This window comes from Ovis aries, chromosome 15, assembly GCF_016772045.2.
Source record: "Ovis aries strain OAR_USU_Benz2616 breed Rambouillet chromosome 15, ARS-UI_Ramb_v3.0, whole genome shotgun sequence".
In the NCBI taxonomy this organism is placed as follows: domain Eukaryota; kingdom Metazoa; phylum Chordata; class Mammalia; order Artiodactyla; family Bovidae; genus Ovis; species Ovis aries.
The window spans coordinates 76,942,743-77,004,087 of NC_056068.1; the positions used below are offsets into that span (position 1 = coordinate 76,942,743).

The following is a 61,345-nucleotide window of genomic DNA, read 5'->3' on the forward strand; positions in this document are numbered from 1 at the left end:
TTGAAAATTGAGCTGCATTGCTGTCTTTCTTCATGTTCAATAGTATACAGGGCATAGACTCTAGGGAGGGATCACTGGATTGGAATTCCCACTCTGTCACCTTCTACCTGCGAACCCTGGGTTCATTTACTTTACTTCTCAGTGTTAGCGTGCTGTGATGTGTGGAAAGATTGCGGTAGTGGGAGACATAAGTTTATGTTTTATTCTTACCCTCCATCAATGTGCTCTTGTGGGAATCCCTGGAAGGCTTTTCTATCAATACTTCATTTTAGGTCTAGCTAGGGAGTGTGGCAGAGAAGGCAATGGGAACCCACTCCAGTATTATTGCCTGGAGAATCCGATGGATAGAGGAGCCTGGTGGGCTGTGGTCCATAGGGTTCCAAAGGGTCGGACTCAACTGAAATGACTCAGCGTGCACAGGGAGTTTGGGATGGGCATGTACTAAGTGCTATATTTAAAATGGATAATCAACAATGGCTTACTGTAGATCACCTGCAGCTCTGCTCAATGTTATGTGGCAGCCTGGATGGAAGGGGCATTTGGGGAAGAACAGATACATGTATACCTATGGCTGAGTCGCTTCACTGTCCACCTGAAACTATTACAACATTGTTTGTTAATCAACTATACCCCAGTACAAAATAAACAATTTAATAATGTTAAAAACTGAAAAACCATTACTATGAACATAACTATTTCATCTTTCCTAGTAAGGGAAAATATTTAAATATCTCCCATCTCTGTGACAGCTGCACTCAGCACATCTGTCTCATCCTTTCATATACTGTTATAGATGGCTTTTCAAGCCAGTATGTATAAACTTGATCAATTAAGTTTTTCAAAGAAGTTCACTTAGCAAGAATCATCTTATCAGCTCTTGACAACTGTATATATAATTCTACCATAGGAGAAGGTTTTTCTCTCCGATGTTTTTTAAATGGAAAAAAACAAGAAGGCAATTTTTTAGGAATGCATCTTCTCAAATATCAACCCTGTTAAAGTTGTCTATTTCTTAAAAAAAAAAAAACACCTTAATTTTAGTTTTCCCCCTTTATTAACCCGAATCCAATGCCTCAAATTCCTCAGTAGGAGCTTTGTTTGTGGAAGTAGGAAGTTGTTAGAATGGACAGGTCTGTGGAAGGTGAAATATAATAAAGCTGTGGTTAATCATTCACATGGGTTTCCCACGTGGCTCAGTGGTAAAGACTCTGCCTGACAAGGCAGGAGACACAGAAGAGGAGGGTTTGATCCCTGGATCGGGAACATCCCCTGGAGGAAGAAATGTCAGCCTGCTCCAGTTTCTTGCGTGGATATCCTATGGACAGAGAAACCTGGCAGGCTACAGTTCATGGGGTTGCAGAGTCGGACATGACGGCAACTGAGCAGGCATGCAACCATGCATATCTTTTTGTTTTCAAACTTGTAATTTTGTATAGGAGTAAAGCAGATTAACGATGTTGTGATAGTTTCAGGTGTACAGCAAAGACTCAGCCATAAATATACAACCATTCATATCTTCATCCAGATAATTTTACAAGACCCTTTCTTTCTAGACAGTTGTTGTCTGTGCACTGAGTTATGTGCTTGTGTGAGTGAGTGCTAGTCACTCAGTCGTGCACGTTGCCTGTTTTTGTATGACCTGTGAGCCAAGAAAGGCTTTACATTTTCAAATGGTTGAAAAATTAAAGTAAAATAATATTTTGTGACACATAAAAATTGAATGAAATTTAAGCTTTATTGCCTACAAATAAGTTTTACTGGATTACAGTCATGCCCCATTATTTTACTCTTTTTATCTATGGCAGCTTTTGTGTTGGAGTGGCATGGTTGCATAATTATGACAGAGACTGTGTGATCCGGAAAGCCTATATATTTTCTTTTTTTACATATGAAATTCTTATTTATTTATAAATTAGTTTTTATTGGAGCAAACTGCTTTATAATGTCAGTTTCTGCTGTGCAGCAAAGCAAATCAGTCCTGTGTATACATATGTGCCTGCTTTTTTAGATTTCCTTCTCATTTAGGTCGTCACAGATCAGTGAGTAGGGTTCTCTATGCTAAACAGTAGGTTCTCACAAGTTACCTGTTTTGTGTAGAGCAGTGCGTATACGTCAGTCCCAATCTCCCAATCTGTTCCACCCCTCATTGTCTCTGGGTAACTATAAGCTCATTGTCTACATTCATGACGCTGCTTGCAAAGCCTGTATATTTTCTACGTAGCACTTTACTGAACATGTTTACCAGCCCCTGGCTTAAGCCATAGTAATGTTTATTGCTCACTCAACAAGAAGTTGGGAGGTCAGTGGTCCCAGGGTTGTTTTGTTGTTCCCACGATGCCCAAGCCCCTTCAGTTCTCTTGGCTGGCCCCTCATGGCTGCAAGATGGCTAAAGCAGCTCTCGGTATTACATGCTCACATGTAAGAAGGGAGGGGTTTTCATTTCATTTCAGAAAACAGTTCCAAGGACTTTTCCAGAACAATTCTTATTTTGTTCCTATTGAGCGGAACTAGGTTATATATCTATCCCTAGGTGCAAAGGAGCCTGGAACAGTAAGTAGTGGCATAAACATCAAAAGGGAGAGCTGACCAATTCACATCTTCATTTGAATTTGCAAAATGGCTTTTCTTAAGGCAAAAGTTGTGTAGAACTATCCCTAATTCTTAAAGAATCTGTACTTTTCATATAATGGTGGAGTTTAATCAGAGCTAGGCAAGTGTGGCCATAGTAAGAGGGTTAATCTTCACCAGGTTAGAAAATAACATCAGCCTTTCTTGAAAATGTACAACTTTAGGTGAGCAAATAGTCTCATACCACAAACATTTTAACAACTGTATTTTCCTGTAATGCACGTTCATAGACTCATGTTAAAAACTCATCTTCCTTAGATGTATTAAACTGAATCCTTCAACAGAGAAAAGATTTTGACTTACAGCCTTCCACAGAAGCTTAGTGATGAGATGTACAGAATAAATGTAGATTTTCTTAAATATTTTGAGCTTTTATGTAATTATTTGTTAATGTTCTTCCTAAATGTTTTTTTTTAAATATAATAGATAATGAAAAAAATGATAATGGTTAATTCAGAGTTTGCACTATCAAAAGCAATTATTGGGTTGGCCAAAAAGTTTGTTTGGGTTTTTTACATGACATCTTATGTTAAAACCTGTAAAATAATTTAAAAAAATATGGTCATAACAGTCTCTTAATCACTAGTTGAAACTTGGCATTTTGTTTCAGCTTTAATTTTAATCAGGCTAAATTAATGACAGATGCTGATCTTACAAAGTGTTAGGACATCAGCAGAGCATGCTGATTCATAATAGTATACATGTTATAAAAACTATTAATGACAGAAAATTTAATAAAGATGAGGCCAAAGCAGAGTAATAAACTCACATGTAGTGTTTTCAAACCAACATCCAGTTTAATATTGATAAAGATCAGTTTGGAAATGTTTTGTTTCCTTCTGAGCAGGGCATCTCAACAGCAGTTGCATTGTGATTTTGACTCAGATAACCCTTGCTGTGGTGGTAGGGGCTGTCTTCCGCATTGTAGGGTGTTAGCATCTCTGGCCTCTTTCCAGTTCAGTTCAGTTCAGTTGCTCAGTCATGTCTGACTCTTTGCGACCCCATGAATCACAGCACGCCAGGCCTCCCTGTCCATCACCAACTCCCACATTTCACTCAGACTCACTTCCATCGAGTCAGTGATGCCATCCAGCCATCTCATCCTCTGTCGTACCCTTCTCCTCCTGCCCCCAATCCCTCCCAGCATCAGAGTCTTTTCCAAAGAGTCAACTCCAGTAAGTGCCAGTAACACCGCCTTCCCACACAGGTAGGAAATGAAAGTTTAAAAATGGGCATATGCACCGAGGAAACCAGAATTGAAAGAGACACGTGTACCCCAATGTTCATTGCAGCACTGTTTATAATAGCCAGGACATGGAAACAACCTAGATGTCCATCAGCAGATGAATGGATAAGAAAGCTGTGGTACATATACACAATGGAGTATTACGCAGCCATTAAAAAGAATACATTAGAATCAGTTCTAATGAGGTGGATGAAACTGGAGCCTATTATACAGAGTGAAGTAAGCCAGAAAGAAAAACACCAATACTGTATACTAACACATATATATGGAATTTAGAAAGATGGTAATGATTACCCTCTATGCAAGACAGCAAAAGAGACACAGATGTATAGAATGGATTTTTAGATTCTGTGGGAGAGGGAAAGGGTGGGATGATTTGGGAGAATGGCATTGAAACATGTATACTATCATGTAAGAAACGAATTGCCAGTCTATGTTTGATACAGGATACAGGATGCTTGGGGCTGGTGCACAGGGATGATCCAGAGAGATGATATGGGGTGGAGGTGGGAGAGGGTTCAGGATTGGGAACTCATGTACACACCCGTGGTGGATTCATGTCAATGTATGGCAAAGCCAATACAGTATTGTAAAGCAAAATAAAGTAAAAATAAAAATAATAAAAAAAAGTCTCTAGATGTTGCCACATATCCTCTTGGGGGCAAAATCACCCATGGTTGAGAACCACTGTTCTGTAGCCTCACGTCATCCACACCAAAGGCCGGGAGAAGGGCTGGCTCAGTTTCTGATGTTTGTGGTCCATAATTCCTTGAACCCATCCTTGGGATGGTGTCATATGTAAAACCACATAATTGAGTTCATGATAAGCAAGAGCTGGATCTAATTGCCCTCAGAACAGCATAGAGCCCCATAGCCTAAGTGCTCTGTGAACACTGGGTAAAATTAATTTAATATATTCCCTATTGATTTCTGAAGTTATGTTACCTACAAGAAAGTTTGAGAGGTTGGTATCCAGGTCCCGCTTCCCATGAGGTAGGTGCCTGATGAGGAAGGGGAAAGGCATGGCTCTCTGGGGACCAGTCTTCTCTCATTTGATCATAACGCACCCTTCTCCACCCCCAGTATCTCTCAGCAGAGTGAACTCAAGGCTGAGCTGCCAGAATTCTTATTTCTCTGAGGAACATCTGAGAGGCAAGTCTACTGTGTTCTTGTTTTTAATCAGGTGGAATAGACTTACTGGCTTAGTCTCAGCATTCCTAAGGCTGCAGGGAGAGTGGATCCTCCATCTGGCAACTCCTGAGATGTATGAGCTCTGGTGCATAACTTGGCCTTAATGCTTGGAGACTGAGTAATTGGGAAACCTTCACGAGGTAATGGATGTTCTCAGGGCACTATTTTGCTCTCTGGGATCAGAACAGATGAAAGGAACAGTGGCGAGACAGCAAAGTCCCAGAAACAGTGGGGTGAGTTTTGTTTTGTGAGCATGTGAAGATTATCATTCCACTTTGAAAGTAAAGGGAATGCTGAGTGCTCTCACATTGGTCTGGGCTTTGCCTGAAATAAGCACTCTGCTAGACATGGGATTCAGGGATGGAAAGCTGTGGCCTTGGTCCTTGGTGACCTTTGTCCTTTCAGTATTTTCTGAACTTCTGTGGTGTACCAAATACTCTGCTAAGAAGGCCGGGGTGATCTATAGGCACTGTTCCCCATCCTAAGGACGTTCACTGAGTGTGGTTTTATGCAGGTGCTTCAGTTAGCACTGGAGATGCAGTGGTAGCAAGACATAATCTCTGCTCCAGAAAGTCCACAGTTTGGTGGGCCAGATGGTCACATAGCACAATTACAATTCAGTGTTCAAAGTGCTGTATTTCCAAAATGTCCTAAGAGAAGAGTGTCACCGACTGCAAGGGTCTGTGGATTGCAGAGATGGATTTCCTATTTCTGAGAAGGTTCCAAGTTTGCAGAGTTTGAATGGTAGCATTTCAGGTACGCAAGGGACTATTATATAATTCACGCCTTAAGGAAGGTGTATCATTTCAGATCACCCTTCCAAGTTACTGCCTCCTGGTGGCTACCTCATGGCTCACGTGCACAATGTGACAGAATTCATTTTCCTGGGACTTTCTTCCAATCCAGAGGTGCAGAAAGCCTGCTTTGTGATATTTCTGCTCCTGTACACAGCCATTGTGCTGGGGAATTTCCTCATTGTCCTCACTGTCATGAGCAGCAGAAGCCTTGGCTCCCCCATGTACTTCTTCCTGAGCTACCTGTCCTTTGTGGAGATCTGCTACGCCTCGACCACAGCCCCCAGACTCATCTCAGATCTGCTGGCTGAGAGGAAAGCCATCCCTCTGTGGGGCTGCATGACACAGCTTTCCTTTCTCCACTTCTTTGCTGGCACTGAGATTTTCCTGCTCACTGTGATGGCCTATGACCGCTACGTGGCCATCTGCAAGCCCCTCAACTACACCACCATCATGAACCGGCAGGCGTGTGCCGTCCTGGTGGGTGCAGCATGGGTGGGGGGCTTTGTGCATTCCTTGGCCCAAATCCTTCTTGTCTTCCGCTTGCCCTTCTGTGGCCCCAATGTGATCGACCACTATTTCTGCGACGTGCTTCCCCTGCTCAAACTTGCCTGCTCTGACACCGTCCTCATTGGCCTTCTGATCGTTGCCAATGGGGGGACCCTGTCTGTGATCAGCTTTGTGGTCCTCTTATCCTCCTATGTGGTCATCTTGCTCCATCTGAGGACCCGGAGCTCCGCGGGGCGGCGCAAGGCCCTGTCCACCTGTGGGGCCCACATCACTGTGGTCACCTTGTTCTTTGGGCCCTGCATCTTCATCTATCTGAGACCCTCTACCACCCTGTCTGTGGACAAGATGGTGGCCGTGTTCTACACGGTGATCACCCCACTGCTCAACCCTGTCATCTACTCCCTGAGAAATGCTGAAGTGAAGAAGGCCGTGAAGAGGCTGTGGATCAGAGCAGTGAAAGTAGAAGAGAGGTAGAGGCTGAGCCTTGGTGTTGATCCTTGGGTTTAGGTGATGCTCTGTCCAAACTGAAGGGGCAGAATGAGATGAAGGACAAGTTTCCAGGACTTGTTAATTTTAGAGTTATTCTCCATCAACTTCACTATAATCACTTACTATATATTTTCTCTTCAGTTCAGTTCAGTCGCTGAGGCATGTCCGACTCTTTGTGACTCCATGAATTGCAGCACGCCAGACATCCCTGTCCATCACCAACTCCCGGAGTTCACCCAAACCCATGTCCATCGAGTCGGTGATGCCATCCAGCCATCTCATCCTCTGTCGTCCTCTTCTCCTCCTGCCCTCAATCCCTCCCAGCATTAGAGTCTTTTCCAATGAGTCAACTCTTCGCATGAGGTGGCCAAAGTATTGGAGTTTCAGCTTTAATATCAGTCCTTCCAAAGAACACCCAGGACTGATCTCCTTTAGCATGGACTGGTTGGATCTCCTTGCAGTCCAAGCGACTCTCAAGAGTCTTCTCCAACACCACAGTTCAAAAGCATCAATTCTTTGGTGCTCAGCTTTCTTCACAGTCCAACTCTCACATCCATACATGACCACTGGAAAAACCATAGCCTTGACTAGACAGACCTTTATTGGCAAAATAATGTCTCTGCTCTTGAATATACTATCTAGGTTGACTTATAACTTTTCTTCCAAGGAGTAAGTGTCTTTTAATTTCATGGCTGCAATCACCATCTGCAGTGATTTTGGAGCCCCCCAAAATGAAGTCTGACACTGTTTCCACTGTTTCCCCATCTATTTCCCATGAAGTAATGGGACCAGATACCATGATTTTCAGTTTCTGAATGTTGAGCTTTAAACCAACTTTTTCACTCTCCTCTTTCACTCTCATCAAGAGGCTTTTTCTTATCTCTTACTGTTAAGTAATTGGCTACTTTTCTGTCAGATGTTTAAATTGTTTCTGAAGTTTTATAATATAAATAACAATGTTCTAAGTTTCCTGAATAGAGATCTTTAATGATACTGATTTTTAAACAGTTATTTGCTATAGAAACCTTACTTTGTTAAAAAATGTAATAACTTTTGATGCGTGGTGCTAAATAAATTCTCAGAATGTTTGCAGCTCAACAGTCATTAAATGTTTTCTTGATGAGAAATAGGATATTATATAGTCTCAACTCATCTCCCCACAAGATATTTATTAATTGCAAAAGGATAAATATGACTTTACAATCAAGAATCCTGGAAGGGACTCTTTTTAGAAATTAGACACATTTATGATATTTAGACTGAGAGGCACACAGCATAATTACTGTAGCATTCCTATCAAAAATATACAATGTCACTTTAATCAGAAAATATCAGTTAAGCCTGCACTGAAGAACACTTTGCAAGGAAAGAGATCAAGATGGTAGAGCAGGAGGATGCTGGAGGATGGTAGAGCTGGATGAGTATATGAAAACTACAACTGCGTATATAGTGACTCTGACTGCAGTCAACCTGGGCACGAGCAGAATTCTCATACAGCCAAGGCTATGAAGAGAGATCCACATGGAGTCTGTTAGTAAGGGAGGAGGAGCGGTCTGGTTAGGACTCATACTTCCTAAGGGACACACAGGAGAGGAGAGAGTGTTACAGGGTCAGGAATCCTCCCTGGGGAGTGAGGACTTAGACCTACACCTTAAGTACCCCAGCCCTTCGGTACTGATACTGCTAAGACAAGCCTCTTAACTGGAAAACCGGTGAGGATTACTGGAAGACTGAGAGACTCTGCTCTTGAAAACAGCACACACACATATTTGCTTACTTCCCGTCACAGCACGAAGGCAGTGGATTAAAAGCTGCCTGTTGCTCCTGCTGGCTCCCCAGGGTCGCCCCAGTGTCTCCAGGTCCCCACCGGGCTCCTGTTCAGCCCCTCCTGCTCTGGTGCTTCTCCCCACTAGGCAGGGGCTGCCATTGCCAGTGAAGGGGTGCAGGCTTTGAGGGAGCGAAGTCAGCTTGGACCCTGGTCCCACTTCTGACTGGGGAGGAGGCAGCCATTGCCAGCACACGCCTTGGTGCATGTACTCTAGAGGGAGCGAGACCAGCTCCTGAGTGGAGATAGCCCCCGCCAGAGCGTCTGTCACTGTGCGCACTCTCTGAAGGGAGAGGGGAAGCTGAAGCATGGAGACCTCCCCCCCGGGGCGTGCGTCCCCTGTGCACACTGGGGAGGGAGTGGGACCAGCCCGGTGGTGCGGCAGCCGCTGCTCAGACCCCAGCCCATCCTGTAACTAAGGTACACGCGGGTGTGCACGCTAAGTCACTCCAGCTGTGCCCACCTCTTTGTGACCCCATGGACTGTGTGTAGCCCACTGGCTTCTCTGTCCATGGGATTCTCCGAGAATACTAGAGTGGGTTGCCATGCGCTTCTCCAGGGGATCTTCCTGACCCAGGGATTGAAACTGTGTCTGTTATCTGTTGCATGGCAGGCGGGTTCTCACCACCAGCACCACCTGGGAAGTGCAGCTGCAAGACCTCCCACCCCAGCAAGGTGCCAAACCAGGGCGGAGACTGCCATCCAACCTGGGAGGAGCCCAGTGCTCTCAGGGCTCCCGCTTCACCTCCCAGGGCCACAGTCCACCTCCAACAGGGCGGTGACGGCCACTGCACACAGGGGAAGCTCCCCCTCCAAGCCACGGGGCACACACACTCTGCACAGGGCTGCTTCCTCAGGAGGACGTGCCTTCATGACCGGCATAGGTGACAGCTTCACTTAGTTTCAAAGAGAGAGGTAAACAAAATGAGAAGACAAAGAGACAGGTTTCAGATGAAAGAACAAGAAAATAATCCATGTAAAAATCTGAGTGAAACAGAGAGATAACTTACCTGACAAAGAGTTTGAATCAATCATAACTGAACTTGGGAAAAGAACAGTTGAACACAGTGAGAATTTTAACAAAGATTAAGGAAGTATAAAAAAGAACCAGTCAGAGCTGAAGAATACAATAAATGAAAGGAAAACTGCGCTAAAGGGAATTCACAGCAGATTAGATGGTTCAGAAGAATGTTTAAGCAATCTGGTAGATAGAATAATAGAAAACACTCAACCAGAACAGCAAAAAGAAAGACAGATTTAGAAAAATGAGATTAATGTTCGGAACTCTATGACAACATCAAGCATACCAACATTCGTATTTTAGGAGTCCCAGGATAAAAGAGAGAGACAAATGTATTCAATACTTTGAATTCCCACAGCACTTAGCTAGAATCTTTTCAAGCCTTTGCTACCTAAATTTCAGTGTTTATTTTTCTTACCCCTCCAGCCCCAACTCTGCCCTTAGACTTTAACTCTTGGGTATATGGCATGAATCTTACTTATTTTTATACCTTGCTCTTAATGATATATAGTAAGACCTAATAAATACATGGTCTATTAAATTTCCAGAAGTCAGTAGTGCTTCAGATTGTAAGTGAACAGTGGTTGTTACATATGTATTTTGACCTCAACTATCTAGTTAATAAACCAATATTATACTGCTTGAGACAAATCAACAATCACTGCTTAATTTTTTCTGAGAATAACATACATTGGCTGGAGAATCCAAAGGACAGAGGATCCTGGCGGGCTACAGTCCACAGGGTCGCAGAATCAGCTATGACTGAGGTCACTTAGAACACACACACGTTATATATGCATATGAGAAGAGCATACATTATGGATATATTTTACTATTATCCAAGAGATTTCATATATTTTATCTCCATTTTACCCTAAATTGCTCTGGTGATGTAGGTGTGAGTCTCCTGCTTTATAGATAAAGAGGCTGAGGCTTTGGGAGGTAGGTGCCTTGATCCAGATCATAGAGTTAGGTCTCCCAAAGGCTGAACTCAAACCCAGGACTGTCTGATTTCTGAGTTCTTGCTCTCTCTCTGTTTTCCTCTGCTTCTCTTTAAAGATCACAGAACACAAACACAGCTAAGTCTCTGGATTCCCAAACGGAGGTTTCATAATTTGTTATTGTCAGATGTTTTTCTGTGGAATCACTTCAATGTAACTGAAAAGTGTTTCCTAAAAATACAGCCTGAACTGCCTTATGGTGTTCACACGTATTCCTGGGTCCACAGAAAACCAGGGCCTGAGATGCCAGATCCAGAAATGGTGAGCTGAAACACCAGGGAGACATGGTCCTCCTCGCAGCTCAGCCTCTGGTTCTCATGAAAGGAAAAGCCTACTACAGAGCTGCAAGGGTCAGCTAATATATAGGATCAAAATGCATTATGGTGGCCAAGAAGAATTTTTCAAATGCTGAGAAAGGCGGCATTCTTGAGACCGACACGCATTTTAGAAAATGGGAAATAGAAGTCAAAGACTAATATGAGTTGAGTATCCCCTAATCAATTTCCTAAAATTAGACCTGAAGGGCACTGCCCCATAGGTAGGACAACGCTCACTTTGCAGTTGAGGAAACTGCAGGTCAAGGACTCTTCCAAAGCCCTGGTTATTTTCTCTGAACCAGCTGTTTGTGAACCATGAGTTAGATAGAACCCGGAGTTCTTCCGGGACCTCAGGGATTGGTGAAGAGGCAGAGCAGAGGAGGACAAGATGCAGTCAAACAGGTACTTTTGGGACTTCAATTAGAACAGCAGATTATCTTATTTCTTTTTGAAAAATAAGCTTTACATGTAAGATTTATGTTCATAAAAGATAGTCAAGTCCTTTAAGAAACTTTAAGAAACATTGTAAAATATTCTGTCTACATGTCTTTCTTGATTTCTTCATAGTCAGGTTCTGCAGCTTGGTTATGGAGTGACAGGCTTTAGGAAACGACCTCCATTCTGAGCAGGGGGAGCAGAGCCAAGCCTTCTTTTTTAAAACTAGATCAGAATTGAAAGAGACATGTGTACCCCAACGTTCATCGCAGCACTGTTTATAATAGCCAGGACAAGGAAGCAACCTATATGTCCATCAGCAGATGAATGGATAAGAAAGCTGTGGTACATATACACAATGGAGTATTACTCAGCCATTAAAAAGAATACAATTGAATCAGTTCTAATGAGGTGGATGAAACTGGAGCCTATTATACAGAGTGAAGTAAGCCAGAAAGAAAAACACCAATACAGTATACTAAGGCATATATATGGAATTTAGAAAGATGGGAACGATAACGCTGTATGTGAGACAGCAGAAGAAACACAGATGTATAGAACAGTCTTTTGGACTCTGAGGGAGAGGGGGAGGGTGGGATGATTTGGGAGAATGGCATTGAAACATGTATACTATCATATAAGAAATGAATCGCCAGTCTAGGTTCAATGCAGGATACAGGATGCTTGGGGCTGGTGCACTGGGATGACCCAGAGGGATGGTACAGGGAGGGAGGTGGAAGGGGGGTTCAGGATGGGGAACATGTGTACACCCGTGGCGGATTTATGTTGATGAATGGCAAAACCAATACAGTATTGTAAAGTAAAATAATAATAATAATAAAAAAACTAGACCAGTTTTTAAAAGGATTTTTAAAACACTTTATTTTATACTGGAGTATAGTTGACTTAACACTGTTGTGAGAGTTTCAGGTGGACACCCAAAGGAGGCAGCCATACCTAAACATGTATTCATTCTCCCCCAAACTCCCCTCCTACCCAGGCTGCCCCATAATATTGAGCAGAGTTCTCTGTGCTCTACAGTAAGTCCTTGTTCCTTCTAAAGTCCAAGTCCAGAGACTAGGGCAAGAAGTTCCTCAATGAGAGTGAAGGCATGCCTCAGAAAAGATAGTGTGCCCAATCAGGGCAAACTCTCCTGAACATGCAGTGTTGACTCAGCCTGCTCTGAAATTGCCTCACCTCTTAGGATGAGGTCACTATTACATCTTTCTATTATGACTGCATACTGTGCCATGGGACTTGTAGTGTTCAGTCATCTTCATAATGCTTTATTTATTTTCATTTTGTGAACTGTATAGAACTAGACCAACTTGTCCTTTAGGTATCCTAAGTTTTATGATTCTTTGTAATTGAAATTTAATAAAAAAAGTTTGGAAATAAATTGAAGTAAAAGACAACCTTGGAAATAAATCCTGTGGCAGTGGCCTTGTAAACTAATCTCCTACTTGACTCTAATGTGCAACCATTGAGATCTAATAATACTTGATATTTATTAAGCACCTCAGTTCAGTTCAGTCACTCAGTCATGTCCAACTCTTTGTGACCCCATGAATTGCAGCACGCCAGGCCTCCCTGTCCATCACCAACTCCCACAGTCAACTCAAACTCATGTGCATCAAGTTGGTGATGCCATCCAGCCATTTCATCCTCTGTTGTCCCCTTCTCCTCCTGCCCCCAATCCCTCCCCAGCATCAGGGTCTTTTCCAATGAGTCAGCTCTTCGCATGAGGTGGCCAAAGTATTGGAGTTTCAGCTTTAGCAGCAGTCCTTCCAATGAACACCCAGGACTGATCTCCTTTAGGATGGACTAGTTGGATCTCCTTGCAGTCCGAGGGACTCTCAAGAGTATTTTGCAACACCACAGTTCAAAACCATCAATTCTTCAGTGCTCAGCTTTCTTTATAGTCCAACTCCCACATCGTGCCTACTGATGTGAGAGTCTCCATTCATGACTACTGCAAAAACCATAGTTTTGACAGATTTTTAATATCCTGTCTAGGTTGGTAATATTGTTTCTTCCAAGGAGCTAGTGTCTTTTAATTGCATGGCTGCAGTCACTGTCTACAATGATTTTGGAGCCCAAGAAAATAAAGTCTGTCATTGTTTCCATTGTTTCCCCATCTATTTGCCATGAAGTTATGGGACCAGATGCCATGATCTTAGTTTTCTGAAGGAAGGGATAGAGGCCAGCAAATGAGGAATTGTGGTCTGAACAATGGAATATGTTTACCAAATTGCTTCATCTTTTTCTTCTGGGCACACAAGCTGCCTTTCCTGGCCCCCTTACATCCACATGGGGTCTTGTTACTAAGAGGTGGAAATGATATACCTGTTTAGGCTTGGTCCATAAAATGTCCCTAGTAATCCTCAGTTTATCTTTGATGATGGTCTAGCTGGGTGCAGATGACCCAGCAGATGGTCCTGAAGCCCCAGGAGACCAGAGGTATCACAGATTGCCATGGGCCTGTTACTGATGGTCATAGCTTGGTGGAGAGCTCTCCCTAAAACCTGCAAATCTGCACTGGACTTAGTGTGAATGAGAAATAAACTTTCACTGGGATTAGTTCAGTTCAGTTCAGTCGCTCAGTTGTGTTTGGATTGTGAACCGCAGCATGCCAGGCCTCCCTGTCTATCACCAACTCCTGGAGTTTACCCAAACCTGTGTCCATCGAGTCGGTGATGCCATCCAACCATCTCATCCTCTGTTGTCCCCTTCTCCTCCTGCCCTCAACTTTTCCCAGCATCAGGGTCTTTTCAAATGAGTCAGCTCTTCACATCAGGTGGCCAAAGTATTGGAGTTTCAGCTTCAACATCAGTCCTTCCAATGAACACCCAAGACTGATTTCCTTTAGGATGGACTGGTTGGATCTCCTTGCAGTCCAAGGGACTCTCAAGAGTCTTCTCCAATACCACAGTTCAAAAGCATCAATTCTTCGGTGCTCAGCTTTTTTTAGAGTCCCAACCCTCACATCCATACATGACTATTGGAAAAACCTTATCCCTGACTAGACAGACCTTTGTTGGCAGAGTAATGTTTCTGTTTTTTAATATGCTGTCTAGGTTGGTCACAACTTTGCTTCCAAGGAGTAAGTGTCTTTTAGTTTTATGGCTGCAATCACCATCTGCAGTGATTTTGGAGCCCCCCAAAATAAAGTCTGACACTGTTTCCACTGTTTCCCATCTATTTCCCATGAAGTGATGGGACCAGATGCCATGATCTTCGTTTTCTGAATGTTGAGCTTTAAGCCAACTTTTTCACTCTCCTCTTTCACTTTCATCAAGAGGCTTTTTAGTTCCTCTTCACTTTCTGCCATAAGGGTGGTGTCATCTGCATATCTGAGGTTATTGATATTTCTCCTGGCAATCTTGATTCCAGCTTGTGCTTCTTCCAGCCCAGCATTTCTCATGATGTACTCTGCATTAAGTTAAATAAGCAGGGTGACAATATACAGCCTTGATGTACTTATTTTCCTATTTGGAACCAGTCTGTTTCATGTCCAGTTCTGACTGTTGCTTCCTGACCTGCATATAGGTTTCTCAAGAGACAGGTCAGGTGATCTGGTATTCCCGTCTCTTTCAGAATTTTCCACAGTTTGTTGTGATCCACATGGTCAAACGCTTTGGCATAGTCAATAAAGCAGAAATAGATGTTTTCTGGAACTCTCTTGCTTTTTCTATGATCCAGTGGATGTTGGCAATTTGATCTCTGGTTCCTCTGCCGTTTCTAAAACCAGCCTGAACATCCGGAAGTTCACAGTTCACGTATTGCTGGAGCCTGGCTTAGAGAATTTTAAGCATTACTTTACTAGCATGTGAGATGAGTGCAATTATGTGGTAGTTTGAGCATTCTTTGGCATTGCCTTTCTTTGGAATTGGAATGAAAACTGACCTTTTCCAGTCCTGTGGCCACTGCTGAGTTTTCCAAATTTGCTGGCATATTGAGTGCAGCACTTTGACAGCATCATCTTTCAGGATTTGAAATAGCTCAACTGGAATTCCATCACCTCCACTAGCTTTGTTCATAGTGATGCTTTCTAAGGCCCACTTGACTTCACATTCCAGGATGTCTGGCTCTAGGTGAGTAATGACACCATCATGATTATCTTGGTCATGAATATCTTTTTTTGTACAGTTCTTCTGTGTTTTCTTGCCACCTCTTCTTAACATCTTCTGCTTCTGTTAGGTCCATACCATTTCTGTCCTTTATTGAGCCCATCTTTGCATGAAATGTTCCCTTGGTATCTCTAATTTTCTTGAAGAGATCTCTAGTCTTTCCCATTTTGTCCTTTTCCTCTATTTCTTTGCATTGATCACTGAGGAAGGCTTTCTTATCTTTCTTTGCTACTCTTTGGAACTTTGCATTCAAATGGGAATATCTTTCCTTTTCTGCTTTGCTTTTTTACTTCCCTTCTTTTCGCAGCTCTTTGTAAGTCCTCCTCAGACAGCCATTTTGCTTGTTTGCATTTCTTTTCCATGGGGATGGCCTTGATCCCTGTTTCCTGTACAGTGTCATAAACCTCCATCCATAGTTCATCAGGCACTCTGTCTATCAGATCTAGTCCCTTAAATCTATTTCTCACTTCCACTGTATAATCATAAGGGATTTTATTTAGATCATACCTGAATGGGCTAGTATTTTTCCCCACTTTCTTCAATTTCAGTCTGTATTTGGCAATAAGGAGTTCATGATCTGAGCCACAGTCAGCTCCCAGTCTTGTTTTTGCTGACTGTATAGAGCTTCTCCATCTCTGGTTGCAAAGAATATAATCAATCTGATTTTGGTGTTGACCATCTGGTGATGTCCCTGTGTAGAGTCTTCTCTTGTATTGTTGGAAGAGGGTGTTTGCTATGACCAGTGTGTTCTCTTGGCAGAACTCTTATTAGCCTTTGCCCTGTTTCATTCTGTAATCCAAGGCCAAATTTGCCTGTTACTCCAGGTGTTTATTGACTTCCTACTTTTGCATTCCAGTCCCCTATAATGAAAGGACATCTTTTTTGGGTGTTTATTCTAGAAGGTCTTGTAGGTCTTCATAGAACCATTCAACTTCAGCTTCTTCAGCATTACTGGTTGGGGCATAGACTTGAATTACTGTGATATTGAATGGTTTTCTTGGAAACGAACTGAGATCATTCTGTCATTTTTGAGATTGCATCCAAGTACTACATTTCAGACTCTTTTGTTGACTATGATGGCTACTCCATTTCCTCTAAGTGATTTTCCCGCGGTAGTAGATATAATGGTCATCTGAGTTAAATTCACCCATTCCAGTCCATTTAGTTCGCTGATTCCTAGAATGTCCAGGTTCACACTTCTCATCTCCTGTTTGACTACTTCCAATTTGCCTTGATTCATGGACCTAACATTTCAGGTTCCTATGCAATATTGCTCTTTACAGCATCGAACCCTGCTTCCATCACCAGTCCCATTCACCACTGGCTGTTGTTTTTGCTTTGGCTCCATCCCTTCATTCTTTTCTTTTTTAAATATAAATTTTTTTATTTTAATTGGAGGTTAATTACTTTACAATATTGTATTGGTTTTGCCATACATCAACATGAATCCGCTGCGGGTATACACCTGTTCCCCATCCTGAACCCCCTCCCTCCTCCCTCCCCGTCCATCCCTTCATTCTTTCTGGAGTTATTTCTCCACTGATCTCTAGTAGCATTTTGGGCACCTACCGACCTGGGGAGTTCATCTTTCAGTGTCCTATCTTTTTTGCATTTTCATACTGTTCATGGGGTTCTCAAGGCAAGAATACTGAACTGGTTTGCCATTCCCTTCTCCAGTGGACCACATTCTGTCAGACGTCTCCACCATGTCACAGCCATCTTGGGTCATCCCACGTGGCATGGCTTAGTTTCATTGAATTAAACAAGGCTGTGATCACTGGGGTTAGGCCACTGAATTTTGGGCTGTTTTGTACTATAACAGCATTTCTAGCCGATGACAATTAATACAGATAATAGAGTTGCTAATGTATTTATTTGATAAAGTGAAGAATGGGAGAGGTAGGCATAGGGGCACCTAGGGAGGACTAGATGAATGGACCATTCCAAGGAGTACTATTCATGAGACTAGGAGCTGTCCTGGATAGAACTCTTGCTGCGCTGCCCCTCAGCACAGCACTGACTGCCATCTCTCTAGCCTCTGGACACCTCCCCATGATGCCCCCAGCAACCTGGTGCCCAGAGGGTGAATGCAGCATGGCTACTGCGCCAGTGGTGGAGGAGCACCCTTACTTGGGAGAATTTCTGAAGTGAGGAGACTTGGACCTCTGAGCTGAATTAATGATTACGGCAGCAGTGTATTACAGAGTAAATGAACACTGATAATCACATCTGCCCTGCCTTCTATTAATACACAACATTCTGATCAAAAAACATGTTAATGGATGAGAAAATCCTTTGCAAAATTCAATGCAAAAATATGAGAAAGCACAATTCTTCCTATTCAGTTCAGTTCAGTTTGGTTCAGTCGCTCAGTGATGTCTGACTCTTTGTGTCCCCATGGACCACAGCACACCAGGCCTCCCGGTCCATCACCAACTCCCACAGTCTACTCAAACTCATGTCCATTGAGTCGGTGATGCCATCCACCCATCTCATCCTCTGTGGTCCCCTTCTCCTCCTGCCCTCAGCTTTTCCCAGCATCACGGTCTTTTCAAATGAGTCAGCTCTTCACATCAGGTGGCCCAAGTATTGAAGTTTCAGCTTCAACATCAGTCCTTCCAATGAACACTCAGGACTGATCTCCTTTAGGATGGACTTGTTGGATCTCCTTGCAGTCCGAGAGACTCTCAAGAGTCTTCTCCAACACCACAGTTCAAAAGCATCAATTCTTTGGTGCTCAGCTTTCTTTAGAGTCCAACTCTCACATCCATACATGACCACTGGAAAACCATAGCCTTGACTAGACGGACCTTTGTTGGCAAAGTAATGTCTCTGCTTTTAACAGTGTTTAACTCCAAGGTGCCCCTGGGTTATAATGTTGCAATCCGAAAAATCTCCCTGATCCCAAATTATATCCCCCCAAAGGAGTCATTATGCCTTCTAGATAGACCATGCCATGGGGGAGGAAGCCGTGTGTGTGTGTGTGTGTGTGTGTGTGTGTGTGTTTTCCTGTCTGACCCTCCTTAACCTGAAACCCCATTGTATACAATGTCCAGCTCAAATGTGTCAGTTCCTCTTGGATGGAAGGATGAGCCAATGGGATGAAGGTCAGAGTGGTGTGGTGACTTTGACAAGGCTGTAGATTTTCTGAGATGGATCCTAGCTCTTAATTTCCACCATTTCCTTACACTTTCATTACCTTTTCTGAGTTGCACGTCTCTCTTCTTTAAAATGAGAAGTTAGATTTATAAACTTTCAAATGTCCTTACCAGATTTTATATCCCACTATTTCAAGAAAAAATAATGGATGGCTTATAGTTTCATTTTTACAGTTCCCTAATGTACCCTCTGGGTAAAAAACGGCCAACAGGAGGAGGAAAGAGACAAATGTGTGAAGCAGGCGGCCCCGTGTGATAGCATGCTAAGGTTTAGAGCCAAGCCTTAGGGGCCAGCGTTTGAGAGTGGCGATGCTGAAAGTCACAGAAGGAAGAGGGCCTCTAGGTGGTCTGTGGCCACTAGGGGGGGTGAAGGGAACATTTTAGAAGATTTTCAGTTTCACGCTATAAAACATGAGCCTTAATAAGTCTTTCAACATACTAAAGATGATGACAAAACTCATATTTGGAGTGGGTACCACTGATTTTTTAAGAAAAAGATTTCCATTTTCATTTGACTCTTACAAATCTAGGTCTCTGAATCTCTAAAGAGAAGTTGAAACAGAGGAGATTTAAGCTGCACTGTTTAGGCTAGTCGTACCTAATAAAATATACTAGTAACAGAATAAAGTATAAAATAGTAAAATAAAAGGCTGATTATTTTAAGTGAAGAAGTTGTAAGGATGCTAACTGATTCTTTCTCTCTCTACAAAGAACTGGAGGTAGACATGTGGGGCTCTGGACAGAGGGAAGAGAAGATCCAGCAGCTGTGAGGGGGCTGGAAGAAGCCCCCTCAAGAGATGGGGGTGACCTGATCTAGGGACCCCCTAGGACAGAATTCGTGTGGTCAGTGGCCGCTGAGAGCACTGGTGCCGGATATTAAGGATTTCCTTTATTTTGTTCTATTTATTTTTAATTGGAGGATAATTGCTTTACAATGTTCGGTTGGTTTCTGCCATGCAACAACGTGAATCAGCCATAAGTATGGATTCCTCTGTCTTGAGCCTCCCCTCTCCTGCCCCTGTTTCACCCTCCTCTAGGTCATCGGAATTTCCTTTATATTACTAAACTTTCTTTGTGCTATCTTCGTGTCATATGATTCAATCGAGTGTCCATGTGCTGCAGTGAAGTTGCTGGCGTGGCACAGAGGTGGGGAGACGCACGTGGTTGTTGTTATTATTGCTTAGTTGCTCAGCTATGTCCGACTGTTTGTGACCCCATGGACTGTAGCCCACTAGGCTCCTTTGTCCCTGGGATTTCCCAGGCAAGAAGAATGGAGTGGGTTGCCTATTCCTTCTCCAGGGGATCTTCCTGACTCAGGGATCAAACCTGCGTCTCCTGTACTGGTGGGGAGATTCTTCACCGCTGAGCCGCCAGCGAAGCCTGAGCGCATGGTTAGGGAAGAGCAACACTGACGATAATAATGATGGTGTTAGTAACAGTAGCAGTGATAGCAAACACTTACATAGCAGTTACTGGCTGCCAGGCATTGCTCTAAGCATTTTATATGAACTCTCATCTTATCCTCATAATGACCTTATGAGGTAGGCATCATTTTTTCCCCAGCTTCATCAAGATATTATTGACATATAGCATATGTAAGTTTAAGGTATACAATGTGATGACTTTATATACACACACACACACACACACACACACACACACACACACTAAATTCAATATATTTATATATGTATTTTGTGACATGATGACCACAATAGGTCAGTTAACACCTCCATTTCCTTATCACTTTTTGGTGAGAATATTTAAAATCTGCTCTCTTTAACAAGTTTCTGTGTTGTTAATTCCCAAGTAAACACTATTTTAGCCCCACTTTTCAGGTGAGGAAACTGAAGCAGAGACGGTTAAACGTCAAATAAGTTGCCTAAAGGGAGAAACCTGGAGCAGAAACCCAGATGCTCCAGAATCGCTTTCTGCAGGAATCCAAGGTAGAGTGTTAAGCTGCTTTATTGGAACAGCATTAATAACAGAGAGTGACCATCGAGGGCTGGGCAGCCTGGGGCCACAGGTCCAGCACCTGTGGCCACCTTTGTCCTCTTCTCTGAATTTCCACGTGCTGGTCCTGGTCCACACTCAGTGGATGTGGTAGCCTCTGAGACAGGGTCTCACAGGACTGAAATGTTTAACTTCCTGGTCCGTTGCCAGCTTCTTCCAGCTGCCTGGGAGCAGGGAGTCAGTTCCTTTTAATTGTTCCTGTTTCCAGGACAATGAGATGAAGATGTTCCCGTTCTGGTGGGTGCTATACATTGAGTGGTTGCATCCAAGTGGTCAGACATCAGGGCTTCAGGACTGGGGCGTCTGAAGCGTGGTGGTGCCGCCTCTCGCGTCCCCACTCTGACTCCAGAGAGCCGGCAGGTCTCGACCAGCTTTAAGTGAGTTCACTGCTGTGGTGACTGTCACAAGAGAGATGCTGGGAACCACGCTTACAGGCAGAATCCAAAACTTCAGCTCACACTTCAGAAATTTCTAGCCTTCAAGACTTTTTCTAGAGAAATATCCAAGCAAGAAAATAAACTACGCATTATTCAAGTCCTTCAACCTTGCTGTACAAGTAAGTTTTCCTTCACTGTTGATATGGTTTCTATTTAATTCAAAGTTCCTATCATTTCTGTTGGAAACAGACAATGAAACAACTCATTTGATAGTTTGTAACGAACCTAAGTTCATTTTTCTAAATTTTGATTAAAGTTTTTGAAATCTTATTGTATACCTGTTTTCAAGGTTTGAATTAAGAAAAAATAACAATATGTAAGTAATAATAATCAACAACTTTTTTCCTGAAGCTTTGCAATGTCTATAATCTGTTCATTAATTTTTATAATCTGATCTTATCCACAGCAGGTAGAGAATAATTATTGGCATCCCTATTTTACAAATGAAGAAACTGAGGCTCAAACTGTCTGAGTGGAAGAGCTGGGATCTCCTTGGGTTAATGGCTATTTCAGAATCTGAGGACCTAATAGTATTAAGAACTTGTCATCAGAACCAGATGTAGAACAGCCCAGTCCAGGGTAGTGAGCCCCACACCCATTCAGAATTGTTATAAATTTCTTTTGCATGACTTCTCTACCTCTCTGCCAGCCCCTCATTATAAGGATGCAAGATAAAGCAAAATTTCTCAAGCGCTTTCTGAAAGAGATTCAGCTTCTCTTTAAAATATATTTTCAGCTACCCTTATCTGCGAGGATCAGTGAGTTTACCTGGTAATTCCACAGCACCTTCTTCTGGAATTCTGCAGCATTCTGTAAAAAAACTTCTTTTGACTTTCTTTGTTTATGACTCTCGCAATTATGGATGAGGCTGGAAGGGTCAATTACGATCAGTGTGTTGAAATGTATGGGCCCTAGTCAACAACTTGGATGCCAGAGATTGGAGCTTAGTTATAGAGGAGGGCATTGCAGAACTTGAAATGAAGGGGTCCCATGACTAGGAGAGCTGGATGGGTGGAGGAACCGTGGAACATAGACTCGGTATGGACTCGGATGGTAGACTTATGGGGCTGTCTTCCAGGGGCCATAGGGTGGCAGTGGCAAGGTTCCCAGGTGAGAGTTGAGTATATCTGTGCAGTGAGAAGCTGAGAGTGCTTAGTGCCGAGGGAACTAAGTTTAGCACTTGTGAGTAGTTTTCTCACTCTTTGCCTCCAGGTTGGGGTAGGACTCATCCTCGTGCTCATACAATCCTTGGGCAAATGTCTGTCACAGCACTGAATACCACACTCTATGAGAAGAGGAATCAAGCTGATTTCCTCTGCTGCTTCCTGATCAATTAGCCCAATACTTAAAATAACACCTGTTGAATAAATGAATGAATGAGTAAATGAATAGAGAATCTAAGGCTCTTCCCATATCTCAGCTCTATTTTAATTTGATTTGATTAATTCTAGGAAGTGTTAGTGCTCATCCGCTAAGATGTGGAACTCTGTATGAAAGCTGATCCAAAAGAGACTGGGAATGTTATGACCACTGTCAGGGATTTTAGAATACACTAATTTGCTCCTTGCTGGCTTAATACTGTAATTTTTTTTTCCTTTCTGAATGAAAATATTCTTTGGATTACTTATGTCCATTAGCATTCCTGAGTTTATTTTTTTTAAAGGAATTAAGTTTTTTAAAAAATAATTTTATGTATTTATTTATTTTTGGTGGTGCTGGGTGTGTATTGCTGCACGGGCTAATCCCTAGCTGCTGTGAGCAGGCCTCCCATTGCAGTGGCCTCTCCTGTATCAGAGCACAGGCTCCAGGGTGTAGGCTCAGATGCTGCAGTTTCTGGGTTCCAGAGCACAGGTCCAATAGTTGGGGTGCATGGGCATAGTCACTCCGTGGCATGTGGGATCTTCCTGGGTTGGGGATTGAACCCAACACAATCTGCCTGCATTGGCAGGCAGATTCTCCACCACTGAGCCACCAGGGAAGCCCTGAATTTAAAATTTTGAGCTTTTTAAATTTTGTTCTTTTGGACCCTGTGTTTCAGTCTTTATTATAACAAAGCATAAAAGGGCTGATACTTCTTTTCTCCCCCAGTTTTTAAAAGAAGACAGGCTGGTCTTTGGACCTGGTTGAATTCCTCAGTGTAATATATTTTTAAGTTCTGGGCCCCAGCTATGAATCTTCTAGTTTAATGATGTTTTAGCCTGTAAATTTCCTTTTTACCCAGAGTGAACATCTGGGCATTTTGGCAGAATCCATTGCTATTTCCAGTTGATCACAACTGACCATTTAATACTTCAGGGTCATTCCGCTTCAAACCCTGATGTGTATTCAAATAGATAGCTTCAATTAAAATCCAGACTGGGCTACTTGCTGGTCATGAGAAGTAAGCTTGAGCATGCCAGTTGTCTTTAACATGGATTCTTCATTATAAAGATGGCTCATGTATCTTAAGGATTATTGTGGAGATTGAGTGAGATGATGCTTGTAAAGAGTTTACTACAGGGTGAGTGATAGTCACTCAGTCGTGCCTGACTCTTTGCAACCCCATGGACTGTAGCCTGCTAGGCCCCTCTGTTCATGGAATTCTCTAGGCAAGATTACTGGAGTGGGTTGCCATTTCCTTCTAACCAGTGACAATTAAACATCAATACATGCTTGTTCTTACTCTCCGTAAACAAACAAAAAAGCCCCAAACCATCTCTCTTCCTTGATTGCTCTTTCTCTGACTCCTCCTTCCCAGAAGCTCCTGTTTGTAGAAAATGCCTCTCTTCCCTCCATCCTTTGACTAAGATTTTTCCCTCTTGTGTGTAAATTTGAACTTTTTTTTTTTTTTTTTTTTTTTACAACAACAGACTACTGTTCTTTGTTACTAAACTTAGGCTGGGTGAGTGAGGCTTTCTATTTAGGCAAAATTTTCTTGAAACCTCAATCACAGGTTATAGTTTTCCTGAGATGATGGGTTCCCTATAATGTGTCTCCCCATGACCTGCCATATAACCAGAAGACTACAACACATGTTTGGAGTGCTGGTCCCAATCTGTTAGTTTCTCCCGGTGCCTTGGGTTGATATGTCTGCAAGGAGAGTGGAACATGGAAGATAAATTCTCTCATTGCTAAATTGTAGCTAGATCCATTTCTTCCTGGCTACCAAGAGAATGTATTTTGGGGTTTAATAATTGCGGGTGGGCCTTTCAAACCTCCTGTGAATCTCAGGAGCTGTGAATGAGCTCCAGCTTTACATGGCTTACAGATAATTTGAATATGACATTTCCCTTATGATTTCCTGTAGCTCATCTTTCAAGGTGCATGTAGAATAAGTCAAGTCCTTCTTTCAGACTTGTAGCCTGCCAGACTCCTTCCTCTGTCTATGGGATTTCCCAGGCAAGAATGCTGGAGTGGGTTGCCATTCCAGGGGATCTTCCCAACCCAGGATTGAACCAGGGTCTCCCACATTGCCGGCAGATTCTTTACCACCTGAGCCACCAAGGAAGCCTAGGTATCTCATATACGTGGAACCAAACAGTATTTGTCTGCACTCAGTGTATATTGGAATGCATTTTTAAGGTTACTTAATATATGTCCTACAAACTAATTAAACATTTTTCCCCCCCTGTGCTACACTATAGGTTCTCACTAGTTATGTATTTTACATACAGTAGTGTGTATATATCAGTTCTAACCTCCCAATTTACCCACCCCCCCACCCCCTTCATGTCCTCATGTTTGTCCTCTATGTCTTGATAACACTCTTTACCTTCAGTTTCCCTCACTTTACAAGTGAGAATATAATGGCTCAGGAAGGTGAAGTGAATTTCAAGAAATCTCACAGTTACCTCTTGGCTAAGTTAGGACTAGAACCCAGCCCTCCTGACTCAGTCAGGCACTGTTAACACCAAATGGTGTTACTTAGGTAAGAAAGAATTATGAAATACAATCAGTTTTCTAACCTAATAGAATGATGCAATGAAAAGTGTGAATTTGACATTAGATGTAGCTGTGGTCAAATTCTATTTTATCATTTGCTAGCCTTGGGATAGTAAGTATGAGAAGAGATTTCACTGACATTTAATTTCATCATCTATGAAGGAGAAAATAAAATTTGCTCTTCAGTCTCATTGTAATGATGAAGTGATATGGTGCATAGTAAAATGCTGAGTTACGTATTCAAAGAGGTCAATTATATGGACATGAATTTTTCTCAACCAATTCCAAAACTGGCTTGGCAAGGAATTTTGAGAGTTTGCACCTGAGAGTCTAAGATTGGGCAACATCAGTCACCTACTAGGTTACTTCTAAGTTCATTCCAAATTGCTCTTTACAACTTTAACAATTTCCAAAAAGAGAATACATTTGATAGAAAAACACAAGAAGCTGTTTACCATCAGCAGTGGTCAAACAAAAAGAAAAAAAGAAAGATAAAATTTAGCAATAAATAAATAAATTGCAATATCCATTGCTGGCCTGGGTGAAAGAAAGAAAGAATCTAATGCATTTTGGTGATAGCTGTGTAAATTGGGAGTGGTACCCTTTTGGTTAGAGATATCAAAAGTCTTTATAATATCTGTAATGCTCTATTGTACATATGGGGCTTCCCTGATAGCTCAAATGGTAAAGAATCTGCCTATAATGTAGGAGATGCGGGTTCGATCCCTGTGTTGAGAAGATCCTCTGGAGAGGAGAATAGAAACCCACTCCAGTATTCTTGCCTGGAGAATTCCATGGACAGAGGAGCCTGACTGGGTACAGTCCATGGGGTTGCAAAGAGTTGGACATGACTGAGTGACTAACATGTTCATGCTTTCACATTGTATATTCATTTGAGAAGTTATCCTAGGAACCCAGAAATAAATTAATGCATGTTGAGGTTTTCATGGTATTAGAAACAATGACTTATTGTTAGATTCATCATATATGAAATGAATCACCAGTCCAGGTCCGATGCATGATACTGGATGCTTGGGGCTGGTGCACTGAGATGACCCAGAGGGATGGTACAGGGAGGGAGGAGGGAAGGGGGTTCAGGATGGGGACCACGTGTATACCTGTGGCGGATTCTTGTTGATGTATGGCCAAACCAATACAATATTGTAAAGTAATTAACCTCCAATTATAATAAATAAATTAGAAAAATAAAAAATAATGTTTAAAGAGTTTATAATGATATGGGAAATGTTTAAATTATAATGTTAATCAAGATTATATGTTATGTATATTGCATGATTTCAAAAGGATAAGTGAGAAGTGGACAAAAATCCATATATGGAAGAAAGAGTGGAAGGAAAATGTGCTAGAAAATTGAGAATTTTCCTTTTTGATGGCAGCACTAAGAGTTATATTTTAATCTCCTTTAAATGTTTTCTAGACTTTGTCTAATCATCCAGATTTATTTTTGTAATTACTCCCCCCACCTTTTCCTTAGAAGATTTGCTGATACACAACCTTGGCAAAAACCTGAGCGAGCAGCTGTGTCTGTCTTCTGTTCCTCTGTCTGCTCCATGGACTTTGTATTCTGGCTTCTGAGAGGACCCTTTATGGCGTAGGAGGGCATATAGGCTGAGGGTAGGAACCTATGGGGTCTGTGTTCAGTATCCCACAACCTAGCTTCTGTGACTTGGGCTGCTTACTTAGTATGTCAAGGTCAAAACCAAAGATGTGTGGGTCAAATTGTCACAAACACTCTTAATAGGTTTTTAAGCAGAAAAAATAGGAAGTGATGATTTAAGAAGTCTGCTATAGCCCATAAATAGATGAAATCCCTCATCCAGTTTTTGAACCTGGGTCACTGAGGATTGTGGGAGATTTCCGAGTCAAAGAAGAGATTATGAAATCATAGATAATTTCTCATTGCATTTTTTTTCCTCTCAGCAGGAACTTTAAAAAACCCTATTTAGGCATTTAACACACATATCATCAAAGCGGGGGGAAGAAAGACCAGATGATGCGTAAATACGGACCAGATGGAAAGACCAGATGATGCAGAAATACGGACCAGATGACCTGTTAAGAATTCTATTGGTTCTGTCACCTGCTGTGTTAGAATGTAATAGAAATTCTAATAGGAAGCTATCAACCTTCTTACTGCTGCTGCAGTCGTGTCCGACTCTGTGTGACCCCATAGATGGCAGACCACCAGGCTCCCCCATCCCTGGGATTCTCCAGGCAAGAACACTGGAGTGGATTGCCATTTCCTTCTCCAATCAACCTTCTTAGATCCAGGTATTTTATAAGTTTCCTATATTTTTTTGATTTTAGATTTTTAGTCATTCAACAGATGTTCACTGAACACTGCCCCAGGTGTGGCAATGAGGATTCCTAGCACAAAAAATTCCTGCTTTCAAGCTACTCCTAATGTAGGGTGGGAGAGTGCAGGACGACCAACACAGCATAGTGTGCAAAAGTCCAGGGTGGACATGATGTAGGTGGACGGTGGAAGTTCTTATAATCTAGACTAAGGTGAGGGAAGAGATCATTTTCCTTGTGGAAATTTTGAAGGATGTTTAAGAGTCAGTCAGTAGAAATGGGAATGGGTACGTAGGATGGGGCAGTAGGTGGCGTGATGGGATGACACGTGGAAGGCAATGAGGTGTGAATGAGCATGACTCGGTCAGAAATTTAGGGTAGTCCACAGTAGTGAACAGGGAGGGGAGCTGAAGGGTAACAGGGATGGCTTTGCAGGGTCCAGGGACTTGTAATGAGACTAAAATGCTTAGATTTTATCCTGACTATGAAGAGGCATCTTTGAAGAATTTTAAACTGGATAATGACATGATTGAATGAGTAAGTTTTATAAATTTCACTGTGCTTGAAGTGTGGACCACTGAGCAGGTGTCTGGGTGAGGAAGATGATGGAGATACCAGCTATGATGGTATTGTAGCACCCATCAGCTTACTTTGCTAATTAGTCTAAATCTAGTGCTGAGAACTGTGGTTGGGTACGGCGACAGTGACGTGAAGGCGTTTGTTTCTCAGGTGTGTTTGACCCTTTGAGAACCTGCCAGGCTGTTATGTCCATGGATTCTCTAGGCAAGAATACTGGAGTGGGGCAGCCATTCCCTTCTCCAGGGAATCTTCCCAACCCAGGGATCGAACCTGGGTCTCCCTCATTGCAGGCAGATTCTGTACTGTCTGAGCCACCAGGGAAGCCCATAGTGTAGTAGGTACTCAAAAATGTTTATGGAATAAATAAATGAATGAATAATGAATGGATGAAGGTTAAGGAATAAGATTTGAAAAGCTGCAGTGATTCATTTTGGTATTATAAGATGGACTAGTGAAGGGAAAAGTCAAGGATGATTTCCGTGGTTATAGTGGATGGTGGAGGAAGTATAGAAGATAACCAGGTGCATTGACCAGTACAATTGGGAGTTGGAAGTGTGGCTATGAAAAATATTTAGGAAAATGATTTTCCCATAACGGGCTATTTTTAATGAACTGATATATGTATCTATATATATAATTTTTATTATAAAAGACTTCTTGAAGATATCAATCTAAAAAATGAGAACTTATTCTTAATGGTTACAAAGCAAGAGATGTAATATTTTGCAGAGTTATTTTGTCTGTGATTTAGCTTTGTACTTTGGGAAAATCACTGATTTGAAGTGTAGAAAATAACATGTATGTTTTTGCTTTGGGGTTCAGGATTTGGTTTAATTGTATTGCACATTGCGTTCCCCCATTTTTTAGTTTTGAAATGTCTTATAAGAGGTAGTAACAATTTTCTCTTGGTAAACCTTTTCCACCCAAGTTCTTTTGGCAGCTCACGATTCATGGATAGTCCAAGAAATGTCACGGAGTTTTTCATACTGGGACTCTCCCCAAACCCCAAGGTGCAGAGGGTTTTGCTTGTGTTCTTCTTGATTGTCTACCTGGTCTCTGTTGGAGGCAACCTGCTTATCATGATCACCGTTGTCTTCAGCCCCACCTTGGGCTCGCCTATGTACTTTTTCCTCTTGTGTTTGTCCTTTATTGATACTTGCTATTCCTCATGTATGACTCCCAAACTTGTTGCTGACTCCTTGTATGTGGGGAGAGCCATCACTTTTGAGGGCTGCCTGGCTCAGTTCTTTGTTGCCCATTTACTGGGAGGTGCTGAGATCATCCTGCTCACGGTGATGGCCTATGACCGCTACGTGGCCATCTGCAAGCCCCTGCACTACACGGCCCTCATGACCAGGCACCACTGTGCCCTGCTGGTGGGGCTGGCCTGGCTGGGGGGCTTCCTGCATTCCATGCTTCAGCTCCTGCTGGTCCTGCAGTTGCCCTTCTGCGGGCCTAACGTGATCAATCACTTTGTCTGTGACTTGTACCCCTTGCTGGAACTTGCCTGCACCGACACCTATGTCATTGGCCTGCTGGTGGTGGCCAACAGTGGCGTGATCTGCCTGTTGAACTTCCTCCTGCTGGCTGCCTCCTACCTGGTCATCCTGCGCTCCTTGAGGTCCCACAGTGCAGAGGGGAGGCGCAGAGCCCTCTCCACCTGTGGGGCCCACTTCACGGTTGTTGCCTTGTTCTTCGTGCCCTGTATATTTATTTACATGCGGCCGTCATCTACTTTGTCCATTGACAAGATAGTGGCTGTGTTTTACTGTATTTTGACACCCATGTTCAACCCCCTGATATATACCCTGAGAAATGCAGAGGTGAAAAATGCCCTGAAAAATCTCTGGAAAAAATGAGCAATTGTGGGTGGAGGATACAGGAACCCAGGGAAAGAAATGACCAGTCACTCTCAGAGAAGAATTCTTACTGTCTTTGTGAAAGTTGAGAAATCATCAAAAAATTTCAGAATAAAGTGGATTTGATAGTTTGAAATTTTGCCTAGTATATCCATAGCCTGTGTTGTTGACCATGCAAATGAGTATATTCTCCTTCATGTTTTTAATTCTTAAGTTTGTCCTAAACCGCAGAGCATGGAAGAACCACATTTCTCTTCCCAAATTGTGTTTGAGCTGGAGCCTTCCTCAGTCACTAGCAAAATCGTATTGAAATGTTACTAACCTGGTCCTCCAACTCTGCACATCAGAGTACTGATCACAACAGCTATTGATGATTCACCTGCACCTGATTTATACTGACAGTGATGTCAGAAAGAATCTATAGTGCGATGACACTTTGAGAAAACAGGGAATACAATTAAGATCGACTGAACTAAAGTCGTGGAAGTGTATAGAATAGGTTTATACACTAAAACCTAAGCATGATTGTATACTAACTGTAATGTGGTATGAAATTCTGAAACAAATGTCTGGTGTGCACACGTGACCACATACACTTGCACCACCCCCCCCCCCGACACCCCTACATGGTGTATGGTTTATCGAGCATTGATCTGGTATTAGCACACACTGCTCCACCGCTCACTCAGTTGTGTCTGACACTTGCAATGCTATGCACTGGGGCCAGCCAAGCTCCTCTTTCATGGGAAAATCCAGGTGAGAATATTGGAGTGGGGTGCCATTTCCTCCTTCAGGGGATCTTCCCCACCCAGAGACTGAACCCGCGTTTCTTAAATCTCCAGCATTGGCAGGCAGGTTCTTTACCACTGAGCCACTAGAGAGGTCCCACTTCTTATCATTCAGCTTAGTTCAGTTGCTCAGTTGTGTCTAATTCTTTGTGACCCCATAGACTGCAGCATGTCAAGCTTCCCTGGGAGTTCCCGTACCAGCCCCTGGACTTTGCTCAATTTCATGTCCCAGTCGGCGATGCCATCCAACCGTCTCATCACACTGATCATCAGATTCTCAGCAGGTTGAGATATTTAACTATAAGGAGACTCATGTTTCCAGGAAGATAGTAGACTGCTGGTGGGTGGGACAGTTTTTATTTTATCAAAACTTAGATAAACACAGGCATTTCCTAAATATAAGGAGAATAAAGGGTAGGTAGGAATATTTTGCCAGATGAGATTCTAATTTACAAGGACATTGCTTAAGACAGGGCATCGCTTCTTCTTCCTTTCTTTAAGTGAATAGGCAGATAGTCATTTAATAGACTCTTTCACTGACAGTCACAAAACTCTTTTTTTTTTTTTAAACGTTGATTCATCCTTTTAGACTATAGAAGGATGGGTAGCCTCTAACTAGAATGGTTTCTCCAAGTTAAAGGAAAGCAAAACCCAGAAGTATGTATAATGTGTAAAGCAAGGGGAAGGAGTAATTTAACTTCTTACACAGGATACTGTCTATAGCACAGGCAGAAGTGGGGGTAAACGAGCAAGTGGGGGTAAAGGAGAAGCTGGGCACGTCCCCAGCTATGGCCAAGTCAGTCTCCCCATTCTACTTCAGCTTACTTTCCATTAATTTATGTCACTATTGGAAACAAAACAGAACATGTAGAAAACCTCATTGCATAGCAGAAGAAAGATTTAACTCAAAAAGTATGGACTATGCATACAGAGATTTCAGGAAATCCTATTCATGGGTTAGTCAAGGGCTACTGTATCTACGTGGAACCCTGCTGAAAATGGTCAGAGATGTACTCAGGTTGAACTAGAAAAATCAATGTCTGCCAAATGTTCTGATTCAGTAGAAACAAAATAAATTAAATTTAGGTAATTAAATTATTATTTTCATGTAATTACTTAGGTATCTAGTACCTAAAGGGCTTCCCTGGTGGCTCAGAGGGTACAGGGTCTGCCTGCAATGCAGGAGGCCCAGGTTCAATCCCTGGGTCGGGAAGATCCCCTAGAGAAGGAAATGGCAACCCACTTCAGTACTCTTGCCTGGAAAATCCCACGAACGGAGGAGCCTGGTAGGCTACAGTCCATGGGGTTGCAAAGAGTTGGATACAACTGAGTGATTTCACTTCCACTTTAACCTAGTGTTCACATGCTCAAAACTAGCTTAATTTTTAAATGGGCAAAGGACTTGAATATGTATTTCTACAAAGGAGACATACATTTGAATAACAAGTATATAAAAAGATGTTCAACAACATTAATCATCAGGGAAATGCAAATCCAAACCACAGTGAGATATCCCCTCACTGTTAGAACATCCATTATATAAAACAAAAGGGTTGGCAAGGATGTGGAGAAATGGGGACTTTTGTCTTACTGTCAATGGGAATATAAACTGGTACAGACCCTTTGGAAAACAGGAGGGGGTTTCCTCAAAAAATCAAAGTTAGAAGTACCGTATGTCCTATAATCCCACTTCTGGATATTTATTCAAAACAATTTAAATTAGGATCTCAAGGAAGTATTTGCACTATTAAGTTCATTTCAGCCTTGTTCAATCCCTGGGCTGGGAAGATCCCCTGGAGAAAGGAAAAGCTGCCCACTCCAGTAATCTGGCCTGGAAAACTCCATGGACTGTATAGTCCATGGGGTCTCAAGGAATTGGACATGACTGAGTGACTTTCACTTTCACTTTTGGGCTTCCCCGATAGCTCAGTTGGTAAAGAATCCACCTGCAATGCAGGAGATCCCAGTTCAATTCCTTGTTTGGGAAGATCCACTGGAGAAGGGATAGGCTACCCACTCCAGTATTCTTGGGCTTCCCTGGTGACTCAGCTGGTAAAGAATCCCCCTGCAATGTGGGAGACTTGAGTTCGATCCCTGGATTGGGAAGATCCCCTGGAGAAGGGAAAGGCTGCCCACTCTAATATTCTTTTTTTTTTTCCACTCTAATATTCTGACCTGGAGAATTCCATTTACTGTATAGTCCATGGGGTCTCAAAGAGTCAGACATGACTGAACAACTTTCACTTTTCACTGTCAGCATTATTCACAACAGCCAGGATGTGGAAACAACCTAAATTTCCATCAGTAGATGAATGGATTTTCTAATGTGGTGTATACTTATGTGGAAAATCATTCAGACTTTAAAAAGAAGGAAATCCTGCCATTTGTAGCAACATGGATGAACTCAGGTCATTATTATAAGTAAAATAAGTCAGTGATAGAAGGACAAATACTGCGTAATTCAATTTATTTAATTGTATAGAATAATAAAACTCTTGGAGACAGAGTAAAATTATGGTTTCTAGGAGCTGGAGGAAGGCAGGAATGAGAAGCAATGATTTAACGGATGTGGAGTTTCAATCTGAGAAGATGAAAAAGTTGTGAAGATGTTTACATGACAATGTATTAATAAATGTATTAAATGCCACTGAACTGTGCACTCAAAATGGTAAATTTCATGTTATGTGTATTGTATGACAAAATAATCAAGGGGGAGGGACAGACTTTGAGTGAGGTTGGCAGCAAACAGGAGCAAAGTTGTTAACTGTGGCGGACGGAGCTGAGTGCATGGCTTCTGAACTTCAGGAATACGTTCATTTGGTTTAAAGGTAAAGGCTGATAGCAAAGAAAGGTGATTCTGCGCAGGGTTCCAGCTGGCTCTTCATCGCTTCAGAAGCAGAGGGACAGAAGACAGTAGTGGAGCCTCCTTTCTGTAGTGTTTCTATTCTCTGCCTCTGGACATCTTTATTCATGAGAGACTAGCTGGGTGTGATTTTCTCAGTGGCTACTCTGTGAAAGCCTAGGATTTACCGTAAGTTCCCATGATTCTCTCTCTGAGTAGAGAGAATGCCATGAGAATACCGCAGAAACCATGAGAATCTGTCACCTAGGTACTCATCCCAGAGGAAGTTTATATGTTTATGATTTTTAAATTACTCAGTGTTTGAGAACTGGGAATCCTGTCATCTAAGTCTCCTCAGTGAGTCACTCATAAAAATGTCACGATGTCCAGGATAAGCTGGCGCATAACTTTGAAGACTGTCATTTCCATTCTCAGAGCAACCATACCCTTTTGAACATTCATATTTTCAGAGAGAAATTTATTCTCTGAACTCTGACCTATGCCTGAAATCACCCCATATATCCTCTGCCAGGATCGCCAATGCCAAAATGAGGAACAAAGCCCTGCCGCCAAACTTTGCACTTACCTTACCAAGTCTCAGCCTTAACTATAGCCAGAGGCATGTGTTTAACCACAATTCAACTGCATTTCTGGCCTCTAATTATTGTTTGTGGGAGCCAGATAGGGGCAAAGGAAAGTCCTTGGCTGATACATCAGCAAAGATTCCAACAGGGCCAATTACTAATCCTCTGAGGACTTGACAGGTCAATGTACCAAACCCTGCACTTTGTGAAAATCTAGTTAAGCACTTCTCTAGAGTCAATGAAGAAAGAATTGCAAAGGAGGACCTTGAAATAAATAACCACACAGCCATCAGTCAACAAGCTGAAGTCTGTTCGGGACTCACTGCTCCCAAGGACTCTTTGGCAGAATTGATTTGAGAAAACCATGTCCAATCAAATGGATTTGACTTACTTATACATTCTATAATGTCATATACTAGTTTTTCCTGATTTGAATAATTGTTTATAATGCATGTTTGAAGATGCGTCTATAACCTCACAAGAAGCCAAGAAAGTGAGTTGAGTCAAAATTAAATCGTACAGCTACCACTTTCTTAACTAACAGTTCATTTTCTGAGTAAATCCTGAAAATGAGAGAGCTGTCTAGAGACAAAGAACTCCAGTGTTCCTCTTGATAGTTTACACAGCCTATTTGCAGCTGTGGGGCAGATGCCTGGTGGGAAGAAAACAATGACTGTGGTTCATTTAAAAACTGAGGAATCTCCAGGTAACTAATCCAGGTTAGTGATAACTAATTCTTTTTTCCTGCCATTTAAGAAAGGTTAACTTAATTAGCCAATTTTATTTCACTGCAATAATTTTTGTAGTTAGATTATGTGAATTGAAGGTTAAACTTTCTAAGAATGAATTTGGATGTAAAGATGAGAAAATATCACTAAGAAATACTATAATGTTCCCAAAAGCCTTCCCTGGTGCTCAGTGGTAGATGAATGTGCCTACCAATGCAGGAGACATGGGCTTGATCCCAGGGTTGGGAAGATCCCTTGCAGAAGGAAGTGGTGCTTGTAGAAGGAAAACCCACTCCAGTATTCTGGCCTGGGAAAGCCCATGGTCAAAGGAGCCCAGTGGGCTACAGTGAATGGGGTCACAAAACAGATAGACATTACTTAGTGAGCAAACAACAACGATGTTCCCAAAAAGATGCTGCTGGAAACTACAAAGTCACTTTAGAAAACTGTGGTTAGTATTTGTGTATCACCGAATAGGTTGACTCTGTACATGTGAATTATTTTATATTGAATTTGAGACCATCATTCAGAAAAAATGTGATCTTTCCAGATGGACCAAGATGAATTGATGGAAAGGATGAGCAATGTAACAGAATTCATCCTACTGGGCCTGACCCAGGATCCAGGACTGCAGACACTCTTATTTGCTGTGCTTTTGATCATCTACTTGCTCACACTGGCGGGTAACCTGCTCATCTCCGTCACCGTCTTCACCAGCCCAGCCCTCGGTTCTCCCATGTACTTCTTCCTGTCCTATTTGTCCATGATAGATGGTTTCTACTCTTCCTCCATAGCACCCAAGTTGCTCTTTGACTTGGTCTCTGGAAAGAACACCATCTCCTTCAGTGGCTGCATGACTCAGGTCTTTGCTGAACATTTCTTTGCTGGAGCCGAGATTGTCCTGTTGGTTGTCATGGCCTATGACCGCTATGTGGCCATCTGTAAGCCCCTGCACTACGTGACTGTCATGAGCCGACCTGTGTGTGCGCTCCTGGTTGGAACGGCTGGGGCTTTAGGCTTTCTCCATGGAGGGATCCAGATTGTGTTCATGGTTCAGTTACCATTCTGTGGCCCCAACGTCATCGACCATTTTATGTGTGATTTAATACCTCTCCTGGAGCTGGCCTGCTCGGACACACACACTCTGGGGCCCCTGATTTCTGCCAACAGTGGGTCCCTGTGTTTGCTAACTTTCTTGATGCTGGTTGCTTCCTATGTTGTCATCCTGCGCTCCCTGAGGACTCAGAGCTCTGAAGGGCGTCGCAAAGCCCTGTCCACCTGTGCCTCTCATGTCACGGTTGTCATCTTGTTCTTTGTGCCTTGTTCGTTCCTCTACCTGAGACCCACGGCCTCCTTCCCCACTGACAAAGCTGTGGCTGTGTTTTGCACCATAGTAACTCCTATGCTGAATCCGTTAATCTACACCCTGAGAAACGCAGAAGTGAAAAATGTCATGAAGAAGCTCTGGGGACAAATAATGAAAACTGATGATGAATAAACCTTGTGTGGAGTATTCAGGTTAAAAAAAAAACAACACTAGTGATATTTTGTAGAAATTTATTTCCTGTATTAGTCTGGATCAGTTTTTTTTCAGGAGCTCACATATTGTAAGCCAGGGTTGATATCCATTAAGGCATAGTCGACACAGTGCCTACAGCCCACAAGTTTTCTTTTTAAAATTTAAATTTATTTAATTGGAGGCTAATTACTTTATAATATTGTATTGGTTCTGCCACACATCAACATGAATCCACAGTAATTTTAAGAGCCCCTGAAATGATTTAATTTTAAAACAGCAAGAAAAAATTAATATAATTTAAATTCAACTTGGATTATAGTCATCTATATAAGAATGCAGTCAGAAAATATGATTTTTAATATTTTACGGAGAAAATGGTCCTTGAGGATGAGAGTACCAAGGGCTCAGAAAAGTCATAATGTTGCCCTGATTGTGGGTATGAAACAGATCAACAGCAACATTCTTGAACACTCATTATACCAAGAACAATAGCTAAAGTGGAGCTTTATTTTAAAAGAGGGAAAGCGACTATACATGAAAAAAATGTAGAACAGTAAAGAAAGTCTTCTAAAAGCACATTTATCAAAGTATACTTTTTCTGATCACCCTAGGTTTGAGAGGTTTATAAATGTTCTCCCACTACAATAATTAAAAAAACCAACTTTTTACTTATCACATTTCCAAGAAGAGAGGATTTGCACACAGAAGTAGTTTTTAAAAATTGCATTTCCATCATTCCCTGTAGTATACAATAGTTCACAAAAAGAATTGGAAATAGAATATTGGAGAGCATAAAAGAAACATCATTTATAAAGTCTGTAGAGTTAAGGCAGAAAATACCTGCACATTAAAGTAGTTTTAGACTCCAACAAAGGAAAAGAAGACTCTGAAAATGAAGCAACTCTTATGGGAAATTACCAGTGATTTAAAACCAAGTATGTGTCATAGAGGTTTTCGCTGGTGATGGGGTAATAAAGATTCTGTCTACCAAGCCGGAAACGTGGATTCAGTTCTTGGTTTAGAAAGATCCCTTGGAGAAGGGAAGGCAACCCACTGCAGTACTCCTGTCTGGGAAATCCTATGCACAGAGGAGCCTGGTGGGCTACAGTCCATGGCGTCACAAAGAGTGGGACATGACTAAGTGACCAAGCACAAGCATGTGTGTCCCAGAGCTTGGCAGCAATCACACAGTCAGTTGTTTTGAAATCCGAGCTAAGAGCTTTGGCTTAAAACGTCTTGATTTCTCATCTTGTCTACAGTGTGAATCAGCTTTGTCAGTGTCAGCAAGTTGCTTCACCTCTCTGCTGTTTCTTTTGTTGTTGTTGTTTTTTCATCTGTAAAAGGGAACTAACATTATGCACTTGCTTAAGTTGTGAGGATTAAATGACTAAATTGGGAAAATGAGTCTGCTGAAAATCTAAACTTGCTCAGACATTGTCGTAGCCTTCAGAGATGCCACCAGAGCCTAAGGGATGCTGGAGATAGTGGTTCCTGACAGAGGAGTCCAGAAAGCACTGCTGTTATTCACTAACCACGACCACAGGGAGACCAAATGTTCATTCCAGCCGCACTTCACTGCAAAATGTGTCATGTCAGCCAGTGAGCAGGTCTCTGAATACTGAGAGCTAGTCCTTCATCAACTTCCTATTCTGAGATTAAAATGCCCTTAAATATCTCTACAGTGACAAGTGGGAGAGCTGGTGGAATCAGCATTGAGATACTTGAGTAGCTATTTCAGAAGCTCTCACTGATGGTGGATCCTGTCCTGATCCCGTCCTCTGGAATAAAGAGGAAAGGGACAGCTCAGTTCCAGAGACCAAAAGGCTGATCTCCGTACAGAGCTTGTGATTTCTGAGGGAGAGCTCAGAAACTTGTTTTCATGAGATTTCTCAACCAAGGATTTGAATATCAGGCGATGCTGGCTTTGCATTTCCCATGTTCTTTGGACTTTATTATCAGGTTAGATCTCACTGTATATATAAAGGCTTTAAAAAAATGGATATTTTATTTTGCCATAACCTCCGATGAGTGATCATTTTGTAAATATATGTAAGCAATTCTGTGTTTAAAAAAAAAATCACATATATCTTTTAAACATCTAGTCATAGTCCCCAAGAAAGCTGGAATGAAACAGGATGATGTAAAAACAAAGATAATAGTGATGATAATGATAGCTGTTTACTGAGCCCTTTCTGTGAATAAAGTCTTCATCTGAGCACCCACTCATTTTATGTTTTGGAGGAAGCAGATTTGTGATCTTAATTTATGTCTTTCTTTAATTTGTCTCAAACTGTGGAACTTATCTCTGTCTTAAATATTTCTTCACCTGAACGTAATGGTGAACCTATGTTAAGGGTGGTGTGAAGGTAAATAAATCAATGCTAGTGTTAAAAATTATGACAGCTTTTCTTACTTATGTTTTCACCCTGTGCAAAGTGGTTTATGTTTGTTTTATTTAATTTTCACTACAGCTCAATAATTGCAGTCATACTAATATTCCCATTTCATATGTTAGGAAATGAAGTGTCAGAGAGGTTAATTACGTTGCTAGAGATCAGTTATCTAAAGTTTGGCTGAATGAGAATTTAAATCTAAGCCTATGTGACCCACAGCCTTAGTGCTTTACCAAAACCATTTTGCACCCCCCTAACATAAATAGCCAATAAACTAAATTTCTCATGTTTCCCTTGAATCTTTAGAATTCTCTTCTTGAAAACTTTTGGCTTTCATGTGATAACCAACTGGAAAGTGGACTTTCTTTCACAGACCTGAAATGCACGAGTCTGAGAAGAACCAGCTAGTGACTGGGTGGTGATTCCAGAAATTTTTGATTCCCATGTAATAGGAAATTCCTTTGACATTATTTTCTTCTCCATCTGCACTACATACATAACAATTGTTATGTATAAACTACTCCCACTTGTAGTACTTTCCTTTGTTAATTTTTTAAATTAGCAAATATATTTGATATGAATATGTATTCATTCTGCTGTTGTCCATTAAAAAATATATATAAATAAATAAAATAATACTCTGCTTGAGGTAGGGGAGTTCAAGAGAGATGGTAAACTTTTTATTAAGTCCTGAGCAATAGCCATGTAACCATGACCAGTGGAATAATAATGCCAGACACAGTTTTTTTTTCTTTTTATTTGACAATTCATTAGACTCCTATCACCTGTCAGATACAATGCTCTTCATAGTCAATCTCCTTTCATAAGATCATAAGGATGAGATTGCCCTGCTTTTTAAATTTTTTTTGTTTTGTTTTTTTCTAAACTGTGGAACTTGATCATTGTAACATGTCTTCATGTAAATATCGCCGTCTATGTCCATGCAGGATACACCATGCAATGACCGAGAGATATGGATGGTGTGGGAACACATGATACCCGTGGTAGAGGGTACAGTATTGTGTAAAGTAAAATAAAGTAAATAAAATCAAAGACCTTTTGCTCCATCTGGTCAAATGCTATGGTTTTCCAGTCATGTAATAGAGTTGATGAGTGCAGCTTTGTCTTCTCAGTCACTTAAAATGTTCCTCCTCATCCCCTATGATGATTCACCTCACCTGATTTATACTGACTGATGTGGTAAAATCTATGTGCGATTGTGGATGGTTGATTCACTAACCTAATTTTGAATTTGTCACCTACCACGACTCTGGTTTGAGCATTGATCTGGTATTGCACACAGTCTCCTAGTACACGAGAGCCCTAATATCCTTAGTTCCCACCAGAGACTGAATCAAATAGCATGTGGAGTTCTTAGCCACTGACCACAGAGAGGTGATTGTTGGATGTGTCAGAGAGCCTTGTTAATTTAGTCCATAACTGAACTGGAAGATTAGTTGAGAAATCTATAAGGAATTAAAGGAAGATAAAGATGCTGGTGAAGTATTTTATCAAATTGGCCTAAATAATAAGTGGAGATCTTTTAGTCTTCATTTTCTAGACTCTAAAAGCATTTTTAAATGATTCATCCTTTGTAGACCAGCACAAAGAAAACCCTGAAGTATATATAATGTGTAAAGCAACAGGAAGAAATTTTCTTACACAGGATACTGTCTATATGGCCAAGTCAGTCTCCCCATTCTACTTCAGTTAGAAACCTCATTGCATAGCAGAAGCGAGATTTAACTCAAAAAGTATGGACTATGCATACAGAGATTTCATATTCATGGGTTAGTCAAGGGCTACTGTATCTACGTGGAACCCTGCTGAAAATGGTCAGAGATGTACTCAGGTTGAACTAGAAAATCAATGTCTGCCAAATGTTCAGTAGAAACAAAATAAATTAAATTTAGGTAATTAAATTATTATTTTCATGTAATACTTAGGTATCTAGTACCTAAAGGGCTTCCCTGGTGGCTCAGAGGGTACAGGGTCTGCCTGCAATGCAGGAGGCCCAGGTTCAATCCCTGGGTCGGGAAGATCCCCTAGAGAAAGCAATAACTACTTCCTAAAATCCTGGAAAATAGAGCCTGAGTACCTGGTGATTTCACTTCCACTTTAACCTAGTTTCACATGCTCAAAACTAGCTTAATTTTTAAATGGGCAAAGGACTTGAATATGTATTTCTACAAAGGAGACATACATTTGAATAACAAGTATAAAAGATGTTCAACAACATTAATCATCAGGGAAATGCAAATCTTAAACTCAGGATGAGTTTGAGGTATCACTTTTCCATAGGTAAGATTCTGATCTCAAGGAAGTATTTGCACTATTAAGTTCATTTCAGCCTTGTTCAATCCCTGGGCTGGGAAGATCCCCTGGAGCCTGAAACTCCATGGACTGTATAGTCCATGGGGTCTCATGAATTGGACATGACTGAGTGACTTTCACTTTCACTTTGGGCTTCCTGATAGCTCAGTTGGTAAAGAATCCACCTGCAATGCAGGAGATCCCCACTCCAGTATTCTTGGGCTTCCTGGTGACTCAGCTGGTAAAGAATCCCCTGCAATGTGGGAGACTTGAGTTCGATCCCTGGATTGGGAAGATCCTGGAGAAGGGAAAGGCTGCCCACTCTAATATTCTTTTTTTCCACTCTAATATTCTGACCTGGAGAATTCCATTTACTGTATAGTCCATGGGGTCTCAAAGAGTCAGACATGACTGAACAACTTTCACTTTTCACTGTCAGCATTATTCACAACAGCCAGGATGTGGAAACAACCTAAATTTCCATCAGTAGATGAATGGATTTTCTAATGGTGTATACTTATGTGGAAAATCATTCAGACTTTAAAAAGAAGGAAATCCTGCCATTTTGTATAAGTAAAATAAGTCAGTGATAGAAGGACAAATACTGCGTAATTCAATTTATTTAATTGTATAGAATAATAAAACTCTTGAGACAGAGTAAAATTATGGTTTCTAGGAGCTGGAGGAAGGCAGGAATGAGAAGCAATGATTTAACGGATGTGGAGTTTCAATCTGAGAAGATGAAAAAGTTGTGAAGATGTTTACATGACAATGTATTAATAAATGTATTAAATGCCAACTGCACTGTATTTTATTATCCATTGAAAGTAATCAAACAGGAGCAAAATTGTTAACTGTCTGTGGAGCTGATGGCTTCAGGAATGCGTTCATTTGGTTTAAAGGTAAAGGCTGATAGCAAAGAAAGGTGATTCTGCGCAGGGTTCCAGCTGGCTCTTCATCGCTCTGGACATCTTTATTCATGAGAGACTAGCTGGGTGTGATTTTCTCAGTGGCTACTCTGTGAAAGCCTAGGATTTACCGTAAGTTCCCGTGATTCTCTCTGAGTAGAGAGAATGCCATGAGAATGATTTTAAAATTACTCAGTGTTTGAGAACTTTTGAAGACTGTCATTTCCATACAGGATCGCCAATGCCATCTCAGCCTTAACTATAGCCAGAGGCATGTGTTTAACCACAATTCAACTGCATTTCTGGCCTCTAATTATTGTTTGTGGGAGCCAGATAGGGGCAAAGGAAAGTCCTTGGCTGATACATCAGCAAAGATTCCAACAGGGCCAATTACTAATCCTCTGAGGACTTGACAGGTCAATGTACCAAACCCTGCACTTTGTGAAAATCTAGTTAAGCACTTCTCTAGAGTCAATGAAGAAAGAATTGCAAAGGAGGACCTTGAAATAAATAACCACACAGCCATCAGTCAACAAGCTGAAGTCTGTTCGGGACTCACTGCTCCCAAGGACTCTTTGGCAGAATTGATTTGAGAAAACCATGTCCAATCAAATGGATTTGACTTACTTATACATTCTATAATGTCATATACTAGTTTTTCCTGATTTGAATAATTGTTTATAATGCATGTTTGAAGATGCGTCTATAACCTCACAAGAAGCCAAGAAAGTGAGTTGAGTCAAAATTAAATCGTACAGCTACCACTTTCTTAACTAACAGTTCATTTTCTGAGTAAATCCTGAAAATGAGAGAGCTGTCTAGAGACAAAGAACTCCAGTGTTCCTCTTGATAGTTTACACAGCCTATTTGCAGCTGTGGGGCAGATGCCTGGTGGGAAGAAAAAGTTAACTTAATTAGCCAATTTTATTTCACTGCAATAATTTTTGTAGTTAGATTATGTGAATTGAAGGTTAAACTTTCTAAGAATGTGCCTACCAATGCAGGAGACGTGGGCTTGATCCCAGGGTTGGGAAGATCCCTTGCAGAAGGAAGTGGTGCTTGTAGAAGGAAAACCCACTCCAGTATTCTGGCCTGGGAAAGCCCGTGGTCAAAGGAGCCTGGCGGGCTACAGTTAATGGGGTCACAAAACAGATAGACATGACTTAGTGAGCAAACAACAACAATGTTCCCAAAAAGATGCTGCTGGAAACTACAAAGTCACTTTAGAAAACTATGGTTATTTATGTATCATCGAATAGGTTGATTCTGTACATGTGAATTATTTTATATTGAATTTGAGACCATCATTCAGAAAAAAATGTGATCTTTCCAGATGGACCAAGATGAATTGATGGAAAGGATGAGCAATGTAACAGAATTCATCCTACTGGGCCTGACCCAGGATCCAGGACTGCAGACACTCTTATTTGCTGTGCTTTTGATCATCTACTTGCTCACACTGGCGGGTAACCTGCTCGTCTCCGTCACCGTCTTCACCAGCCCAGCCCTCGGTTCCCCCATGTACTTCTTCCTGTCCTATTTGTCCATGATAGATGGTTTCTACTCTTCCTCCATAGCACCCAAGTTGCTCTTTGACTTGGTCTCTGGAAAGAACACCATCTCCTTCAGTGGCTGCATGACTCAGGTCTTTGCTGAACATTTCTTTGCTGGAGCCGAGATTGTCCTGTTGGTTGTCATGGCCTATGACCGCTATGTGGCCATCTGTAAGCCCCTGCACTACGTGACTGTCATGAGCCGACCTGTGTGTGCGCTCCTGGTTGGAACGGCTGGGGCTTTAGGCTTTCTCCATGGAGGGATCCAGATTGTGTTCATGGTTCAGTTACTTGATGCTGGTTGCTTCCTATGTTGTCATTTTTCCCCACTGACAAAGCTGTGGCTGTGTTTTGCACCATAGTAACTCCTATGCTGCTCTGGGGACAAATAATGAAAACTGATGATGAATAAACCTTGTGTGGAGTATTCAGGTTAAAAAAAAAACAACACTAGTGATATTTTGTAGAAATTTATTTCCTGTATTAGTCTGGATCAGTTTTTTTTCAGGAGCTCACATATTGTAAGCCAGGGTTGATATCCATTAAGGCATAGTCGACACAGTGCCTACAGCCCACAAGTTTTCTTTTTAAAATTTAAATTTATTTTAATTGGAGGCTAATTACTTTATAATATTGTATTGGTTCTGCCACACATACGGAGAAAAATGGTCCTTGAGGATGAGAGTACCAAGGGCTCAGAAAAGTCATAATGTTGCCCTGATTGTGGGTATGAAACAGATCAACAGCAACATTCTTGAACACTCATTATACCAAGAACAATAGCTAAAGTGGAGCTTTATTTTAAAAGAGGGAAAGCGACTATACATGAAAAAATGTAGAACAGTAAAGAAAGTCTTCTAAAAGCACATTTATCAAAGTATACTTTTCTGATCACCCTAGGTTTGAGAGGTTTATAAATGTTCTCCCACTACAATAATTAAAAAACCAACTTTTTACTTATCACATTTCCAAGAAGAGAGGATTTGCACACAGAAGTAGTTTTTAAAAATTGCATTTCCATCATTCCCTGTAGTATACAATAGTTCACAAAAGAATTGGAAATAGAATATTGAGAGCATAAAAGAAACATCATTTATAAAGTCTGTAGAGTTAAGGCAGAAAATACCTGCACATTAAAGTAGTTTTAGACTCCAACAAAGGAAAAGAAGACTCTGAAAATGAAGCAACTCTTATGGGAAATTACCAGTGATTTAAAACCAAGTATGTGTCATAGAGGTTTTCGCTGGTGATGGGGTAATAAGATTCTGTCTACCAAGCCGGAAACGTGGATTCAGTTCTTGGTTTAGAAAGATCCCTTGGAGAAGGGAAGGCAACCCACTGCAGTACTCCTGTCTGGGAAATCCTATGCACAGAGGAGCCTGGTGGGCTACAGTCCATGGCGTCACAAAGAGTGGGACATGACTAAGTGACCAAGCACAAGCATGTGTGTCCCAGAGCTTGGCAGCAATCACACAGTCAGTTGTTTTGTGAATCAGCTGTCAGTGTCAGCAAGTTGCTTCACCTCTCTGCTGTTTCTTTTGTTGTTGTTTTTTCATCTGTAAAAGGGAACTAACATTATGCACTTGCTTAAGTTGTGAGGATTAAATGACTAAATTGGGAAAATGAGTCTGCTGAAAATCTAAACTTGCTCAGACATTGTCGTAGCCTTCAGAGATGCCACCAGAGCCTAAGGGATGCTGGAGATAGTGGTTCCTGACAGAGGAGTCCAGAAAGCACTGCTGTTATTCACTAACCACGACCACAGGGAGACCAAATGTTCATTCCAGCCGCACTTCACTGCAAAATGTGTCATGTCAGCCAGTGAGCAGGTCTCTGAATACTGAGAGCTAGTCCTTCATCAACTTCCTATTCTGAGATTAAAATGCCCTTAAATATCTCTACAGTGACAAGTGGGAGAGCTGGTGGAATCAGCATTGAGATACTTGAGTAGCTATTTCAGAAGCTCTCACTGATGGTGGATCCTGTCCTGATCCCGTCCTCTGGAATAAGAGGAAGGACAGCTCAGTTCCAGAGACCAAAAGGCTGATCTCCGTACAGAGCTTGTGATTTCTGAGGGAGAGCTCAGAAACTTGTTTTCATGAGATTTCTCAACCAAGGATTTGAATATCAGGCGATGCTGGCTTTGCATTTCCCATGTTCTTTGGACTTTATTATCAGGTTAGATCTCACTGTATATATAAAGGCTTTAAAAAATGGATATTTTATTTTGCCATAACCTCCGATGAGTGATCATTTTGTAAATATATGTAAGCAATTCTGTGTTTAAAAAATCACATATATCTTTAGAGCCTTTCTTTAATTTAAAGTGGTTTTATGTTTGTTTTTATTTAATTTCATATGTGTATCTAAAGTTTGGCTGTAGTTTTCCTTGAATCTTTAGAATTCTCTTCTTGAAACCTTTTGGCCTTCATGTGTATTTTCTTCTCCATCTGCACTACATACATAACAATTGTTATGTATAAACTACCCCACTTGTAGTACTTTCCTTTGTTAATTTTTTAAATTAGCAAATATATTTGATATGAATATGTACTCTGCTTGAGGTAGGGGAGTTCAAGAGAGATGGTAAACTTTTTATTAAGTCCTGAGCAATAGCCATGTAACCATGACCAGTGGAATAATAATGCCAGACACAGTTTTTTTCTTTTATTTTTGACAATTCATAAGATCATAAGGATGAGATTGCCCTGCTTTTTAAATTTTTTAATTAAATTTTTTTAAAACTAAAAATTAAATTGAATTAAAAAAATTAAAAAATATTTATTTTGGCAAAAGAAGAGAGTGAAAAACTTGGCTTAAGACTCAACATTCAGAAAACTAAGATCATTGCATATGGTCCCATCACTTCATGGCAAATAGATGGGAAACAATGGAAACAGTGATAGACTTTATTTTTTGGGACTCAAAATTCATTGCAGATGGTGACTGCAGGCATGAAATTAAAAGATGCTTACTCCTTGGAAGAAAGCTATGACCAACCTAGACAGCATATAGATGGCAATGATGACCCTGTATACAAGACAGCAAAAGAGACACAGATGTGTAGAGCGGACTTTTGGACTCTGAGGGAGAGGGAGAGGTGGGATGATTTGGGAGAATGGCATTGTAACATGTATACTATCATGTAAGAAACGAATCGCCAGTCTATGTCCGATGCAGGATACAGGATGCTTAGGGCTGGTGCACGGGGATGACCCAGAGAGATGTTATGGGAGGGGAGGTGTATAAAGTAAAAATAAAAATTTAAAAAATAAAAAATAAAAGCAAAGACCTTACTTTGCCAACAAAGGTCCATCTGGTCAAAGCTATGGTTTTTCCAGTGGTCATGTATGGATGTGAGAGTTGGACTATAAAGAAAGCTGAGTGCAGAAGAATTGATGCTTTTGAACTGTGGTGTTGGAGAAGACTCTTGAGAGTCCCTTGGACTGCAAGGAGATCCAACCAGTCCATCCTAAAGGAGATCAGTCTTGGGTGTTCTTTGGAAGGACTGATGTTGAATTGGCCACCTCAGGTGAAGAACTGACTCATTGGTAAAGACCGTGATGCTGGGAAAGATTGAAGGCAGGAGGAGAAGGAGACAACAGAGGATGAGATGGTTGGATGGCATCACCAACTTTATGAACATGAGTTTGGGTGAACTCTGGGGGTTGGTGATGGACAAGGAGGCCTGGCGTGCCGTGAAGAGTTGCACACGACTGAGTGACTGAACCGAACTGAACTGGGTCTTGCTTCAGGCACATGGGCTTCCCTAGTCCTGGCCTGTGGGCACGAGAGCCCTACGGCTCAGTGGCTGTGGCTTTTGGGCTTCGGGTATCTTAGTTCCCTGACCAGGGATTGAATCTGGGCCGCCTGCAATAGGATCGTGGAGTCTTAGCCACTGGACCCTCAGGGAAGTCCCTAAACTGCCCATTGTTGGATGCGCAAACTGAGGATCAGAAATGTTTGTTGCCTAACATGCCTTGTAAACTAAACAAAGAAACAATTTAGTCCCAGAGAGTAACTTTTAGAACCGTGGAAGCTTAACCAAGTTTGTAGAAATAGCTGAAGGAATAAGTAGAAGAGAAGAAAAAGATGCTGATGATTAAAAGGATATTTACCAAATTGTTGATGGTGATTACCTCTAGGTAGTGGGCTTATAAGTGGATTTACACTCCCTCTCTCTCTCTCTCTCTCTCTCTCTCTCTCTCTCACACACACACACACACACACACACACAGAGATATGTGTGTGTTGCCAGTCTTATTTTCTAAACTCTAAAAGAGATATGTGTTTAGGAGGAAAAATATTTTACATAGTCTTGGAGATAACACTTCCTTTGTAGACAAGATCAGCAATAATTTATAAATCATCTAGAAAACTTCTGGTGGTATTTACTGATGTGTTTATTCCAACAGGTTGAAATTTTTCAAAAATGAGCAGTGTTCATAAAATGGCTGAGCCACTGTTAATCACGACTTGAACAAAAAACCAAGAGGGCACTATATCAGTCCTTTTGGCTATTTGCTATTTTAACTGTAATAAAAATAAAAGTGCTTTTTGAATTTCAAAAGTATTCTTTTCTAGAAAGCTTCCTGAGATTTAACTGTGGGAAGCTGGCTTGGCTACTTTTTAGTAACCTTCCCAATGATTTCATATTTTGTAGTTAATTGGAAAATTAGCTCAGTTATATGTTTATAATCTAACAGCAAAAATGAATTGGTAAAGGCTCAAGGTCTGCTATACTTAGCTATTATTAACTACATCATCAAAAGGTGGTAAAGTTAAGAAAGACAATATTTTGCCCAAGAATTCGGCAACTGTTGTTTTTGTTCTGCATAGAAGTTCAGGGTAAAGCAATAACTATTTCCTAATTATCTCTTGAACTTAATGGTTCTTGGAGACTGATTTTGAATACCTGTAGAAGGAAAATTAGTTTTCCATACTAATTTCTAGTTTTTTTGTTTTTTCTTTTTTAGTGTAAAAAATGGATATTTGTGGCACAGTGAATTACAAATTATTTGTTAAACAAGGTATAAGCTTGTTGTAAATTATAGGCATCCACACTTCTAAAGGGTGCATCTTGGGATGGATGTGGTCAGTTTCAGTCCTCACATTCCAGGAAAGGAATGAAATGAACATGGATGCATGTTTTAAACTCCGAAACACTAGGATCCCTCAGAGTTTGAAACAGAGTCAGTAAGTATATAAGGAAATATCACTTTCCATCACTGGCCGAAAAATAAGCCATTCTGTTCTAAATGAAGTATGTGTTTCAAACTTTAAATAGATATAGAAAAGTGAAAGAAAGCAGCCTCTTTATGGAAGGTTACAGAAGGTTGAAGTAGAAATAGCAGCTAAATTTAGGGGGCCATATGTGCCGTAAATTGGATTAAAAACTTTACATAGATTGTTTAATTTAATTCTTATGATAATGTTTTGGACATGTTTAGTCTATTTTCAAGACAAGCACCAGAGGCTTATAAAGGTTTTGTCACTTGCTCTAGTTTGTGCCATGAAGAAGTATGGGAAATGAGATTCACACTCAGGTTGATCTGTCTGTAGAACTGAGATCTTACCCTCTGCTGTGTTGTAGTAGCTGTGCTGCTGGTGCTATTAACGGTGTTGAGAAGGAAGAGAAGCCAGACTTGTATGCACACAGACTACTACATATGGCTATGAGTGAAGTTATTTGCTTTAAGGGTTTTGCCTCTCATTTCTATAACTCAACTGATTATCATACAGACTCCAGTGATGTCAGCATAGGTTGCCATTTAAAGATCAGTAAGATGGATAAAAATAACTGATTTTGAGTTTTGTTTCAGGCAGTTCAAAGCTAGATAATTTTAATGAGTCACTTAACTACATCAGTAGATATGGTTTCTTCATTTCTAAAACAGTTATAATAATCATTCATGCCATATGCATTTTATATAATTGTTTTATTATCAAATTAGGTAATTCATATGAAAGTGAATCAATAAAGTCTAAGTAAATCAATAATGTCTGTGAAGATGAAAGAATGGATAAGATGGATTAAGATGTATATGGCAATAAGTAACAGGTTTTGGTTTGTTCCTCTTTCTAAAATAAAGCCATTTATTTCCTACTTTCCAACTTATTAGCTACATTTAAGATCTTACTGTGTGAAGAACTTTGTCAAGGCATTCTTTACCTCTTCATTTCTCAGAGTGTAAATGAGTGGATTTAGCATAGGAGTCAGGACACCATAGAATACTGCCATGCTTTTGTCTATAGATAAAGTAGATGACGGCCGCATGTAAGTAAACATACAGGGCACGAAGAACAAGGCAACAACCGTGAAGTGGGCCCCACAGGTGGAGAGGGCTCTGCGCCTCCCCTCTGCACTGTGGGACCTCAAGGAGCGCAGGATGACCAGGTAGGAGGCAGCCAGCAGGAGGAAGTTCAACAGGCAGATCACGCCACTGTTGGCTACCACCAGCAGGCCGATGACATAGGTGTCGGTGCAGGCAAGTTCCAGCAAGGGGTACAAGTCACAGACAAAGTGATTGATCACGTTAGGCCCGCAGAAGGGCAACTGCAGGACCAGCAGGAGCTGAAGCATGGAATGCAGGAAGCCCCCCAGCCAGGCCAGCCCCACCAGCAGGGCACAGCGGTGCCTGGTCATGAGGGCCGTGTAGTGCAGGGGCTTGCAGATGGCCACGTAGCGGTCATAGGCCATCACCGTGAGCAGGATGATCTCAGCACCTCCAAAAAAATGAGCTCCAAAGAGCTGAGCCATGCAACCCTCATAGGATATGGCCCTCCCCTCATACAAGGAGTCAGCTATGAGTCTAGGGGCCATAGAGGAAGAATAACAGGTATCAATAAAGGACAAATTGGCCAGGAAAAAATACATAGGGGAAACCAGCGTGGGACTATAGGTGATGGTGATCACGATGAGAATATTGCCACAAACTGTGATCCCATATATGGTCAAAAAGGCCACAAAGAGAGCTCTTTGTACTTCTGGGTTCTGTGAGAGTCCCAGCATGAAAAATTCTGTGATATTGTGAGGTATTTCCATAGAGTCCAAGGACACTGAGGGTGCAAGTACAGCATTGCCTGTAAAGTCAAGAGAGAAACAAAATGTTACAAGATTTCCTTTAGCCAAATCCATTTCTCTCCATCGCTCTTAACCTGTTCTGTTCCAAAATTTGTGTACCAATTCATCCATGTAAGCATGTCTGTTCACTTTAGCATCACTGGGTAATAGATATCTAAGTCATTATATGAAAATAATTATTTAATTATCTAGAATTTATTTTGTTAAAATGGAACATTTGGTGGACATCGATTTTCTAATTTGACCAGAAAACATCTCTGACAGTTTTCAGCAGGGTTCCACATGGATACAATGGCTCTCAAGAAACCCACGAATACTTAGGATCTTCTGAAATCTCTGCATGCATAATTCATACCCTTTGAATTAACTCTTTCTTCTTCCTTGCAATGAGGTTTGCTACATTTTCTGTTGCGCTTCCAATAGTAACAGAAATTGATGCAAAGCAAACTGAAGTAGGGTAGGGATGCAGCTGGAGATGCCCAAGTTCTCTGTTTGTCTCCTTGTTCATTTGCTCCCACTTCTGCCTGTGCTGCGGGCAGTATCAAGTATAAGAAGTTAAATTATTCTTGCCCCTTGCTTTACACATTATATGTGTGTCTGGGCTTTACTTTCTCTGGACCTGGTGACATCCTTCTAGTTAAAGGCTTCCAGTCCTTCTACAGTCTACAGGGATGAGTCAAAGTAAAAATAAAAGTGACCAGCAGTGAAAGATTCTATTAAATGATTATCCGCCTATTCACTACATATAGGAAGCTACAGGAGGAGGAAGAAGAGATACTCTTTCTTAACCAACATCCTTGTAAATTAGAATCTCATCTGACAAAATATTCCTACTCATGCTTTATTCTCCTAAGTATATTAAGGAAATGTCTGTGCTAGTCTGCTGCTGCTGCTAAGTCACTTCAGTTGTGTCCGACTCTGTGCGACCCCATAGATGGCAGCACACCAGGCTCCCCCGTCCCTGGGATTCTCCAGGCAAGAACACTGGAGTGGGCTGCCATTTCCTTCTCCAATGTATGAAAGTGAAAAGTGAAAGTGAAGTCGCTCAGTCATGTCCGACTCTTGGCCACCCCATGGACTGCAGCCTACCAGGCTCCTCTGTCCATGGGATTTTCCAGGCAAGAGTACTGGAGTGGGGTGCCATTGCCTTCTCCACTGTGCTAGTCTAAGTTTTGATTAAACGAAAACTGTCACTCATCCCACCCACCAACCATCTATTATTTTCCTGGAAACATAAATCTTAAAGTAACTAAATCTCCCAACTTGCTGAGGATTTGATGCCCAGTATGATATGAATGAAAGGAGAATCATTGAGTGTCAGAGGAAGAGATGTGCAAATATAAGAAATGCTGGAGAGAAGATTCTTGTATTGATCAGGAAGCTGCACACTTTCTTTCTAAGCTTGGTTACGAAGGCAAATGCAGTTTCTGCAGGAAACAAATCTGATTACGACCTTTTCAGAGGAGAACATTATGGCCAAGAGCATGAATGGCAGTGATAAGTGCCACCTGTGTAACATTTCCTCTTTGCAAGTGCTGTCCTAAGTGCTTTAAATATATAAGCTCATTTAATCCTCATAACATTCCCACAAGATAGATCATCATTTTTCTCCTCATTTCTTCAGAGGAAGAAAGTGAGAGACACAATTAGAAACTTACAGAAGCATAGTCAGCTAATAAGTTGCAGAGTTAAGACTTGCGCCCAGGCAGTACTGCTATAGAGTCTGTGGGCTTCACCATAGTATCCTGACACAAAAACTCACTTAAGTTTGAATATTTCCAGTACCAGTTATTTTCTGTGTAATCATGGGCAATTTCTCAAAGCCTCAATGTTCTTATCTATAAAATGAAAATAAGAGTACTGCTACACCCTGAGTCTGCAATGAGCAGTCAATGAAAACAGTGCAAGTGTTTGTACAGAGCCTGGATATGACACCCACTCCAGCAGTGGTATTGCTGAAGTTACCGTCATCAATGCCACGGACCACAACTTACATTTACTGGATCTGAGGACACGAGTATGTCATCAGGTGTGTTGTCTTTGTTTTTGTTCTTTTACATCCTAACATCATGAAATGGTGGACTTGGGCAAGTTATTAAAGTGTCATCTAGACCAGCTCCAAGCATATCAACCCAAATATCACTGTTTCATGTCCTTAAACTCCTGCATGAGATTAAAATTGCTTTTCTCATTTAGGCAGATCTCACACTGGGGAAGTGCTATTGATTGCAGGAATGCATCTGAGCTGAAAGTTCCTTAGACTAGTATTAGTAGAAAACTCCAAAGGGCATCATTCATTCACAAGCAGCTGAGAATTTGTTCCATTATCCATTTCCCTCTTATTTCCTGAAAAACCCTATGGCATTTAAAATCATCCTTTCCAGTTGTCTCTGTTTTAAAGGTGGTGGATTTAAGACTCAGAAAGATGAGGTGCAGATGGTCCAAAGTTGAACTGATGGTTCGTGGTGGAGGCACAGCTGGAACCCAGGTCTCTCAGCACTCCAGGCTCTGTGCTTTCTGATGTCACCACCACCAATAGTAGATAATTGATAGTAGTAGATAATCCAATATCTACTTTCTCTATCATTGAGAAGCCCCCCCCCCCCCCCAAATGCTGTGGCTTACATTAGGGAGAATGTGAATAGCTGGCTTGTCGTCTCTGCTTTCTGCTAACAATGCTCATCAACATGGTCTCAGAAAATTTTTCTCTTGCCACTGAAAAGGGTGACTTATAAGGTGAGTGTGATAACATGGTGATTATCACTGCTAGGTTTCTCTGAAGACTAATCCTCTCCCCATAGCATCACTTGCTGAAACAGTTCTGGGGCTTGGTTTTTGCCTCATTCACAGGTTAGATCACAGTGTGGTGCCATCATTAATTAGTCCCTTTGAATGCAGTTTTGGTCTCACAAGGAAGAGACTTTCACTTTACTTCCCAAAAGTGCCCAGTGTCCTTCTAGTGTCTAGAGAGAGTCCACAAGTTGTCAGGAGGAAAAGGGAGTTAGGATATTTCAGGAACAGACATTGGAGGGTTAGCGTCTTTAGGAAAATTGATGACTGGACAACAAGGACAAAAATTAATAGCATTCATGATCATCTTCGTGTTCTAAGTGCAGGTCCTAGGTGCATTCACATATAGTATCTTTTGTCACTTAATCCCTAAGTTGTGTCTGACTGTTTGTGACCCCATGGACTGTAATCCACAGACTCCTCTGTCCATGGAATTCTCCAGGCAGGAATACTGGGGTGGTTTGCCATGTCCTTCTCCAGAGGATTTTCCCAACCCAGGGACTGAACCCAGATCTCCTGCATTGCATGTGACTCTTTACTGCTGAGCCACCGGGGAGGCCATATATTACATACAACGTTAGGTAGATATCAGTATTACTGTACTTACTGGCCTTTCACAAGAATTAAATAGCAAAAGAAAAGCTCTTTGCACAGAGTGAACATACAAATAAAAAAAAGCTGTCAGAATTATTATTATTTTTTACACTAGCATTGATTTTTTGATGTTTACCCCATCCTAAGTGTAGGTTACTCCTTGGAAGAAAAGTTATGACCAACCTAGATAGCATATTCAAAAGCAGAGACATTACTTTGCCGACTAAAGTCCGTCTAGTCAAGGCTATGGTTTTTCTAGTAGTCATGTATGGATGTGAGAGTTGGACTGTGAAGAAGGCTGAGTGCCGAAGAATTGATGCTTTTGAACTGTGGTGTTGGAGAAGACTCTTGAGAGTCCCTTGGACTGCAAGGAGGTCCAACCAGTCCATTCTGAAGGAGATCAGCCCTGGGATTTCTTTGGAGGGAATGATGCTAAAGCTGAAACTCCAGTACTTTGGCAACCTCGTGTGAAGAGTTGACTCATTGGAAAAGACTTTGATGCTGGGAGGGATTGGGGGCAGGAGGAGAAGAGGACAACCGAGGATGAGATGGCTGGATGGCATCACTGACTCGATGGACATGAATCTGTGTGAACTCAGGAAGTTGGTGATGGACAGGGAGGCCTGGTGTGCTGCGATTCATGGGGTCGTAAAAGTTGGACTTGACTGAGCAACGGAACTGAACTGAACTGAAGGGTAGGTTCACCATTATATTCAAATAAAGAAATATTTTAGACAGAGGTTTTCTTGGCTTGAGACTTAAAGAAAGTCATAAATTAAGGTCAGAAATCTGTTGCCTCCCAAACACATAGAATGAGTGCTCAGGTCAAGACTTTATTTACAGAAAGGGCTCAGTAAACAGCTATTGTCATCAGCGTTACCAGTATCATTATCACCATCATCATCCTTTTTTCTACATCATCCTGTGACATTCCATGTTTCTTGGGAACTACTACTAGATGTTTAAAAGATAATTTTGAGTTTTTAAATACACAGTTGCTTTTATATATATATATATATATATATAAATAATCACTCATAGGAGATTACTCATAGGAGATTATGGCAAAATATCTATTGTTTAAAGCCTTTATAAATACAGTGAGATGTTTGCAGATGTCATGATCCTCTACATAGAAAACCCTAAAGACTCCACCAGAAAATTACTAGAGCTAATCACTGAATATAGTAAAGTTGCAGGATATAAAGTCAACACACAGAAATCCCTTGCATCCCTATACACTAATAATGAGAAAATAGAAAGAGAAATTAAGGAAACAATTCCATTCACCATTGCAACCAAAAGAATAAAATACTTAGGAATATATCTACCTAAAGAAACTAAAGACCTATATATAGAAAACTATAAAACACTGGTGAAAGAAATCAAAGAGGACACCAATAGATGGAGAAATATACCATGTTCATGGATCAAAAGAATCAATACAGTGAAAATGAGTATGCTACCCAAAGGAATCTATAGATTCAATGCAATCCCTATCAAGCTACCAGTGGTATTTTTCACAGAGCTAGAACAAATAGTTTCACAATTTGTATGGAAATACAGAACACCTCGAATAGCCAAAGCAATCTTGAGAAAGAAGAATGGAACTGGAGGAATCAACTTGCCTGACTTCAGGCTCTACTACAAAGCCACAGTCATCAAGAGAGTATGGTACTGGCACAAAGACAGAAACATAGATCAATGGAACAAAATAGAAAGCCCAGAGAGAAATCCATGCACCTATGGACACCTTATCTTTGACAAAGGAGGCAAGAATATACCATGGATTAAAGACAATCTCTTTAACAAGTGGTGCTGGGAAAACTGGTCAACCACTTGTAAAAGAATGAAACTAGAACACTTTCTAACACCATACACAAAAATAAACTCAAAATGGATTAAAGATCTAAACGTAAGACCAGAAACTATAAAACTCCTAGAGAAGAACATAGGCGAAACACTCTCCGACATAAATCACAGCAGGATCCTCTATGGCCCACCTCCCAGGATACTGGAAATAAAAGCAAAAATAAACAAATGGGATCTAATTAAAATTAAAAGCTTCTGCACAACAAAGGAAACTATAAGCAAGGTGAAAAGACAGCCTTCTGAATGGGAGAAAATAATAGCAAATGAAGCAACAGACAAACAACTAATCTCAACAATATACAAGCAACTTATGCAGCTCAATTCCAGAAAAATAAACGACCCAATCAAAAAATGGGCCAAAGAACTAAATAGACATTTCTCCAAAGATGACATATGGATGGCTAACAAACACATGGAAAGATGCTCAACATCACTCATTATCAGAGAAATGCAAATCAAAACCGCAATGAGGTACCATTTCATGTCAGTCAGAATGGCTGCGATCCAACAGTCTACAAGCAATAAATGCTGGAGAGGGTGTGGAGAAAGGGAACCCTCTTCCACTGTTGGTGGGAATGCAAACTAGTACAGCCACTATGGAAAACAGTGTGGAGATTCCTTAAAAACTGGAAATAGAACTGCCTTCTGACCTAGCAATGCCACTTCTGGGCATACACACCGAGGAAACCAGAATTGAAAGAGACACACGTACCCCAATGTTCATCTCAGCACTGTTTATAATAGCCAGGACATGGAAGCAACCTAAATGTCCATTAGCAGATGAATGGATAAGAAAGCTGAGGTACATATACACAATGGAGTATTACGCAGCCATTAAAAAGAATACATTAGAATCAGTTCTAATGAGGTGGATGAAACTGGAGCCTATTATACAGAGTGAAGTAAGCCAGAAAGAAAAACACCAATACAGTATACTAACACATATATATGGAATTTAGAAAGATGGTAATGATAACCCTGTATGCAAGACAGCAAGAGAGACACAGATGTATAGAACAGTCTTTTGGACTCTGTGGGAGAGGGAGAGGGTGGGATGATTTGGGAGAATGGCATTGAAACATGTATACTATCATGTAAGAAACGAATCGCTAGTCTAGGTTCGATGCATGATACTGAATGCTGGGGCTGGTGCACTGGGATGACCCAGAGAGATGTTATGGGGAGGGAGGTGGGAGAGGGGTTCAGGATTGGGAACTCATGTACACCAGTGGCTGATTCATGTTGATATATGGCAAAACCAATACAATATTGTAAAGTAAAACAAAAAAATACTGTGGGAGCTAACCTGGTAATAAAATCTTAAGAACATTAGAAATGCAATGCTGGCATCACCTTATTTTCAAATTCCTGGTTGGGAACTCTGCTGAAAACTAGTTTCTGAAGTCTTCCCCATAAATTACAAACTCTGTACAGAGATTGATCTCTTGGTCATTCCAGCTGAGCTCTCCCTTTTTTTCTTTCTTCCAGAGGATGAAAACAGGATAAAAGGATTCATTATCAGTGAGAGCTTCTGAAATAAGTGCTGCTCAAGCTTCCCTGGTAGCTCAGCTGGTAAAGAATCTGCCTGCAATGCAGGAGACCCCGGTTTGACTCCTGGGTTGGAAAGATCCACTGGAGAACGGATAGGCTCCACACTCTAGTATTCTTGGGCTTCCCTGGTGGTTCAGCCGATAAAGAAGCCACCTGCAATTAGGGACACATGGATTCAATCGCTGGGTTGGGAAGATCCCCTGGAGGAGGGAACTGGCTACCTACTCCAGTATTCTGGCCTGGAGAATTCCACGAACTCTATAGTCCATGGGGTCACAAAGAGTCAGACATGACTGAGTGACTTTCACTTTCAAACAGCTCATGGCTGATCCTACCAGCCCTCCCATTTGTCACTATAGAGATATTTAAGTGCAGTTTAATCCCAGAATAGGGCGTTGGTGAGGGACTAGCTCTAAGTATTCAGAGAGCTCCCTGTTGGCTGAGATGACACATTTTGCAGTGAAGAGACTGGATGGGATGGATGTTTGGTCTCCCTGACATCCTGGTTAGCGAATAACAGCAAGGTGCTCTCGGACTCCTCTGTTAGGAACCACTGTCCCCAGCATAGTTTATGCTCTTGTGGAATCTCTAAAAGTTGAAGCGAAGTCCAAGCAATTTTTGTTAATTTTCAGCTGACTCAGTTTTCCACTTGAAGTCATTTAATTGGCACAATTTAAGGAAGCATGTGATGTTATTTTCCTATTTGTTGTTGTTGCTTAGCTGCGATGTTGTGCCTGACTCTTTGCGGCCCCATGGCCTGTAGCCCACCAAGCTCCTCTGTCCATGGGATCTCTCAGGCAAGAACTCTAAACAGTTGCCAAGTCCTCCTTCTCCAGCGGATCTTCCCAACCCAGGGATTGAACCTGTATCTCCTGCTTGGCAGGCAGATTCTTTACTACTGAGCCTCCTTGGAAATTCTATTTTTTATTTTTATATTAAAGGTGAAAAAAATAGAGAGGTGAAACAATTTGCTAACATTTACTGGAATAATTAATGCTGGAGACAATAAGAGAAATTAAGCGTCTTTTGTCCAAAGCACTTAATCTCTATTTTTGAATCTCTTAGAATTTCATTATGTACATGGTATAGAGTCTTTACTCTAGCTCAGATTTGTGATTTTGTGCTGTTCCATGACAGTTCCATGACTTGTTCTTAAATCACTGGAACTTTCCTATAGCTGCTATTTTGTCTTCAGAACCTTCTTTTCCTTTGTCTATGTCTAAAAGGAGACTTTAATGTGTAGATCTTTTCGTTAATGTCTAAGCAGACTTAGCTCTATGGGCTTTATCAACTATGTTTATTTTTTTGCCATCCAATTCTGTTTCTAATTCTTTTTGTAAACTCTTGTATACTACAGGGAATGATGAAATGTAATTTTCAAAAAGTACTTTTGTGCACAAATGTTATCCTTTTGGGATTGTGATAAGTAAAAATTTCTTTTTATTGCTGTGTTTACTTTATTTATAAACCTCTCAAACCTAGAAAGATCAGAAAAAGTGTATAAATGTACTTTTTGAAAACTTATTTCCTACTGTTCTGTCCTTTTTTCATTTGTAGTTGTCTTTCCTCTTTTAACATAAAACTTCATTCTAGCTATGGTGCTGGGTATAATGAGTGTTCACGAATATTGCTGTTGATCTGTTTCATACCCACACTCAGGGCAACATTATGACTTTTGTGGACCCTTGGTACTTTCTTCCTCTTGGGTCTTCTCCTCCATCAAAATGTTAAAAATTATCTTTTCTCACTGCATGGTTGTATACCCATTACACAAATCACACAAATTCTACCCATGGAAGGCTCAGTCATGTCTGACTCTTTGCGACACCATGGACTTGTAGCCTACCAGGCTCCTCTGTCCATGGGATTTTCCAGGCAATAGTACTGGAGTGGATTGCCATTTCCTTCTCCAGGGGATCTTCCCGACTCAGGGATTGAACCTGGGTCTCCCACATTGTAGACAGACTCTTAACTGTCTGAGCCACCAGGGAAGTCCCCTGGTTGTATAGATGACTATACTCTAAGCTGCATTTAGATTATATTAATTTCTTTCTTTCTTTTGTAAAAGAAATTAAAACGTTTCAGGCCCTCCTAAGACTATTGTGGGCTCTCAGCACTGTGTGTCCTATGCCTTCTGAATATCAACCCTGGCTTAAAATGTATGAGCCCCTAGAGAAAATTGATCCAGACAGGAGAATCATCCCAGTTCAATCAATTAAGAAGGGGAGAAAATTTCTGTAAAATATCACTAGATTTTTCTTTTTTTGCCTAAATACTCACACAAGGTTTATTCATCATCAGTTTTCATTATTTGTCCCCAGAGCTTCTTCATGACATTTTTCACTTCTGCATTTCTCAGGGTGTAGATTAACGGATTCAGCATAGGAGTTACTATGGTGCAAAACACAGCCACAGCTTTGTCAGTGGGGAAGGAGGCCGTGGGTCTCAGGTAGAGGAACGAACAAGGCACAAAGAACAAGATGACAACCGTGACATGAGAGGCACAGGTGGACAGGGCTTTGTGACGCCCTTCAGAGCTCTGAGTCCTCAGGGAGCGCAGGATGATAACATAGGAAGCAACCAGCATCAAGAAAGTTAGCAAACACAGGGACCCACTGTTGGCAGAAATCAGGGGCCCCAGAGTGTGTGTGTCCGAGCAGGCCAGCTCCAGGAGAGGTATTAAATCACACATAAAATGGTCGATGATGTTGGGGCCACAGAATGGTAACTGAACCATGAACACAATCTGGATCCCTCCATGGAGAAAGCCTAAAGCCCCAGCCGTTCCAACCAGGAGCGCACACACAGGTCGGCTCATGACAGTCACGTAGTGCAGGGGCTTACAGATGGCCACATAGCGGTATTAGGCCATGACAACCAACAGGACAATCTCGGCTCCAGCAAATAAATGTTCAGCAAAGACCTGAGTCATGCAGCCACTGAAGGAGATGGTGTTCTTTCCAGAGACCAAGTCAAAGAGCAACTTGGGTGCTATGGAGGAAGAGTAGAAACCATCTATCATGGACAAATAGGACAGGAAAAAGTACATGGGGGAACCGAGGGCTGGGCTGGTGAAGACGGTGACGGAGATGAGCAGGTTACCCGCCAGTGTGAGCAAGTAGATGATCAAAAGCACAGCAAATAAGAGTGTCTGCAGTCCTGGATCCTGGGTCAGGCCCAGTAGGATGAATTCTGTTACATTGCTCATCCTTTCCCTTGGTTCATCTTGAGTTGTAAGCACATAGTTGATCTGGAAAGATCACAATATTTCTGAGTGATGATATTTTAAATTCTATAGAAAAAATTCCATCATCTCTTTAGCCTGGGTCCCTGGGACTGGTGGAGCTACTCCTTTCACTTACCTCTGATATTTTATAGAGAGTTGTAAACAAGAATGGGAGGAGTTTAAATTTCTCCTGATTCATATAATTTAAGTATATTGTGACAATACCTTACAAATACCACAATAAAAGCAAGATATTTTTTATGAATATTGACATGCAGTTAACTTCTAAATTTTCTTTTTAGCTCTGAATGTCTCACAGATAGCCTTCTTTTACTCTGGGGGGACAAATTTCATTGACAATTCTTTATAAAGTTATATTAATGCTTGTCTATTGGAATGAATATTCATAGGTATATGGACACAATATTTTAAAAATTAACTTTGTATCAGACATGGAAAGTACCAGTCAAACCTTACTCCATGCCAGCTGTGTTCTGTGACCCGTTATTCCCTTTTTTCAAATTAACGCACATGCACACACACAGACAGAGCTGCAGATGGAGTTTCTGTCCCTCAATATGCCAAGAAACTCTCTTTATAACAGCTCTTTGAGCAGCATTCACTCAGCGGCCCTGGATGTTGTGTCTGGCTCAACAAGATAGTTACGCTCACTCTTTCCACATCTTTAAATGTGAGCATGTAAGTGGTGCAAAGTTCCCTGAAAAGGTCT

At 41.3% G+C, this 61,345-nt stretch overlaps 6 protein-coding genes across 6 annotated transcripts; 4 read left to right on the plus strand and 2 right to left on the minus strand.

The window, feature by feature from the left end:
* The first annotated feature begins 5,913 nt into the window (after positions 1-5,913).
* On the plus strand, positions 5,914-6,843 carry LOC114118306 (olfactory receptor 4X2-like). The gene has a single exon (XM_027979054.2). The coding sequence runs from the start codon at positions 5,914-5,916 to the stop codon at positions 6,841-6,843; it is 930 nt and encodes a 309-aa protein (XP_027834855.2).
* A 22,118-nt stretch (positions 6,844-28,961) lies between these two features.
* Positions 28,962-29,870, plus strand: LOC101121544 (olfactory receptor 4C3D). The gene has a single exon (XM_027979060.2). It carries the CDS (start codon positions 28,962-28,964, stop codon positions 29,868-29,870), a length of 909 nt encoding a protein of 302 aa, XP_027834861.2.
* A 4,528-nt stretch (positions 29,871-34,398) lies between these two features.
* On the plus strand, positions 34,399-38,725 carry LOC101123324 (olfactory receptor 4C45-like). The gene is made up of 2 exons (XM_060400183.1): positions 34,399-34,803; positions 35,363-38,725. Exon 2 carries the CDS (start codon positions 35,363-35,365, stop codon positions 36,308-36,310), a length of 948 nt encoding a protein of 315 aa, XP_060256166.1. The 5' UTR covers positions 34,399-34,803; the 3' UTR covers positions 36,311-38,725.
* A 4,571-nt stretch (positions 38,726-43,296) lies between these two features.
* Positions 43,297-43,860, plus strand: LOC114118309 (olfactory receptor 4C45-like). Its single transcript, XM_027979057.2, has one exon. It carries the CDS (start codon positions 43,297-43,299, stop codon positions 43,858-43,860), a length of 564 nt encoding a protein of 187 aa, XP_027834858.2.
* Positions 43,861-49,458: 5,598 nt separating this feature from the next.
* On the minus strand, positions 49,459-50,546 carry LOC101123581 (olfactory receptor 4C3). Its single transcript, XM_027979061.2, has one exon. The coding sequence runs from the start codon at positions 50,541-50,543 to the stop codon at positions 49,635-49,637; it is 909 nt and encodes a 302-aa protein (XP_027834862.1). The 5' UTR covers positions 50,544-50,546; the 3' UTR covers positions 49,459-49,634.
* Positions 50,547-59,676: 9,130 nt separating this feature from the next.
* LOC114118311 (olfactory receptor 4C45-like) lies at positions 59,677-60,600 on the minus strand. The gene is given in 1 exon segment (XM_027979059.2): positions 59,677-60,600. A coding segment is annotated over 1 exon segment (921 nt). The 5' UTR covers positions 60,598-60,600.
* Between the last annotated feature and the right edge of the window lie 745 nt (positions 60,601-61,345).

Bases quoted from the DNA above. Each gene is read 5' to 3' on its own strand.
- LOC114118306 (XM_027979054.2), top strand. From the start codon at position 5,914: ATGGCTCACGTGCACAATGTGACAGAATTCATTTTCCTGGGACTTTCT.
- LOC101123581 (XM_027979061.2), bottom strand. From the start codon at position 50,543: ATGGAAATACCTCACAATATCACAGAATTTTTCATGCTGGGACTCTCA.
- LOC101123324 (XM_060400183.1), top strand. From the start codon at position 35,363: ATGGACCAAGATGAATTGATGGAAAGGATGAGCAATGTAACAGAATTC.
- LOC101121544 (XM_027979060.2), top strand. From the start codon at position 28,962: ATGGATAGTCCAAGAAATGTCACGGAGTTTTTCATACTGGGACTCTCC.
- LOC114118309 (XM_027979057.2), top strand. From the start codon at position 43,297: ATGGAAAGGATGAGCAATGTAACAGAATTCATCCTACTGGGCCTGACC.